Here is a 72,089-nt window from a genome sequence, read left to right as displayed (position 1 = left end):
CTCCTAAAAACCTTAAAAACTGTTTTGTTTTGTATTTGTGAAAACCTTAAAAACATTTTTTAAAACCTTAAAAATTGTTTTTGCTTTTTGTTGAAAACTAGGATTAGATTTTGTTTTTTCCAACGATTAAATCCCTGCAAGAATTCAAAAGAAATTCAATGGTTTAAGATTCTAGGGTTGTAATACCTTTGAATAGAGTATATTAAAAGTTCTATGTTTTAGTTTCTATTTCATTGGGAGCTCTTAAAAGGAGTGAGTCTCTAACTTTTATGCATTAAATTGATTATTTTTTAGAGTGAAATATAAGCATGGTGTCTTTTTTTCTTTGAAGAAACTATGAGAGCTAAAAGAACTCTTCTTTTGTAGTGCAGGTAGCATGGTAGCATGGCTATTTCCAATTGGACTCTCTCTCTCCCTCTCTCTCTCACACAAAGACACACACACACACACAGATACATACACACACATTTTTATAAAAAAAAGAATCTCTCTCTCTCTCTCTCTCTCTCTCTCACACACACACACACACACATATGATTCAATATGTTAGACAATGTAGTAGACACACGCCTTCTCTTTATGTTATGCATTGGATATTTATGCTACATTTCAAAATGTACTCATGGTATGCATCTTATCTTTCTATCAGATTCTTATATTTCTACATTTCTATATTATCTTTATGTTATGCACTTTGCTACTTATGCTACATTTCTATGTTATGCAACTATGTTATGCATTACAAATCCATGGAAGCTAAAACTAGTAAGCTAGAGAACACATATCATGAATCAATCGCTGCACTTAAAACAATATTCATGATATGCTTTGTAATGATAGAAGTTCTCAAGTTTTAATTACGTATCTCTTGTGTGAAATTTGAGAAAGCAATGTGGTATGTGTGCCTTTAGAATGTAATTGCGGCGCCATTGCTCTATCATATCCTTAGATCAGGTGGGGTAAGAAAAGCGTCATGATGGCATGTCTAAAGTGTGTTTTTAGAATGCAATTGTGGCGTGATTGTTCTATTAGATCCTCGAATCAGGTGGGGCATGAAAAGCTTCATGATTGCATGCCTAAATGAATTTTACAAAAGCTCAAAATCAAATTTCTATATGTGTGCCTTTAGAATGTAATTGCGGTGCCATTGCTCTATCAGATCCTCGGATCAGGTGGGGCAAGAAAAGCGTCATGATGACATGTCTAAAGTGTGTTTTTAGAATGCAATCGTAGCGCCATTGCTCTATCGGATCCTTGGATCAGGTGGGGCATGCAAAGCGTCATGATTGCATGTCTAAATGAATTTTACAAAAGCTCAAAATCAAATCTGTGTATGTGTGCCTTTAGAATGTAATTACAGTGCCATTTCTCTATTAGATCCTCAAATCAGGTGGGTTATGAAAAGCGTCCTAATGGCATGTCTAAAGTGTGTTTTTAGAATGCAATCGTGGTGCCATTGTTCTATCAGATCCTCGGATTAGGTGGGGCATGAAAAGCATCATGATTGCATGTCTAAAGTGTGCTGTTAGAATGCAATCATGGCGCCATTGTTCTATCGGATCCTTGATCAGGTGGGGCATGAAAAGCGTCATGATTGCATGTCTAAACAAAATCCTCGCAACTTTGCATTGTTATTACATTAGGATGGTTTTCAAGCATCACAAACTATACAGACAATCGTCTTCTTTGAAGCAGGGTCAGACTGAACTTTATCAAAATTTTGAGCAATCTCATGTGCTAGCACCATAGTTTTTGGATTCTCCCATTTAAGCTTGAGGTGGAATTCGTCACTTGCTCCTACTACAAGGTAGCTTAGCACATGTTGAGTCAGCTCGAAATCCCGCAATTAAACGGTCTAGGAGCATAGTCGCTCGATTAAACGGTCTAGGAGCACATTCGCAATTAAACGTGGCAATTAAACGGTCTAGGAGCACAGTTGCTCGATCCACATATCGATGTGCCGTCTCCCCTTCTGAATGCTTTAGGTTTGCCACCTGCAGGTACACATTCTTCGGCTCCTCTTCTTTGTCGAAATACTCATAACCTTGACCAACAACCTTGGCCAACTTTGGCGAAAATCTTCGGCCTACTTCTCATACCACACTTGATCCAAACCCTCTAGAAATGTGGGAAGAACCAACAGCCATCTTTCTTCAGTAAGAAAGTTGAGAGAAACACAACGGTGCTTGAAGGCCACAAGATACTCACTAGGATTTTCTTCAACCCGTCCACAAAACATAGGAATGTCTGCCATGCTTGGAAAATGGAAAAGAGAGAGGCGAAATGAGGCTTATCTATTGACAAACAATAGAAAGAGGAAGCTTGAACTAATCAGGGGAAGATACATCCACAAAGCATACATAGGCAGGGTAGGTTGTGACTGGTGTATTGTGAAATACTGTACGGGAAGAATCTTCAGCATAGAATAGCTCATAAACAATCTTGAAAGGGCCAATCCTCATGATATTGCATTCATATTTACAAGCGAGGGTTAGAGATGCAGCGCTGCATGAGGTTCTTCGTCAAGGCAAACAAGAATGCTATGACATATGTCAATAGTTGGAGGGCTTGCACATCACCTTCAGCTTCTTCCAGTTCTTGTAGTCGCCATGCTATTTCTTTAAGGGGTGTGTGGTCTGGCATCCTTCTTTTGTGCATGTCCTTAAGGACCTTTCTGATGATGTTCCAAAGTCGGTGAACTTGTATCAAATATCCATAACACTTAGTTTCATGATGACCACAACCTTTGCATTCCTTACAAATGATCACCCTCATTCCTGGCTTGCAGCTTTGTTGGGGTGGTGCTTCCACTCACTTCATGTGTGATTGAAGTACAAGCTTCACGTGCCAAGAAATCAGCAACTATATTTTGAGCTTGAGGTATATGCTGAATTTTTACCTCATCAAATTGTTGGTAAAGTTCCAATGCTTGTTAATGTCGTGGAACCAAGCCTTCACTCCACACCTTCCAGCTTCCACTGACTTGTTCACACACGAGTTGAGAATCTCCTTGCACCTCAAGTTGCTTGATGCGATGCTCTTGCGTCTTTTGTAGCCCAAAAAAGAGTGCCGAGTACTCAGCTTGGTTGCAAGTACTTGCTGGTGCAGACTTACTATAACAATACACCTTACCCCCTGGTGAAGTGAGCTTCACACCCACACCAACAGCCTTGGTCGAAGGTTTGTATGCGTCATCAAATTGGAGGAGCCAAGATGTCATCACACCAAGACTAAAATCCGGACATCCCAAGTTTCTCGGTAGTCCAAGATAGGTAGAGGGAGAGGGTAGGGAGAATTTAACACTTGCGCCAAACATTCAGCACCAAATAAACTTGCAATCCTTTATTGATAGTTTATCTTTAGACCAAAAAGAATTACAACTTGAAGCTCAAAATGAGGCACAAAGGGTTGATTAGGTACAAAGGGATTCATTGATCGAAACATTACCAACCATAGCCGAGCCCTAGAAACCTTTGTAGTGAGATTGAGAATAAACCATTCAAGACGAGCTTATCCACAGGAATTAATAAGCACATGCGCCAAATCTCCCCCCAAACTTCGGGAGAATCCCACCCTTCGAAGAAGGACACCCTTTTAATTACCTCCGAAGCAACAAGTAGCTCGATCATTGCACAATGAGTAGAATTGAAATCAAAGTCCTCCCAACATATCACTAGTTCTTCACCTTGAATCATCCACGGTGTATCATCCCACTCATCGTCTCCTTGAGCAATGCACTGTGCAATCAGTTGTTGAAGATCGACATGAAGATCAAGAAAGAGATCTCGCCCATTGGTAGTCGTAAGGTGTGGAGGACCAGGCACCAAATCCTTGAACTCATCGAGAAGTGACATAAATATCCACCCTCCTCGTGCGGCGTGCGTCTGTGAAGTGAACTTGAAAAATTTTAGAATATGCGATCTAGTAGGAGATATGAGTAGAGCACATGAAGTGAAGTACTTTTGCTTTTTACGTCATGTGAAAACTCCCCATAGTTAGAGAGTTACAATTTAGGGGATTTCAATATATAAGCAATATCAGTATATTTTCATCACTTCTTATCTGCTCGCCCAATAATAAGTCTCCCTTTTGTGAAGGGGGAGGTCTTGGGTTCAATTTCCACTCTTTAATAAAAAGAGAGAAGAGGAGAAGGAGAAGAGAAAAAGAAGGAGAAGAAGAAGAAGAGAGGGGGACGCGGGATTTGTTACAGTTTTGCAGAAGCCCAGAAAAATTATCCGCAACCAGAAGACGCAAGAGCGCAGAAAACCATTGCGATCTATGGGAAGTAGCAAGCTAAGGGTGTCCACTTTTTGTTCACTCCCCAATCCTTAGGAGGTGGAAAAACAAGCTTTTTAGCACACAAAAATGCAAATCTCACCTACTTCCCTATGGATCTAGTCTTTGAAGTCTTTTGACACAACATCACACTTGCTATTGTGCACACAATTGTATAGTCTGATCGAAAATTCGATGCACACACAAAAAATTTCTTTGTGTCACACGGCATGGTTCCAGGGTGGTCACACGTTAATAACGAACAAAGAGTGTCATATTAAATTCTAAATTTCTCACTCATTTTTTATTAAATGTTATTGAAACTTTGTAAGTGGTCTCTTTGCATTATGTAGAGCTTAACTTGATTTATTGGTAATTTTTTGAATGATTTATCTAATTATAAATAATTATTTATAATAAATAAAGTCATAAAATACATGCATTTTAGTAGCACACCACATTTTTTTAGTGTTTTGAATAATTAAGCAAATCCAATTTGGTGGAAGGTTAGTAGGCACATAAGGGTGTGTGGTTGAATCATCAAATCCCAAATCCAACAGTTAGATTTAGGAAGATTGAAGTTTAATTTTTACTTTTACTCCTTAGAGGATCAACAAAGAATATTAAAAATAAATCTAGTAATTCTCAAACATGACCAAACATTTCAAAAATGTCAATATTTTTAGTCCTCTGCATGATGAATAAGAGGAAAAAATTTTGGTTAAATTTGAGTAAGGGAAACGTACGATATGGCCTCCAACAGTGAAATCTCCCTTTTGTGGGGGAAAAAGGGCCACCCAAGCCTAATACCAAGACAAGGTAGGTTTGGTATTAGGCTTGGTGAGGTAGGCTAGGAGCATCACCGACCCTAGTGGCAAGCCTTTGGAGTCTGCATGCTGCCCATGTGGAAGGCTGAGTCATCAAAACCATGCCACGTTGTTAGACCACGTGGTGCCATCTCATCAAGGAGATGTGACATCACTCCTTGCCATGTCACCTTACATTGCCACACGTGCTGCCACATGTGCCACCTCATCATTCCACATCATGAGCCATGTGATCACATAATGCCACCTTGGCATACCTCCTCAACCTTGCCACGTCACCAATCCCTCCACCTCAATTTGCCATGTCAATCTACCACCTCATGAATGCCAACTCATCATGCCACATCACCTTTCAATGTCATGGAAGAGACTATATTACCACATCATGACCATGCATGGTGCCACATCAGCCAGATGTATACACATGATGATGTGCGAGGCATACAATACCTCGATCGAGGTATATGACCTACGTGAGGCATACAATACCTCGATCGAGGTATATGACCGAGGACACCTAGGGATACCTCGATCAAGGTTTATACATGCGTAATACATTGAATACCTCGATCGAGGTATATGGTCTGATCGAGGTATATGATCTGGGCTCTGGGCATAGCAGACTTCGATCGAGGTATTTGAAGGTACAAAACTTAGCCAATTAGTTTCAATCTTAGCACCAAAACTTAGCCAATTAGTTTCAATCTTAGCACCTCTCCACCAATAATAATGAAGAGCAATCTAGTGGATGAGTTGAGGCTCTCTATAAGACACCACGTTTTGGTTCATTTCACCCATTCTTAGCCATTCTTGCCTCCTCATCACTTTGTCACACCTTCCATCCTACTTTCATTGAGAATGGGTTCTCAAAGCCGTAGAGCTAGTAGACGTGAAAGATGTAGGAACCCCCCCCCAAATCTCATTGACGAGGAGCGCAAGCGGAAGGCTCGTGAGCACAAGAGAGCCTCTAGAGCTCGAGCTCGCGCTGCCACCACTGATCCACCTCCAGCTCTATCTCTACATCCCACCTCCACCCCCACCCCCACCTCCATTGTCCCCCCATCCTCATTTGCTCCCCTACCTCTAGCCTCCGCCCTTCCCCTAGCCACCTACATTTTGGCCTCCACCTCTACCTCTTCACCCTCCACTAGAGCTCGAGCTCATTGACGAGGAGCGCAAGCGGAAGGCTCGTGAGCGCAAGAGAGCCTCTAGAGCTCGAGCTTGCGCTGCCACCACTGATCCACCTCTAGCTCTACCTCTACATCCCACCTCCACCCCCACCTCCACCCCCACCCCCACCTCCATTGTCCCCCCATCCTCATCTGCTCCCCTACCTCTAGCCTCCGCCCTTCCCCTAGCCACCTACATTTTGGCCTCCACCTCTACCTCTTCCCCCTCCACCCTCCCCCCTCCCCCTCCCCCTCCCCCTCCCCCTCCCCCCGCTCCGCTTGGCGCCTCCCCTCCCCCGTCCACCCTACCATCTCCCATTGATCCCCTTGCCCCACCTTGCAGCAGCAGTGTTGCTTCACGACGTGACTTGCTGAAGTCCACTATACGTTGTCATACTAGCAAGATTGTGCAGTCTTTTTTTTGTGACCTCACGCCAGCTTTGCAGTCTTCTCTTCTCACGTCCCTGATTGATCACCCTGACTTGGTAGAGTGTAGGAGGCTTGCTGGTCTTGGTGCACGTAGAGATAGGGTTGTATCTAGCGAGGTCCTTAGCAGTGTTCGACGTTCCTATGCTTCTATTAAGCATAGGAAGTCCAGTGATGCCTTGGCAGCACGTCCTGCTATTGTGGCTGCCATTAGTAGACCTCATATGATAGGCCATGTGCGTACCGCTTCACGTCTTCTTCAGATTGCACCGTGCACATTGCGAGCAGGCATCATTAGGAGGCAGAGTCTAGAGGATAGTGAGACTGATGCTCTTTGGGCTTCGAGTGGTCGTGCAGCTCGCAGCGATCGATTGTTGGATGATTCCACTAGGTCCTTCATACAACAGTTTTGGGAGGAGCATTGCAGAGCATCCCCGGTGTTCAAGAAGGCATTACAGAAGAGGGTGTCACGCGGTGTGTACATTGAGCATGGTGCATGTTTTTTGGAGTGTACCCAGACTGAGTTGTACACTCAGTTTGTAGAGGCGCACCCAGAGTTCAAGATTGGGCAGAGGTCCTTTGAGTGATGCAGGCCATGGTTTGTGCGATGCTCTCAGGAGCATGACACATGCTGTTGTCGCTACCATGTGGATTTTGGATTGATGTATGACATATTCCGTTCCCTTGATGGTCATAGGGGAGTGGTTCCTACTAGCCCTCGCGACTTCATTCATTCCATATTGTGTACATGAGATGGTGATGCTTTATTCCACTCCCTTGATTGTGTGGAAGGCACGTGTACTTTGTGTGGTGACTTTGCTAGAGTGCCACGAGTTGCACTAGATACTTGTGATGTGCAGATGGTTCGTTGGCAGCAGTATGAGTACTGTACCTTGACATTAGATGGTGGTGCACAATCGAGGAGGTTGCAGCTTGTGGGGAAGGAGACACCACGTGTTGTATTCATTGATAGTTTTCGAGGGAAGCTGTACCGCTACATACGCCACTCGCACACTGCGAAATGGGAGGATCGTCAGTTCTGTGCATGTTTGAGGACATTTCCTACAGGGGTGGTTGTCTCAGTGGTGGACTTTGCGGAGAATTACACCTTTGCACCACAGCATGAGATCCAATCGGAGTATTATTTCTCCGAACAGGTGACGTGTGATTGAGTATTGATTTTTTCCCCGCCTCATTATATTGAATTATTTCAATAGTCATATTTTTTTTCAATGCCATATTGCAGGTTGCTATATTTGTGCACATTAGCTATCGTCATTTACAGGCTCATGTGGATGGCATTGATAGCACCATGGACTCACGCGTCATTTTGCGAGAGCATCACTTCTACATTAGTGATGATCGATCACATGATGCCCATTTTGTGCAGCATTGCTTCACTTTGCATGATAGTTTCTTGAGGGATCATGGTGTCACATGGCAGCGGCACTGGATCTGGTCAGACGATCTGGTCAGACGGTTGCGGTGGTCAGTTCAAATCCGCTAGACAGTTTTATTGGTTCTGTAGATGGCACCGTGAGACAGGCATTCCGATTACATGGAGCTACTTCGAGACAGGGCACGGTAAGGGAGAGCACAATGGTGCAGGTGCTTGCGTGAAGCGTGCTTTGCATCGATACCAGTTGCATCACAGTGCCGATCGCTTCAAGGATGCACATGATGTGGTGCGGTGGTGCAACCAGCACTTATCCACTAGTGCTACCTCCTCGTTTCAGTCGCGTGTGACAATAGGGTGGTGAGCCAGTATTTTTGGTGCGTGGACATTGGGAGTCTTGATCGGTCTAGGCCTTTTGATTGTCGTTCTATGCCTGGCACTCTTGATTTCCATTCCATCAGGAGCGTAGGTGAGTCTCACCCCGCGATCTTTTCTCGACGGTTTGCATGTTTTTGCTCTGCATGCATTGATGATGATTGGGGAGGGTGCTCCATGATACCATGGGCCGATCCATGGGTACGGCGAGTGCTTTCTCCCTTCCAACCTTGGGAGGAGGTACATGATGATCAAGATGCGGGATTCAGTTCCTCTAGAGATTATGACCAGCTTACAAATATTTTGCGTATTGGTGATATCTTCGCGGTTATTGCTTCGGAGGGCAATGAGGAGGGTGTGGATTATTACTTGTTGCGATGCTCTTGCTGAAGAGTGTGCTGAATGAGGATACAGTGGATGGGCATGGGATGCACTTCAATGCTCATAGCATGATTGTAGGTGGCCACTATTTTCAGCAGATACAGAGGCGTGGTCGCTATATTGAGTTCCAGGAGTACATGGCGGATCAGGAGGCATACATGTATTCTCATCTTGTTGTTGGGATCAAGATTACTTTGAGTTGTGTTCGCACTCGCAAGGAAACGTCCACTCCACGATGGCGCCTTGCAGTGGCGGATCACAAGAGCATACTTGCAACTATTGGCATGAGAGCTGATCCTGAGGAGTAGCACATTACATATCATATTTTTTGGGATCATCAGTTGATCAGATTGATTTTTATTGGGTATCACTAGTTGATTACACTTTTTTGTATTCGATATGTATAGGCTCACTGTGTGACTGTACCATTGTAATTTTCATGGACTCATATTTTGTATTTCACTATGATGGCTGTATACACGTTCATACACATCATTGTATTAGATTCTATTTTTTACATGATGTCCGATGTCTTCTCAATGGGATTTGTTGTGTTTGTAAAACAAAAAATTGTTTATTGGTAGTAATGTTGTAATTTGTTTTGTGCTTTAGGACATTTTAAAAACGTGACTAAGAAAATTCGCGCACGTACTTACGAAATACGCATGTGGACTTACTTGTTGGGGATGAAACTTTGCACAACTCTTAGGCCACCCTAGACATACATCCACGCGAGATTTGGTCTGAACTGATTTGGTATGCACCACGTGGAAGGTACAATGCGTACATTTTTACAATCCCTACTAGCACGACTGCGGCAAAGCTATGGCACATGTACTAACGAAATATGCGTGTGGACTTATCTGTTGGGAATGAAACTTCGCACGACTCTTAGGCCACCCTAGACATACATCCACGCAAGATTTGGTCTCCAACTTATTTGGTATGCGCCACGTGGAAGGTATAATGCGTACATTTTTACAATCCCTACTAGCACGACTACGTGTGAAAAATGGCCCATGTACTAACGAAATATGCATGTGGACTTATTTGTTTGAGATTAAACTTTGCATGGCTCTTAGGCTACCGTAGACGTACATCCACGGAAGATTTGGTGCCCAACTGATTTGGTATGCGCCACGTGGAAGGACAGCTGCGTACATTTTTACAATCCCTACTAGCACGACTACGTATGAAAAATGGCACACATACTAATGAAATATGCACGTACACTTATCTGTTGGGGATGAAACTTCACACGGCTCTTAGGCTACCCTAGACGTACATCCACGCAAGATTTGGTCTCCAACTGATTTGGTATGCGCCACGTGGAAGGACAAATGCGTACATTTTTACAATCCCTACTAGCACGACTATGTGTGAAAAATGGCGCACGTACTAACGAAATATGCATGTGGACTTATCTGTTGGAGATTAAACTTTGCACACCTCCTAGGCTGCCGTAGAGGTACATCCACGCAAGATTTGGTCTCCAACTGATTTGGTATGCGCCACGTGGAAGGACAAATGCGTACATTTCTACAATCCCTACTAGCATGACTACGTATGAAAAATGGCACACATACTAATAAAATATGCACGTGGACTTATCTGTTGGGGATGAAACTTCACACGGCTCTTAGGATACCCTAGACGTACATCCACGCAAGATTTGGTCTCCAACTGATTTGGTATGCACCACGTGGAAGGACAAATGCGTGTAGTTTAACAATCCCTACTAGCACAACTACGTATGAAAAATGGCACACATACAAATGAAATATGCACGTGGACTTATCTGTTGGGGATGAAACTTCACACGGCTCTTAGGCTACCCTAGACGTACATCCACGCAAGATTTGGTCTCCAACTGATTTGGTATGCGCCACGTGGAAGGACAAATGCGTACATTTTTACAGTCCCTACTAGCACGACTATGTGTGAAAAATGGCGCACGTACTAACGAAATATGCATCTGGACTTATCTATTGAAGATTAAACTTTGCACGGCACTTAGGTTGCCGTAGACGTACATCCACGCAAGATTTGGTCTCCAACTGATTTGGTATGCGCCACGTGGAAGGACAAATGCGTACATTTTTACAATCCTTACTAGCACGACTACGTATGAAAAATGGCGCACGTACTAATGAAATATGCACGTGGACTTATCTGTTGGGGATGAAACTTCACACAGCTCTTAGGCTACCTAGACGTACATCCACGCAAGATTTGGTCTCCAACTGATTTGGTATGCACCACGTCGAAGGTATAATGCATACATTTTTACAATCCCTACTAGCACGACTAAACCCTAAACCCTAAACCCTGAACCCTAAATCCTAAACCCTGTTGGGGACAAAACTTCACACTCCTCTTAGGCTACCCTAGACGTACATCCACGCAAGATTTGGTCTCCAATTGATTTGGTATGCGCCACGTGAAAGGTATAATGCGTACATTTTTACAATCCTTACTAGCACGACTAAACCCTAAACCCTAAACCCTGAACCCTAAATCCTAAACCCTGTTGGGGATGAAAATTCACACTCCTCTTAGGCTACCCTAGACGTACATCCACGCAAGATTTGGTCTCCAACTGATTTGGTATGCGCCACGTGGAAGGTCTAATGCGTACAATTTTACAATCCCTACTAGCACGACTAAACCCTGAATCCTAAATCCTAAACCCTGTTGGGGACGAAACTTCACATGGATCTTAGGCTACCCTAGACGTACATCCGCGCAAGATTTGGTCTCTAACTAATTTGGTATGCGCCACGTGGAAGGTATAATGCGTACATTTTTATAATCCTTACTAGCACGACTAAACCCTAAACCCTAAACCCTGAACCCTAAATCCTAAACCCTGTTGGGGATGAAACTTCACATGGCTCTTAGGCTACCCTAGACGTACATCCACGCAAGATTTGGTCTCCAACTGATCTGGTTTGCGCCACGTGGAAGGTATAATGCATACATTTTTGCAAGCACCTTTTCAATGCTTAATGTTTACAATTATGACACACGGCATTATTTTTAAAATACATTATGTATTAGATGTGTGAATTGAGATATTTGAAATTCAAAATCATATTCTTAATTTTAAATACGCACATGGGGATGAAACTTCACACGTAGAAGTTATAATGCATACATTTTTATAATCCCTACTAGCACGACTAAACCCTGAACCCTGAACCCTAAATCCTAAACCCTGTTGGGGATGAAACTTCACACGGCTCTTAGGCTACCCTAGACGTACATCCACGCAAGATTTGGTCTCCATTTGATTTGTTATGCGCCACGTGGAAGGTATGATGCGTACATTTTTACAATCCCTACTAGCATGACTAAACCCTAAACCCTAAACCCTGAACCCTAAATCCTAAACCCTGTTGGGGATGAAACTTCACACGGCTCTTAGGCTACCCTAGACGTACATCCACGCAAGATTTGGTCTCCAACTGATTTGGTATGCGCCACGTGGAAGGTATAATGCGTACATTTTTACAATCCCTACTAGCACGACTAAACCCTAAATCCTAAACCCTGAACCCTAAACCCTGTTGGGGACGAAACTTCACACTCCTCTTAGGCTATCCTAGACGTACATCCACGCAAGATCTGGTCTCCAACTGATTTGGTATGCGCCACGTAGAAGGTATAATGCGTACATTTTTACAATCCCTACTAGCATGACTAAACCCTAAACCCTAAACCCTGAACCCTAAACCCTAAACCCTGTTGGGGACGAAACTTCACATGCCTCTTAGGATACCCTAGACGTACATCCACGCAAGATTTGGGCTCCAACTGATTTGGTATGCGCCATGTGGAAGGTATAATGCGTACATTTTTATAATCCCTGCTAGCACGACTAAACCCTAAACCCTGAACCCTAAATCCTAAACCCTGTTGGGGATGAAACTTCACATGGCTCTTAGGCTCCCTAGACGTACATCCACGCAAGATTTGGTCTCCAACTGATCTGGTTTGCGCCACGTGGAAGGTATAATGCATACATTTTTGCAAGCACCTTTTCAATGCTTAATGTTTACAATTATGACACACGGCATTATTTTTAAAATACATTATGTATTAGATGTGTGAATTGAGATATTTGAAATTCAAAATCATACTCTTAATTTTAAATACGCACATGGGGATGAAACTTCGCACGTAGAAGTTATAATGCGTATATTTTTACAATCCCTACTAGCACGACTAAACCCTAAACCCTAAACCTTGAACCCTAAATCCTAAACTCTGTTGCGGATGAAACTTCACACGGCTCTTAGGCTATCCTAGACGTACATCCACGCAAGATTTGGTCTCCAACTGATTTGGTATGCGCCATGTGGAAGGTATAATGCGTACATTTTTACAATCCCTACTAGCACGACTAAACCCTAAACCCTAAACCCTGAACCCTAAATCCAAAACCCTGTTGGGGACAAAACTTCACACGGCTCTTAGGCTACCTAGACGTACATCCACGCAAGATTTGGTTTCCAACTGATTTGGTATGCGCCACGTGGAAGGTATAATGCGTACATTTTTATAATCCCTACTAGCAAGACTAAACCCTAAACCCTGAACCCTAAATCCTAAACCCTGTTGGGGACGAAACTTCACACTCCTCTTGGGCTACCCTAGACGTACATCCACACAAGATTTGGTCTCCAACTGATTTGGTATGCGCCACGTGGAAGGTATAATGCGTACATTTTTACAATCCCTACTAGCACGACTAAAACCTAAACCCTAAACCCTGAACCCTAAATCCTAAACCCTGTTGGGGACGAAACTTCACACGCCTCTTAGGCTACCCTAGACGTACATCCATGCACGATTTGGTCTCCAACTAATTTGGTATGCGCCATGTGGAAGGTATAATGTGTACATTTTTATAATCCCTACTAGCATGAATAAACCCTAAACCCTAAACCCTAAACCCTAAATCCTGAACCCTGTTGGGGATGAAACTTCACATGGCTCTTAGGCTACCCTAGACGTACATCCACGCAAGATTTGGTCTCCAATTGATCTGGTTTGCGCCACGTGGAAGGTATAATGCATACATTTTTGCAAGCACCTTTTCAATGCTTAATGTTTACAATTATGACACACGGCAATATTTTTAAAATACATTATGTATTAGATGTGTGAATTGAGATATTTGAAATTCAAAATCATACTCTTAATTTTAAATACGCACATGGGGATGAAACTTCGCACGTAGAAGTTATAATGCGTACATTTTTACAATCCCTACTAGCACGACTAAACCCTAAACCCTAAACCTTGAACCCTAAATCCTAAACTCTGTTGCGGATGAAACTTCACACCGCTCTTAGGCTACCCTAGACGTACATCCACGCAAGATTTGGTCTCCAACTGATTTGGTATGCGCCATGTGGAAGGTATAATGCATATATTTTTACAATCCCTACTAGCACGACTAAACCCTAAACCCTAAACCCTGAACCCTAAACCCTAAACCCTGTTGGGGACGAAACTTCACACGGCTCTTAGGCTACCTAGACGTACATCCATGCAAGATTTGGTCTCCAACTGATTTGGTATGCACCACGTGGAAGGTATAATGCGTACATTTTTATAATCCCTACTAGCACGACTAAACCCTAAACCCTAAACCCTGAACCCTAAATCCTAAACCCTGTTGGGGATGAAACTTCACACTCCTCTTAGGCTACCCTAGACGTACATCCACACAAGATTTGGTCTCCAACTGATTTGGTATGCGCCACGTGGAAGGTATAATGCGTACATTTTTACAATCCCTACTAGCACGACTAAAACCTAAACCCTAAACCCTCAACCCTAAATCCTAAACCTTGTTGGGGACGAAACTTCACACGCCTCTTAGGCTACCCTAGACGTACATCCACGCAAGATTTGGTCTCTAACTGATTTGGTATGCGCCACGTGGAAGGTATAATGCGTACATTTTTACAATCCCTACTAGCACGACTAAACCCTAAACCCTAAACCCTGAACCCTAAACCCTGTTGGGGATGAAACTTCACACTCCTCTTAGGCTATCCTAGACGTACATCCATGCAAGATCTGGTCTCCAACTGATTTGGTATGTGCCACGTGGAAGGTATAATGCGTACATTTTTACAAACCCTAAACCCTGAACCCTAAACCCTAAACCCTGTTGGGGATGAAACTTCACATGACTCTTAGGCTACCCTAGACGTACATCCACGCAAGATTTGGGCTCCAACTGATTTGGTATGCGCCATGTGGAAGGTATAATGCGTACATTTTTATAATCCCTGCTAGCACGACTTAACCCTAAACCCTGAACCCTAAATCCTAAACCCTGTTGGGGATGAAACTTCACATGGCTCTTAGGCTACCCTAGACGTACATCCACGCAAGATTTGGTCTCCAACTGATCTGGTTTGCGCCACGTGGAAGGTATAATGCGTACATTTTTGCAAGCACCTTTTCAATGCTTAATGTTTACAATTATGACACACGGCATTATTTTTAAAATACATTATGTATTAGATGTGTGAATTGAGATATTTGAAATTCAAAATCATACTCTTAATTTTAAATACGCACATGGGGATGAAACTTCGCACGTAGAAGTTATAATGCGTACATTTTTACAATCCCTACTAGCACGACTAAACCCTAAACCCTAAACCTTGAACCCTAAATCCTAAACTCTGTTGCGGATGAAACTTCACACGGCTCTTAGGCTACCCTAGACGTACATCCACGCAAGATTTGGTCTCCAACTGATTTGGTATGCGCCATGTGGAAGGTATAATGCGTACATTTTTACAATCCCTACTAGCACGACTAAACCCTAAACCCTAAACCCTGAACCCTAAATCCTAAACCCTGTTGGGGACAAAACTTCACACGGCTCTTAGGCTACCTAGACGTACATCCACGCAAGATTTGGTTTCCAACTGATTTGGTATGCGCCACGTGGAAGGTATAATGCGTACATTTTTATAATCCCTACTAGCAAGACTAAACCCTAAACCCTGAACCCTAAATCCTAAACCCTGTTGGGGACGAAACTTCACACTCCTCTTGGGCTACCCTAGACGTACATCCACACAAGATTTGGTCTCCAACTGATTTGGTATGCGCCACGTGGAAGGTATAATGCGTACATTTTTACAATCCCTACTAGCACGACTAAAACCTAAACCCTAAACCCTGAACCCTAAATCCTAAACCCTGTTGGGGACGAAACTTCACACGCCTCTTAGGCTACCCTAGACGTACATCCATGCAAGATTTGGTCTCCAACTGATTTGGTATGCGCCATGTGGAAGGTATAATGTGTACATTTTTATAATCCCTACTAGCATGAATAAACCCTAAACCCTAAACCCTAAACCCTAAATCCTGAACCCTGTTGGGGATGAAACTTCACATGGCTCTTAGGCTACCCTAGACGTACATCCACGCAAGATTTGGTCTCCAATTGATCTGGTTTGCGCCACGTGGAAGGTATAATGCATACATTTTTGCAAGCACCTTTTCAATGCTTAATGTTTACAATTATGACACACGGCAATATTTTTAAAATACATTATGTATTAGATGTGTGAATTGAGATATTTGAAATTCAAAATCATACTCTTAATTTTAAATACGCACATGGGGATGAAACTTCGCACGTAGAAGTTATAATGCGTACATTTTTACAATCCCTACTAGCACGACTAAACCCTAAACCCTAAACCTTGAACCCTAAATCCTAAACTCTGTTGCGGATGAAACTTCACACCGCTCTTAGGCTACCCTAGACGTACATCCACGCAAGATTTGGTCTCCAACTAATTTGGTATGCGCCATGTGGAAGGTATAATGCGTATATTTTTACAATCCCTACTAGCACGACTAAACCCTAAACCCTAAACCCTGAACCCTAAACCCTAAACCCTGTTGGGGACGAAACTTCACACGGCTCTTAGGCTACCTAGACGTACATCCACGCAAGATTTGGTCTCCAACTGATTTGGTATGCACCACGTGGAAGGTATAATGCGTACATTTTTATAATCCCTACTAGCACGACTAAACCCTAAACCCTAAACCCTGAACCCTAAATCCTAAACCCTGTTGGGGATGAAACTTCACACGGCTCTTAGGCTACCTAGACGTACATCCATGCAAGATTTGGTCTCCAACTGATTTGGTATGCACCACGTGGAAGGTATAATGCGTACATTTTTATAATCCCTACTAGCACGACTAAACCCTAAACCCTAAACCCTGAACCCTAAATCCTAAACCCTGTTGGGGACGAAACTTCACACTCCTCTTAGGCTACCCTAGACGTACATCCACACAAGATTTGGTCTCCAACTGATTTGGTATGCGCCACGTGGAAGGTATAATGCGTACATTTTTACAATCCCTACTAGCACGACTAAAACCTAAACCCTAAACCCTCAACCCTAAATCCTAAACCTTGTTGGGGACGAAACTTCACACGCCTCTTAGGCTACCCTAGACGTACATCCACGCAAGATTTGGTCTCTAACTGATTTGGTATGCGCCACGTGGAAGGTATAATGCGTACATTTTTACAATCCCTACTAGCACGACTAAACCCTAAACCCTAAACCCTGAACCCTAAACCCTGTTGGGGATGAAACTTCACACTCCTCTTAGGCTATCCTAGACGTACATCCACGCAAGATCTGGTCTCCAACTGATTTGGTATGTGCCACGTGGAAGGTATAATGCGTACATTTTTACAATCCCTACTAGCATGACTAAACCCTAAACCCTAAACCCTGAACCCTAAACCCTAAACCCTGTTGGGGATGAAACTTCACATGACTCTTAGGCTACCCTAGACGTACATCCACGCAAGATTTGGGCTCCAACTGATTTGGTATGCGCCATGTGGAAGGTATAATGCGTACATTTTTATAATCCCTGCTAGCACGACTTAACCCTAAACCCTGAACCCTAAATCCTAAACCCTGTTGGGGATGAAACTTCACATGGCTCTTAGGCTACCCTAGACGTACATCCACGCAAGATTTGGTCTCCAACTGATCTGGTTTGCGCCACGTGGAAGGTATAATGCGTACATTTTTGCAAGCACCTTTTCAATGCTTAATGTTTACAATTATGACACACGGCATTATTTTTAAAATACATTATGTATTAGATGTGTGAATTGAGATATTTGAAATTCAAAATCATACTCTTAATTTTAAATACGCACATGGGGATGAAACTTCGCACGTAGAAGTTATAATGCGTACATTTTTACAATCCCTACTAGCACGACTAAACCCTAAACCCTAAACCTTGAACCCTAAATCCTAAACTCTGTTGCGGATGAAACTTCACACGGCTCTTATGCTACCCTACACGTACATCCACGCAAGATTTGGTCTCCAACTGATTTGGTATGCGCCATGTGGAAGGTATAATGCGTACATTTTTACAATCCCTACTAGCACGACTAAACCCTAAACCCTAAACCCTGAACCCTAAATCCTAAACCCTGTTGGGGACGAAAATTCACACGGCTCTTAGGCTACCTAGATGTACATCCACGCAAGATTTGGTTTCCAACTGATTTGGTATGCGCCACGTGGAAGGTATAATGCGTACATTTTTATAATCCCTACTAGCAAGACTAAACCCTAAACCCTGAACCCTAAATCCTAAACCCTGTTGGGGATGAAACTTCACACTCCTCTTGGGCTACCCTGGACGTACATCCACACAAGATTTGGTCTCCAACTGATTTGGTATGCGCCACGTGGAAGGTATAATGCGTACATTTTTACAATCCCTACTAGCACGACTAAAACCTAAACCCTAAACCCTGAACCCTAAATCCTAAACCCTGTTGGGGACAAAACTTCACACGCCTCTTAGGCTACCCTAGACGTACATCCATGCAAGATTTGGTCTCCAACTGATTTGGTATGCGCCATGTGGAAGGTATAATGTGTACATTTTTATAATCCCTACTAGCATGACTAAACCCTAAACCCTAAACCCTAAACCCTAAATCCTAAACCCTGTTGGGGATGAAACTTCACATGGCTCTTAGGCTACCCTAGACGTACATCCACGCAAGATTTGGTCTCCAACTGATCTGGTTTGTGCCACGTGGAAGGTATAATGCATACATTTTTGCAAGCACCTTTTCAATGCTTAATGTTTACAATTATGACACACGGCAATATTTTTAAAATACATTATGTATTAGATGTGTGAATTGAGATATTTGAAATTCAAAATCATACTCTTAATTTTAAATACGCACATGGGGATGAAACTTCGCACGTAGAAGTTATAATGCGTACATTTTTACAATCCCTACTAGCACGACTAAACCCTAAACCCTAAACCTTGAACCCTAAATCCTAAACTCTGTTGCGGATGAAACTTCACACCGCTCTTAGGCTACCTAGACGTACATCCACGCAAGATTTGGTCTCCAACTGATTTGGTATGCACCACGTGGAAGGTATAATGCGTACATTTTTATAATCCCTACTAGCACGACTAAACCCTAAACCCTAAACCCTGAACCCTAAATCCTAAACCCTGTTGGGGACGAAACTTCACACTCCTCTTAGGCTACCCTAGACGTACATCCACACAAGATTTGGTCTCCAACTGATTTGGTATGCGCCACGTGGAAGGTATAATGCGTACATTTTTACAATCCCTACTAGCACGACTAAAACCTAAACCCTAAACCCTCAACCCTAAATCCTAAACCTTGTTGGGGACAAAACTTCACACGCCTCTTAGGCTACCCTAGACGTACATCCACGCAAGATTTGGTCTCGAACTGATTTGGTATGCGCCATGTGGAAGGTATAATGTGTACATTTTTATAATCCCTACTAGCATGACTAAACCCTTAACCCTAAACCCTAAACCCTAAATCCTAAACCCTGTTGGGGATGAAACTTCACATGGCTCTTAGGCTACCCTAGATGTACATCCACGCAAGATTTGGTCTCCAACTGATCTGGTTTGCGCCACGTGGAAGGTATAATGCATACATTTTTGCAAGCACCTTTTCAATGCTTAATGTTTACAATTACGACACACGGCATTATTTTTAAAATACATTATGTATTAGATGTGTGAATTGAGATATTTGAAATTCAAAATCATACTCTTAATTTTAAGTACGCACATGGGGATGAAACTTCGCACGTAGAAGTTATAATGCGTACATTTTTACAAACCCTACTAGCACGACTAAACCCTAAACCCTGAACCCTAAATCCTAAACCCTGTTGGGGATGAAACTTCACACGGCTCTTAGGCTACCCTAGACGTACATCCATGCAAGATTTGGTCCCCAACTGATTTGGTATGCGCCACGTGGAAGGTATAATGCATACATTTTTACAATCCCTACTAGCACGACTAAACCCTAAACCCTAAACCCTGAACCCTAAATCCTAAACCCTGTTGGGGACGAAACTTCACACGGCTCTTAGACTACCCTAGATGTACATCCACGCAAGATGTGGTCTCCAACTGATTTGGTATGCACCACGTGGAAGGTATAATGCATACATTTTTACAATCCCTACTACCACGCCTAAACCCTAAACCCTAAACCCTGAACCCTAAATCCTAAACCCTGTTGGGGACGAAACTTCACACTCCTCTTAGGCTACCCTAGACGTACATCCACACAAGATTTGGTCTCCAACTGATCTGGTTTGCGCCACGTGGAAGGTATAATGCATACATTTTTACAATCCCTACTAGCACAAATAAACCCTAAACCCTAAACCCTGAACCCTAAATCCTAAACCCTGTTGGGGACGAAACTTCACACGCCTCTTAGGCTACCGTAGACATACATCAACGCAAGATTTGGTCTCCAACTGATTTGATATGCGCCACGTGGAAGGTATAATGCATACATTTTTATAATCCCTACTAGCACGACTAAACCCTAAACCCTAAACCCTGAACCCTAAATCCTAAACCCTGTTGGGGATGAAACTTCACATGGCTCTTAGGCTACCCTAGACGTACATTCACGCAAGATTTGGTCTCCAACTGATCTGGTTTGCGCCACGTGGAAGGTATAATGCATACATTTTTGCAAGCACCTTTTCAATGCTTAATGTTTACAATTACGACACACGGCATTATTTTTAAAATACATTATGTATTAGATGTGTGAATTGAAATATTTGAAATTCAAAATCATACTCTTAATTTTAAATACGCACATGGGGATGAAACTTCGCACGTAGAAGTTATAATGCATACATTTTTACAATCCCTACTAGCACGACTAAACCCTAAAGCCTAAACCTTGAACCCTAAATCCTAAACTCTGTTGCGGATGAAACTTCACACGGCTCTTAGGCTACGCTACACGTACATCCACGCAAGATTTGGTCTCCAACTGATTTGGTATGCGCCATGTGGAAGGTATAATGCGTACATTTTTACAATCCCTACTAGCACGACTAAACCCTAAACCCTAAACCCTGAACCCTAAATCCTAAACCCTGTTGGGGACGAAACTTCACACGGCTCTTAGGCTACCTAGACGTACATCCACGCAAGATTTGGTTTCCAACTGATTTGGTATGCGCCACGTGGAAGGTATAATGCGTACATTTTTATAATCCGTACTAGCAAGACTAAACCCTAAACCCTGAACCCTAAATCCTAAACCCTGTTGGGGACGAAACTTCACACTCCTCTTGGGCTACCCTAGACGTACATCCACACAAGATTTGGTCTCCAACTGATTTGGTATGCGCCACGTGGAAGGTATAATGCGTACATTTTTACAATCCCTACTAGCACGACTAAAACCTAAACCCTAAACCCTGAACCCTAAATCCTAAACCCTGTTGGGGACAAAACTTCACACGCCTCTTAGGCTACCCTAGACGTACATCCATGCAAGATTTGGTCTCCAACTGATTTGGTATGCGCCATGTGGAAGGTATAATGTGTACATTTTTATAATCCCTACTAGCATGACTAAACCCTAAACCCTAAACCCTAAACCCTAAATCCTAAACCCTGTTGGGGATGAAACTTCACATGGCTCTTAGGCTACCCTAGACGTACATCCACGCAAGATTTGGTCTCCAACTGATCTGGTTTGTGCCACGTGGAAGGTATAATGCATACATTTTTGCAAGCACCTTTTCAATGCTTAATGTTTACAATTATGACACACGGCAATATTTTTAAAATACATTATGTATTAGATGTGTGAATTGAGATATTTGAAATTCAAAATCATACTCTTAATTTTAAATACGCACATGGGGATGAAACTTCGCACGTAGAAGTTATAATGCGTACATTTTTACAATCCCTACTAGCACGACTAAACCCTAAACCCTAAACCTTGAACCCTAAATCCTAAACTCTGTTGCGGATGAAACTTCACACCGCTCTTAGGCTACCCTAGACGTACATCCACGCAAGATTTGGTCTCCAACTGATTTGGTATGCGCCATGTGGAAGGTATAATGCGTATATTTTTACAATCCCTACTAGCACGACTAAACCCTAAACCCTAAACCCTGAACCCTAAACCCTAAACCCTGTTGGGGACAAAACTTCACACGGCTCTTAGGCTACCTAGACGTACATCCACGCAAGATTTGGTCTCCAACTGATTTGGTATGCACCACGTGGAAGGTATAATGCGTACATTTTTATAATCCCTACTAGCACGACTAAACCCTAAACCCTAAACCCTGAACCCTAAATCCTAAACCCTGTTGGGGACGAAACTTCACACTCCTCTTAGGCTACCCTAGACGTACATCCACACAAGATTTGGTCTCCAACTGATTTGGTATGCGCCACGTGGAAGGTATAATGCGTACATTTTTACAATCCCTACTAGCACGACTAAAACCTAAACCCTAAACCCTCAACCCTAAATCCTAAACCTTGTTGGGGACAAAACTTCACACGCCTCTTAGGCTACCCTAGACGTACATCCACGCAAGATTTGGTCTCGAACTGATTTGGTATGTGCCATGTGGAAGGTATAATGTGTACATTTTTATAATCCCTACTAGCATGACTAAACCCTTAACCCTAAACCCTAAACCCTAAATCCTAAACCCTGTTGGGGATGAAACTTCACATGGCTCTTAGGCTACCCTAGATGTACATCCACGCAAGATTTGGTCTCCAACTGATCTGGTTTGCGCCACGTGGAAGGTATAATGCATACATTTTTGCAAGCACCTTTTCAATGCTTAATGTTTACAATTACGACACACGGCATTATTTTTAAAATACATTATGTATTAGATGTGTGAATTGAGATATTTGAAATTCAAAATCATACTCTTAATTTTAAGTACGCACATGGGGATGAAACTTCGCACGTAGAAGTTATAATGCGTACATTTTTACAATCCCTACTAGCACGACTAAACCCTAAACCTTGAACCCTAAATCCTAAACCCTGTTGGGGATGAAACTTCACACGGCTCTTAGGCTACCCTAGACGTACATCCATGCAAGATTTGGTCCCCAACTGATTTGGTATGCGCCACGTGGAAGGTATAATGCATACATTTTTACAATCCCTGCTAGCACGACTAAACCCTAAACCCTAAACCCTGAACCCTAAATCCTAAACCCTGTTGGGGACGAAACTTCACACGGCTCTTAGACTACCCTAGATGTACATCCACGCAAGATGTGGTCTCCAACTGATTTGGTATGCACCACGTGGAAGGTATAATGCATACATTTTTACAATCCCTACTACCACGCCTAAACCCTAAACCCTAAACCCTGAACCCTAAATCCTAAACCCTGTTGGGGACGAAACTTCACACTCCTCTTAGGCTACCCTAGACGTACATCCACACAAGATTTGGTCTCCAACTGATCTGGTTTGCGCCACGTGGAAGGTATAATGCATACATTTTTACAATCCCTACTAGCACAAATAAACCCTAAACCCTAAACCCTGAACCCTAAATCCTAAACCCTGTTGGGGACGAAACTTCACACGCCTCTTAGGCTACCGTAGACATACATCAACGCAAGATTTGGTCTCCAACTGATTTGATATGCGCCACGTGGAAGGTATAATGCATACATTTTTATAATCCCTACTAGCACGACTAAACCCTAAACCCTAAACCCTGAACCCTAACTCCTAAACCCTGTTGGGGATGAAACTTCACATGGCTCTTAGGCTACCCTAGACGTACATTCACGCAAGATTTGGTCTCCAACTGATCTGGTTTGCGCCACGTGGAAGGTATAATGCATACATTTTTGCAAGCACCTTTTCAATGCTTAATGTTTACAATTACGACACACGGCATTATTTTTAAAATACATTATGTATTAGATGTGTGAATTGAAATATTTGAAATTCACAATCATACTATTAATTTTAAATATGCACATGGGGATGAAACTTCGCACGGCTCTTAGGTTTAGTGTAATAATTGCAAGCATTGATATATACGAAATTCAATATGATATTCAAAATGATAAAGTTGGAACTTGAACACTTTTTCAATGCTTAATGTTTACAATTACTTCACATGGCATTCTTTTTTAAATACCTTATGTATTAGATGTGTGAATTGAGATATTCGAAATTCAAAATCATACTCCTAATTTTAAATGTTTATGTTACATTTAAACAAACTATAAACTGAGATAAACAAAGTGTGAAGAACATCATGAAAGTACGGAAATGCTCATACATCATAAAAGTGGGAACAATATAATGAAAGTACCAAAATGAATCTGTACATCATCATCATCATGCTGCAGAAGTGCATCCCTATACAAGAAACGTGTGAAGCCTAAACAATCATCCTGAATCCGGATCTGATAACTCTACATATGGTCCTCTAGTGGAATGCTGACGTGGCTCCTGTATGACCCGCTGCCCAACCATCCGCTATGTGTCCTCAGGCAAAACCGGCTCAGATGGGCCAGCCTCATCCTGATGAAGAGGAGGGCATGCTGCACGCGCCACTGCTGCCATCTCTGCCTCCCTCGCCTCCTCTATGTATGCGCATCTCAGCTCCCATAGCTGTGCATCTGCGAATACTCGTGCCTCAAATCCAGTGCGAGTAATCGTCTCTACATGTAGAAGATGCTGTCTCGGCCCCGCCCTAGCTGCTGCCTCGGGGGGGTCACTATGTATAAACCCTCTATACCACGTGCGTTCAAGGCCTATTTCTAAAATCCCTTATCTGTAAATTTTTCATTAATAAAATGTACCCCTTTTCTATACAAATCTGTAAATTTTTCCCAAAACTATTTTAAATAGTCCCTTATGTATATTTATTTATGTAAATTTTAGAAATAAAAAATATCCTTCTGTTGAACTCACGTGATAGGGTTACATATGATGAGTGACCCCCCCGAGGCTGCTGCTCTACCCATTGCTGCAATGATGTCTGCAGCTCTGCCTCTTGCTCAATCCGGCGTGCCTCCTCTGCTCATGCCTCGTCACCTGGCATGAAATCACCATATGAAAAGCGTCGTGGAATGCACGCTGCAACCACCAATGTATCAGCACCCTCCTGCATCAGCAATGCTCTCTGTGTCTCCTCCCTGTAGTGCTCTGTCAAGACTACGCAAGCGAATGGATCAATGGCCTGACGATGACCAGGATATAGATCATCCATGCCTAGTCCTCTGTATGTGGCCACATCCATGTCAGCAAAGCATAGAGGGCACACTGATCGTGCCACCATGTGGCGGGTCATGCAATGCAGATGTGCGATGTGGCCGTACCCTAGTCCAAACCACCCTACGGTGTCAAACTCCTCATGGCAAAGGACACAAGTGGCAGTAGGAAGCCTGGCTATGACTGCTGCGTCTATGGGTGTCCTAGTCGGCACATCTATAGGAGGAGCGGGGTATAGGGCCACACTGGGGTCGATCCTATGGCGAGATGGATCACGACTAATATGCCTCAACTGCAAAATATAGTGCTTCGCACGATGGTATGCTATGCGTGTCCGAATCCTCTGCTCCTCCAAATCTGTCTGCAACAGTCATATGTGAGACTCCATCTCCTGACGCAATAGATGTGCCTGCAATGCAAACATGTCGCGTACATGGTGAGAATTAACCAAAAAACTTCAGTTCAAAACACGCTACAAAAAAATAAACTAACATAATCAAAATAACTAACCTCGATGATTTTTTAAAAGATGGTTTTGAAGACTAAAATTTAAACGTTTTTTTATTTAAATAAAAATAGCACCAATTTCAAAAATAGCATAAAACCTACTTTAATCTCTCTTTCTCTTGTTCTTGTTTTCTTGTTTTCTTGTTTTTAATACATGATTTTCTTATTTTAACAAAATTCTTATTTTCTTGTTCTTGATACATGATTTCTAAAAACAAAATTTAAACGTTATATTAAATTCAAAACTTCAGTAATTTGTAAACTTCACTTATAAATTTTTTTTAATAGATTATTTTAAAAAACAAATTATATACTTTTTGACATTTAAATACAAACTTCACTAACTTAAACTCTTATTTTCTTTTTTTTAAAAGATCATTTTTAAAAATAAAATTTAAACGTTTTTTATTTAAATATAAATAACACTAATAAAAAAAATATCTTTAATCCCTTTTTTTTAAAAAATGATTTCAAAAAACAAAATATATACATTTTCAGGCTTTAAATAAAAAATTACGTAATTCCAAAAATAATTAAAAAAACTTTAAAATGCATTTCAAATTTAGAAATATTTTATAATTATTCCTATAAACTAAAATTTAAACGTTTCTTTATTTAAATAAAAATAGCACTAATTTAAAAAATAACTTTAATCTCTTTTTTTTTAAAGATGATTTTAAAAACAAAATATTTAGATTTTTACATTTTAAATAAAAAATTATGTAATTCCAAAAATAATTTTAAAAAACTTTAAAATGCATTTCAATTTGAAAAATATTTTATAATTATTCCTATAAACTAAGATTTAAACGTTTTTTATTTCAATAAAAATAGCTCTAATTTAAAAAAAAAATTAATCTCTTTTTTTCTAAAGATGATTTTTAAAAACCTAATTTTTACATTTGCACATTTTAAATAAAAATTTAAAATGCATTTGAAATTTGAAATATTTTATAATTATTCCTATGAACTAAAATTTAAACGTTTTTTTAAAAAATAACTTTAATCTCTTTTTTTTCAAAGATGATTTTAAAAAATAGAATTTTTACATTTTCACATTTTGAATTAAAAACGTCGTAATTCAAAAATTTAAAAAAAACTTTAAAATGCATTTCAAATTTAAAAGTATTTTATAATTATTCCTGTGAAGTAAAATTTAAACGTTTTTTTATTTAATTAAAAATAGCTCTAATTTAAAAAATAACTTTAATCTCTTTTTTTTCAAAGATGATTTTAAAAATTTTGAATAAAAAATGTCGTAATTCAAAAATTTAAAAAAACTTTAAAATGCATTTCAAATTTAAAGATATTCTATAATTATTCGTGTGAACTAAAATTTAAACGTTTTTTAAATTTAAAATTTTCACATTTTAAATTAAAAATGTCGTAATTCAAAAAAATTTAAAAAATTTACAAATGCATTTGAAATTTAGAAATATTTTATAATTATTCCTATGAACGTTTTTTTATTTAATAAAAATAGCTCTAATTAAATTTTTTTTTTCATTTTCACATTTTAAATAAAAAATGTTGTAATTCATAAATTTCAAAAAAACATTAAAATGCATTTGAAATTTAGAATTTTTTTATAATTTTTCTTATAAACTAAAATTTAATTAAATTTTAGCAAAAAAAAAAAGCTACATAAAAAAAACCCTACCTGGACTCTCCTGCTCCGTCCATCTCCGTCGATGTCTGTGGGTCGCTCTCCGTCGCTCGCGCAATTCCGTCGACGTCCCGCAAATTCGAAATCGGTCGATGAGAAGGAGCTCGATCGAGGTATGCAGAATGAGGGGGGTCGCTCTCCTTTTATAAGAAAATTTAGGGTTTCCCTACCTCGATCAAGGTATTCCGCATGCAACATACATATCGGATCGAGGTATAGACATGCCACAATACCTCGATCGAGGTATTGTGTCATGCCCATACATCCTCCATACATCTACCTCGATCGAGGTATTGACATGCCACGATACCTCGATCGAGGTATTTTGACATGCCCATACATCTCGGTACATGTACCTCGATCGAGGTATGTCGACAGCAGCCGGATGCCACATGTCTCGATTGACATATTCGACATGCGGCCAAGTCATCGGTCCAGCATACCTCGATCGAGGTATGTCATCTGCCCTGTCGGCTGGCACATACCTCGATCGAGGTATGCTGGACATGCCACATTACCTCGATCGAGGTTGAGCTGGGTTGTGAGGATACCTCGAACGAGGTAGATGTGGCATGTATAGGTGGCTTGCCAGCAAACCTCGATCGAGGTATAGGCTTGGTCCGGTGAAAAAAGCCCAGCACCTCGATCGAGGTATTGGCTTGGCTCGGTTGTCCTCGTGTGTGATTTTCATTGGAACTAATACCTTGATCGAGGTATTGGAGACCGAAGCAAAACCTTTGTATTTTCACTTGAGCGGGTGTCACACTCACTCGAAAGTGGTCCGGAAGTGGACACCCTTAGCTTGCTACCACCCCTATCCACGATGCATGTGGATGTACACAGTAGACGCGCAAATGTGCGCACAGGAACTTAGAGGAAGCACGGATGTTACAGTTTTATAAATGTGACTGGTACGAGTAGAAGATTTGCTAGCCAGAATGCACGTAGGAACCACGAGCATAAAGCAAGCAGACTGGAAGTGCAGAAGCAGGGAGGTTTTGCAGCTATAGAGACAGGGAAGGCACATAGTTTGGAGGTGCAAAAGTAGAGAATTGCACACGGAAGAGGCTGTAGAGCCGCACCCAATCGTAGGAGTAACAGATTTAACACCACTAGTCGTGGAGATTTCGATCCCAGCAGCCACAACATTTCTATTAGCCAGAAAAGAAATCAAGATAAGAGGCTAGAGGATAGGTATGGTGACGCTCGAGGACCATAGAGGAATAGGGAACGTGAGGGAACGAGGGTTAACATGGGTGGGGAAAAGGGAGTAAGAGGGGAGGGAAAGAAGAGGGAGACTATGGCACAAGGGGAGAGGGAGAGGGGAAAGAGGAGTATGTACATGGGTGGAGGAGGAATGCAGAGATGGAGACATCAAGGGAAGAGGTTCATGCTTTATTTGAAAGGAAGGATGAGGGGGAAATATCAAAGTACTAGCTAGGTGGCTTTACAAAAATGAGCATGTCCCATCAAGGAATAGCCCCCTCCTTTTATAGCTAAGAGAGAGGGTCTCTCCTAATAAATGCATCCTCCCACATGCATGGTGTGTGTGGAAGAGTCTCCAATGTAGGCTAGGCGGTTACGCACTCTCAATTGTGTGCGATAACGCTTGGCCACATTTTTCCACATATATCAACTCCCATATCCCAAGTCTATGATACTCCCTTGGTCTCTTGCCAATTTTATATTACGTTCAAACATCTAGAAGGACAAGTGGAGGGTTGGCACACGGAATCTTGCCACCTCATCCTACTTTCCCCATTATTTAACTTGCACTCTTGGACCTTCTATACCTCCCCCACATGGGCCTATCCTACATGGAGGGAATAACCCAATATAATATCCATCTCCATCTATTTTATATTACTTCTCCCATGGACTTTGGGCCATGTCTCACTAAATGCAGGCATGGGACCGCCTAGTAGGTCGAGGGGTGGCACATGGAGGAGCCATGCCACCTTAACATTTTATAATATTATAACTACCATGGATTATGTACAACACACCTTATGGGTCCTCTTACATGGAAGGGTGGCACATGGCCCTCTATATCACGTGCGTTCAAGGCCTATATTTAAAGTCCCTTATCTGTAAAAAATTTAATTAGTAAAATGTACCCCTTTTCTATACAAATCTGTAAATTTTTTCCAAAACTATTTTAAATAGTCCCTTATGTATATTTATTTCTGTAAATTTTAGAAATAAAAAAAATCCTTCTGTTGAACTCACGTGATAGGGTTACATATGATGAGTGACCCCCCTGAGCATGGTCATGCCTTGCCACCTCAACCCTGGGCCCTATGCACTCCATATTTTATTATACTATTGCCACACATACAAGCACACACTCATATTTATGCCCTTTTACTTTGGTCAAATTTATCCATAACACTACTCAAAAATTCCGTGACAAAAGTAAGCTATACGGTAAGGCTTTTTTGAGTATGTACTTTCCCGATCAACAACAAGTCATGAATATCAACTATCGTATTGTGCAAAATTGGTTTGCGAATTCACCTATAGTGAATTCGAGACACAACAAAATGGAACAACAATAAATAAAATCAACTATTGAAAAGCATAAAGCCCTTAGTTTTTGGGGCTACAATTGCAAGATGACATGTACGATTGGCATGTGAGATCAGAAAGTATCAGAAGAAGAAGGGCAAAAACTCATCTTCTCCAAGCCCATTGTTGGCACAAGTAAGTATCTTATAACTAAAGTAATATTATATATATATATATATATGTGATTTCTTTCAATGATATTTATACTAATTGAAATTCAAAATCTTATGTAGGAAAATGATGGGACTTCCTTGGATGTCCCACTTCTTGAACAACCGTCAGAATGCCCAATTGTAGAGGTACCTTTATTGCATTAAAATATCATGTTATTACTTCTATATAGGTATGAAAGTTTGATATTTTTCCTTTATAATAATTGTAATCATTATATTGAACTTTATATATCTAATTTGTTAACATAGGAAGAGGATGTTGGCATTTATATCCCAGATCTAATCATAGAAAATTCTCCAAGCCTTCAGGTTCGTGACTAGTATAGGTTTCTTATTTTTTGAAGTAATGGTCCTTTTTCTTACCATTTTATCTTTCATTATACCTGATGCATATGTTTTAACTTATTTAATACTCAAATTTTAGCATATCTAATTTTGAATTGTATTTTATTTCAGGATCAATATGATGATTACAACCTAGGTGTAGTCAACAAGAAAACTTTTATAGAAGAGGTATGTATAACTAGTTAATACTATCTAAAGTTCTTTATTATTTATTTCAAGGCACATAGAGTTAGAAGTTAAGTTTCCAGGTTAATGATGCTAACCCCAATACAAAATTTATGGACCTCTTGCATAATACAATTTCTATGGAACCTACGAATGCAAGTAATGTTGTTTTTCTTTAATTGTTATTTGATTCACTTATATCATATGATCTTATTATAAAGAAAAGATATCAAATAGTGTATTCTTGTATTTATATTAGAGGTCCTCTCGGAATTCAAAAGAGGTTGACATAGATGCATCAAGGAAAAGTGGTCGAGCACCCAAGGTATGCTTTGCATTTGGCTAAAGCTATAAACATTCTATCTTGTGTTAAATTATATACTGGTATTTCATAATATGGATTAACTATTATTTATCATTTCAATGTCACAAATGACTATGAAGATGCAACATATTATTAAAAAAAGTAATTCATCAAATGTTGATTCTACTAGAGTGAAGTAATCAAGGGTATATAATACGGAAACACCTACCTTTCTTTGTTAAGTTACAAAGCTTAACTTGTGCTAATCAATTAAATATTAAATATTAAATTGTTTTGTTAATAGACTCTGAGCAAGATTCCAAATCTAGGCGTGAGTTGTGATGGAGTATCCTCGAGCAAAGTGCAAGTATGTTTTTTATATGCTATAACAATTTTTAGTCAAATAATTAGTTATATCAACGTAACTAACTTCTAACTTGATGTCATTTTGCATGTCAGGTACATGAATTTAACCATGAGGATCAAGAGACAATTTTGATGAAGTACTTTGGTACTCAAAGTGTGCTTGATGCCTATAAGCTTCTCAAAGCAAATCATCAATACTTTGAGAAGAGAAATAGGGAATAATGTCAGGAAAAATATGGAGTATGATTTGAAACTTATGAGAGAAGATCTAGTATCTCGTCTTTTGGAGAAACAAAAAGTAGTTGTAAAGAAGATTGGACAACAAGGATTGTCTCTAAATGACATTCATCTAGGAGTTGAATAGCATTACTCATTTTTTAAATGGTTCATTTAATTTGGATTGGAATACAAACATTTCTTTTTACTCTTGTTTGTAGTTGTTAGTATATAGTGCAATTGAAGCAATGCATGATTTTTCTACATAGTGAATCTTACTTATTTAGTCAAAATTTGTGCCTAAATATTCACATAAAAAATTTTCATTCTATGTTTTCATTATATAGTGAATGTTTAAAAAAATCCCATATGGTGAATTTCCATGGTCCAATTCTCTACATAGAAAAATTTGTCTCTAAATACTGAAATTATATCTATATAGTAAAGTTCTCACAATTAAGGACTCTCTAGATAGTGATTGTTTTGTGCATATAGTGAATTTTTTCTCCATATAGTGAATTTTTTTCCATATAGTGAATTTCTCTCCATAAGGATTCTCCATATAGTGGATTTTTCTCATAAGGACTCTCTATACAGTGATTGTTTTCCCCAAATAGTGAATTTTTCTCCATAGAGGAACATTGTCTTAAGAAATTCCTATATAGAGAAATTTTTTTCCCTATATAGAGGAATATTCTCTAGGTAAACTATATAGAGACACTCTCACTTTCTCTAGTCTGGACTTTTACAAGATAAGTGTATTTCTATCTAGTAAATAATATAGCAAATCCTTTTTTTTTACTATATAGAGATTGGTCAAAAGTTCCTTGTGTTCGCCTCTTTCTCCATAGCCTCGATTTGCAATTTGTAGCCCTCCATAAACATTTTGGTCTTGGCGTCTTTCATTTCTCCCTTGATGTCACCCTCTGAGACCTTGAAAAATTCCATGATGAGAATTACTAACGATGAGACCACTCAAGAGTTGAGAGTACGATGAGAACGTCAAGTATGAAGGAGATGCATGCCCAGAACACAAAGCTGGGAAGATTTATAGCTGAAGTGGTGACTCACATCTAGGTAATCTAATAATCTCCTTGAATCTTGAATCAAATCTATGAATCTTTCTTAAGTGGCGACTCGCATCCAATCTAATCGTCCTTGAAGCATCCTTGAATCTTCAATCTAATCTTCCTCGAAACCGTGATGAGTTGAACTATAGGTACATGATAGATATGAGTTCATGCACCTCTCTGAGTTCATGCACCTCTCAGATCTCTTATTAGGTACGTGACAAAGTGGCTAAGCTTGTCATGACTTGGTTTTAGGTGGCCAAATTATTAAGCTTGTCATGACTTGATAAAAGGAGCAGAGTGGCAGTCCACAACCTCCTAAATAAGGGTCAGTTCACACCACCCTAGTAGATATGGATGGAAAATGGTGGGCAGGTTCCTAGTCTGACGTTGTCCAATCGATAAGTTGGGCCCAGACATGGACAAAGAAAAAAGATGGGCGGCCCTGAGGTCATCCTTAGATTTTCATCAGTGTTTTTTTCGCATTCTCCTTCTGAAATAGCTGAGCTCTGAGGCGTTACATGCAACTTCTTTGGTAGTGCATGTTATCAACTTCAAGCTCCTTTATCTCTCTATCGGTTAGCATGCTATGCAAGATGCAACATGCCATGATAGTCTTTGAAAGAATTGCTGGATTAGGGTTGAGGACCTTTTTGTTAAGGCACTACCACTATTGCTTCAACTTCCCAATCATCCTCTCCACCACACTCCATGTGGAGGATAACTTGTAGTTGAATAACTCTTCAGATGTGTCTTATATCCCTTGAAGGAAATCATCACCTAAGGACCGAAGCATGACACCGCCATCATTAAAAATGTAGTCACAAATGCAAAAGTGACCCACCATGAATTCGGGGACATTGATTCTTGCTCTACACACCAAAAGAAAAACTATAGAATTTTTTTAGTATCCATATGTCGTTGGAGGAGGTAGGCACCTAGAGAATGTGTCGAATATGAGCATGTGAGTGTCAATAATTGGTAGTTCTTCTCCTTGTCAAACCAATCCATGGCAAGCTCATTTGTGAGTCATTCCATGTCTACAAGAGCTATTTAATAAGCAATAAGAAACTTGGGAGCCATGTTGGACATAATTAGCAATGGTCTCCACGTAATTTAATGGTGAATAGAGAAAGCATGACTGGTTGCAAAGTATTGTAACCACATATTGATATATGATCTTTGTAACCGTGAACTTTGCAAGACCAAAGTGCTCCCTCAACTTTGTCATCTTTGTGCCACTCACTAGATGCTAGACACTAATTACAAACTCCTTTGTAAAGATGAGGCATGCATAATAAGGATGTGCCCTTACTACATCTAGCTAGTGTGTAGCAAAGCAAAAGATTCGGCATAAAGGGAAATGGGTAGTTGGAAGACCTCTATAAAGTGAGCATGCCCATCAATGTAGAGGCCATGTACTCAGGGATTTGGGAGGGAATTAAAATGAGTGTTTTTAATCGGCAAATTAAAATGTTTTAAACATTTTTTGACCCCCCGTGGAGTGATTTAAATCGGGTTTTTCTTCGAGACCAGCTGCTACCACACTGTAAAATCACTTACCGTGCTATACAAAGATAGGTATACTGCTCGGTATTTATCTATACCATGCAATGATGTATATACCGCACGGTCTATTTCATGTACCATGCGGGTTTGTTGTGCATAACCAGTGATACTCTGAACATACCGCACGGTGTAATTTCTTATATATACTTTGCACCCACCTTGTACTATTTGCATTCCCGAGAATCTAGCTCTGCTTAGAGTCTCGAAAAAACAAAGAAGGACAAGAAAAAAGGAATAAAGAAAGCTTCCAAACTAATTTGTGAGTTTTTATATCCTTTAAAAAGTGTCCAGTAACAATGGTGGGCTCGCTTAGGCCAGCTGATATCTACCCTCACTAGGATGCAAAATGGATAAATGCAAAGCTCTCAGCTTATGGTTTATCGTTTGTGATTTGAAAGGATTATTTTTTAAAGAATGTTTTTTTAAAATAATATATTTGAAGTTATTTTCACAAAAATTTAAGAAAGAAAGTTGTTTTTCATAGACATTAGCTTTTAAAATTTAGTGAAATCTTACAGTTTTTGGTATTTACAAACCTATAAAGAAATTACTTGTTTAATAGTTATTAGCTATATAGGTTATAAAAAACTAGTTAAAAATATATATGATATTGAATGTAAGTATCTATGTGCTAGTGGAGAGTCTGCATATGCCAAGTTGTCACTACGCACATATGAATACTGAATATCTTTGAACCATGTGCCAGTGGTTGGGCCGCATATTCCGACCGGTAACTACTCGCATATGGATGTGAAATTGTAAATGATATATTATAGTTTATATGTACTTGTTAGGAAGATTAAAATATTTGGCTTTCGTTGGTTGTTGCTTGTATTCGCCAGCTGATAACAACCCGTTGAAAGTCTAGCCAGTTGTGTAGCTCAAAATTGCTAGCTTGGATCAACCCAGAAATTACACGCTAGAGAATGTTATAGACTATACTAGTTTACTTGTAAGATGAAACTTGTGGCTTTCTATACTATGCATTTATGTGCATAGATTAATACTATCTTATTAGAACAATTAGTTGATCTTATATAGGTGAGATATGTATGTATAAATTTACGTTAGATATGTCTAACCTCAGTAGCATCCTTCCCTTCGTAGATTCAAACAAAGAGTCTTGATAAGCGCACATGTAGGCATTGCTGGCTACTGCACTAGTGTGTGTGAAATATCGACATTCGCTTACAAAGCATGACGTTGCAAATGATCATAGTGCAAATAGATGCTTACTCGAGAAAGAATGGGACATGGGAAAAGGAAACTTGCCATCCTAGGCCTATTTCTACAGGCAAATTACCATGTCTGTAACCATCCAGTTATGTTGGGAGGGGGAAAGCATGGATGGTTGCTCTCTCTTGAGGTCTAGCAAGCTTACATTGTTTTTCGATGACATGTTAATGACATTGTCTTGACTTGCTCAAAACATATTAATGAACTGAGATGGTTTTTCTCTTTTACATGTACAACAATCATGGCAGATAGAGAAGATAGGGTATGCCAACATCAACCACAAAATGAGACTCATGGAAGATGGCAAAGTGTTGCAAAACTGCAAGATTTTGTTACTACTTTAGGGCGTCAAAAGTGGAAGTGCAACTTTTGCAACCAAGTCTTCACAAGATCGGCATTTGATTGGCGATGAAGAAAAACTAACAAAGAGATGTGAGGGACCAAGTGTCGAGCCCGTTGCTGGCATCCTACAAGGCATTAACCATGCAAAGAGTAGAGTTACCCATGTACAAGCTGAAGATGTAAATTAGTGAACATTTACTATGTGGAACTGTTCTAATGGAATTTGACATTGATTTGGACCATGGTGTTGTTAATCAATCCTTGCGTATTTATTTAAGTCCATATATTTAAGACTGCTTGTAGCATGAACAAATGCATTTAAATCTTTTGAATAATTATGTCATATGGTTGGGATTTGAAAGTAGAGGGTGTGAGAGAAAGAGCTGCCACATGCATGTAAGCAGTGCTAACTACTGCACTAGCACACGTGTGAAATACCTACTTTCACATACAAAGCATGATGTCGTGAAGGATCATAGTGCAGATAGAACTTAGGGGGTTCATCGCCAAAAAATTTAGTGTACCATGTGCATTCAAAAGGAGGGGTATTTTAATCCCATTTTTGGAAAATTTTTAACAGGATTACAATAATAGGAGGGGGTTTTTTATTCAATTTCAGAAAAGATTCTCTTAGTTCATAATTGAAGAGAGGTGGTTTTATTGAGGAAAGGAATTTAGTTGAGGGGGATTTTAAATACCCCTTGAACGAACGTGATACCTAGGATTTCCTAGTAGTGCACCCCTTGAGAGATAGAGAAAGAGTGAGATGTGGGAAAATGCAATTTGCCATCCCATGCCTAGGTCCTTGGGCAGATTACCACGTCTACAACCATCCAATCATGTCAGGAGGGGGCAAGACGATTGGATGGTTTCTCCATTTTGAGCTCTAGTGCACTTACTGAGCATTGGCGGAATAAGTGTGAGTGAAATGATTGTTCCATGCAAGACATATTTGCGAAATAAAATTGTTCAAGACTAGACAAATGTTTTTGATACGTGGCAATTGATAATTTTGCCTTTGAAACTTTTGCACATTATTGATCTATTAGTATGTGCATATAGACTTGAACATGGCTCCAGAGAAACAAGGCCGAAACCTTGCAAAAGCCTGTGATTATGTTACGCTCTCATAGCTGCCACAAAGTGGAGATGTAACATCTGCCACAAAGATTACATGGGCTCAGGAACTCGTATGCGCAAACATTTTCTAGGCGACCCTCAAAGATAGATTGGAAAGTGCAAGGGTCCATGGGGAGTGGAAAGGGTGGTAGCCATTTTGGGTGGTTATATATCCACAAGTGCAGACATGATTGTGGATGAAATAGTCACATGCCACCAGTTTGAACTTGTAATTGAAGAAAGAACCATGGGTCTTGAAACCCCGTGCGAGCAATCGGCGATTGTGGAAAGTTGTTCGCAAAGTGCAACCGCACACAGTAGTGGCACGCGATCCCTCAAACGTGCATATGGAAAGAGGACAATGTAGTAATGTGCCTCGTTTGAATGCCCATGTACATGTGCAGCAACAATCCTTGGAAGCTTCCTTCAAAGAACAACATATCTAGAAGTCACAACAAGATGTGTTTGAAGCTATTTGTCGCACAGGATATCTATTGAGCATGGTGCAAAGCCCACATTGGAAAAAAGCCATGGCCTCTGTCGCTAGAGCTGGCCTGGGTTTCACAATGCCTAGTTATGATGCCATCCATAATAGCATGCTGGATGCATACTACAATAGGATGAAAGAGGCTCAATGTAGCAAGTGGTTTATGACGGCGTTGAGAAAAATGCTTGCACCATCGTATCAGATGGATGGAGGAATGTTAGCAAGTGGCCCTTGATTAATGCCATGGTTGTGATGTTCAAAGGGGAGGCATTCCGACAATCGATTGATACAAGTGGTGAGGCTAAGATGGGAGAATTCATTGCGGACCACTTAAGTAGACGTATTGAAGACATCGGTCTTGAAAATATTATTCAACTGATTACTGATAATGCTAAGAATTGTTGAAAGGTTGAAAAAATTATACATTGCAAATATCAATGTATTTGGGCATCACCATGCTGGTGTCACTGTCTCGAACTAGTCTTGGAGGATTGGTACAAAACACATGAGACAAACTTCTTCAAAGTTGCTCTGGATGAGGCTCAGAAGGTTGTGTTGTACTTTCTTAACCATGAGCGATTACTGGGTATATTCAACAATCATTAGCCATTGAGTCTCCTACTAGAGCTTCTGAAGCCAGGTGAAACGTGTTTTGGCACAAACTATATAATGATGGAGCGGTTGTTAAAGCAGTAGGCCCTTGTAAACTGAGATGCTATTCACTGCGGAAGCCGTAGAGTGGATAGCCGAGGCATGCTCAAACAAATCTCAAAATGAATTTGGAGACCTAAAGGCATTGGTTAATAATCTGGCATTTTGGAAGAGGGTATTTGATGCAGTGGAAGATATGAAGCCAATTTGGTCTACAATTCTTAGGTTGTATGTGAAAGGGCCAAGCATGGGAAGTGCTTATATGGCTTGGTGGACTAGTGAAAGGGATGTTTTGAAGGAAGATGCAAGGCTAGGCAAAGGTGGATACAGCATGACTAAACGAACCACGTTGCAAAAGATGGTGCGAAAACGATGGAATCAAGCTCACAACTCTTTGCACTATGTTGCCCATATATTAGATCTGCAATAATGCGATTATCATATAGAGATGGATGTACAAATTATGCAGTCATTGCATGATCTTCTTGGACGTTTCTTTGAGGATAGGACATAGTATGCCTGCAATTTTCAACTTTTAAAATGCATAATTTGTACAGTCATACAAATGCATAATTTTCAGCTTTTTAAATTACAAATTTTCAAGTTTCTTTGTTAAGGAACTTTCAACTTTTTGAAATAGAGAAGGACTGTTTGCCTATCCAAGAATCAAATAATTAGCGAAAGATATGCCAGCATGGAGATGGTGAGAAGAGTGTGGAGCATCCGTGCCTCATTTGCAAGCCTTGTCCATGAAGGTGTTGACCTTGTAGCAACTCCTCTAGTGAATGAATATGGAGTAACTATAAGTTTGTGCCTTTCGTCACAAGGAACCACTTGACATCGGAAAGATCAAAGAAGCTGGTTTACCTCTATGCAAATGGTAGAGTGTTGGATGATGTGGAAGGGGTATGTAGTGACGGTGATATGCCAAAGTGGGTACACATAGATCTTCCAGGTCCCTTGTCATTAACAAAATAAAAATGTAACATGCTAACAAGTATACCTCATTGCATCAACTCCAAAATCCATTAACAAAATTGGTATATGTCATTACAATATGGCGTTATAATATATGGGGTCTATAATCTCTGCAACCGAGGATCCACTGAAAACGTTGCTCTGATGCCAAGAACATGATATAATTGCTTGTCTTGAGGAGCATTAAAAGCTGGGCAAGCACTCCTCACCTTCAATGCATTTACCAGGCATACCAGGTGATACCAATGATGATTTTTGATGGGCCACCGTCCATGTGCGACATCACCGCAATCCCAGAGCAATCCCACACCATTGCTATGTCATCGTTGGAGACCACTACATTGATGTGGTCATATTTCCAACCGTTCGTATCATGAAAGATGCTCACGTTGGCAATTGTGCGTGCCTCATCTCTTCTTATAGATAGGAGGGTAGCATCGGCCATATCCATTATGTGCTTCATTGCTTGCTTCCCCCTCACATATGGATCCTGGGAGGTGTATGTAGCTTGCGTTGATAGTTGCGATGCAGATGCCATGGCGAGTGAGAGATCGAGAGATCTAACAACCATGTGAAAATCGAGTGAGCGACGTGGTATTGAAACATTTAATTGTAACATGCTCATGCAAATTACACCATCTAAGAATTTATTCAACTAATAGGATTGTGGATTGACCACGATTGATTAAATTGTACAAATAGAAAGGGAAAACTCTGGCAAATTGTTACATTTGTTTTAAAGATACATGTGGTCCTAATTTTTAAATCCCTGTGTACAATTTAAGGACATTACAACTTTGGCAATTAAAGTGCGATCATATGGCTCAAGCTCAGAAAAGATGTAGCTTATATTCACCACCATGTCTTCATTTCCTCAATGGGTCACATTGCCACATCCTCGTTAACATTAAAACTATGTAATTTTGTTAAAATTACTCCCATGGAAGGTTGATCCTTTGGATCAATCCTACATAGTGCATTCCCACAATCAACCAAGAGCTCGATTGCAATGCCTCCCTCATGGAGTTGTCACTAAGATCATCTGTAGCATCTATGAGAAAGTTGGCAATTTCCCTAAATAGATAATCAACAAAATCAACATCACCAATGGTAGGCTCGTCCTCATAGGTAATGGCCTCAATATCTGTATCTCCTATCTCATGATCATCCTCCTCTCTCATATCACGGTCATTATCACCTCCATGGTCATGATCATCTTCCATATGCTCCATATTAGTAAATGTACTATACATCACTTTGGAATGTGCCATAATAGGTATGACATGCCATCACCTATTATTATCCACCATTGGTTGATAGAAAACCTAGAATTCAAACACAAATACAATCACGTTATTTTCCTTGCATCGAGGTATCAAATATTTAAAAGAGTATTTTTATATGTGTGTACAATACATGTTCACATTGTTGCAATAGTACTAGTGTGTCCTTCTTACTTTGCCAAAACTTTGTGGAGTCAATAGTTACAAAGCCACTTGCATGGCGTTTGATTGTTGCATTAGGGCCTCTTTCCACCACGTCCTTAAACCACTTGACACAAAGAAGCATCAAAAGTCAAGCTTACTAATATCTTGGATTATGCCACAATAATCATCCATGGCTCCATTGGCTCCCTCAAACCGAGCAATGACGCCGCAATCTTGTGTGTTTCTCTTATCATCAATCTATTTTGTTTGAAAATGCTTGCCCTCACACCATATAGCATTCAACATAGTACACTACACCAGGACAAAATCAATTAAATAAGCAATTTAAATTATTGAAAGCTCCTAACTTATGCATAACATTCTATATACCGACCTTGCTCATGCATCCCCTAGCATAGTCCCATTCTTCCATTGTGATATGCATCCCCTCATCTCTCTTTTGTCTCTCCATTTCGTCAAGTAGCTAATCCACACAAATAAGTGCTCTTAGATGCTGAGGGTATGGCACACGAGATCCGTGGTGTGTACGAAAGAGGGCCCTTTCTCCTTGTCTTCTTGCCTTTGCATCCTCGTATCTTGTCACCCATCTTTTCATCACATCACTATTAAGCATGCAATAAAGGTTGATATTATTAAGCAACTCCATGTCTATTACTTTGCTCCATCCTTTCCCTTGAGGCACAATAGAGGTCATCCTTAGGTCTTCATCATCTCTCCATAGTCATGGGAGAGAGCTATCCACATCAACAAGAAAATCAAAAATATATACAAGTGACTCTTATACCAACCAACCCTTGGCCATGCTACCTTCGGGCCTTGCATTTTGTTTCATGAAACCCTTCAAGGTCTTCATGAAGCACTTGAGGAAGAACAACCATCATGCATGTACAGTGTTGCATATAGCAATCTCATCCACCAAATGCACTATGAGACGTAGCTGGCTTGTGAGAATAGAACGTGGAAAGATCTCCTCCATCAAACAAACCACCTCCATTGACATAACTCAAGCATTCTCAAGCATGGTGGGATCTATTTCCTTTGAGCTCACATACCTAGAAAGGAAAAAGTACACCATATTAGCAATATGAAAACCTTGCATGGAGCATTGATACGCTTCACATTTGTATCTTGTAATGTACCTCACAAGCTCGCCCAACCTATAAATACAATCCTTTGATGCACTACGAGAAATGCTAGTAGGTAGTACTCAGGTAGTATGAACTAAACACACGAGGAGTGGTTGATTAGTTGCTTCTAATTCACTCACAAATTTGGAAGGAAAAATATATTATGCACATAAAATACTTACTTGGATCATCTTGTGTCAATCATGAGATTTCAAGCCATATAATTGCTCTACACCTCTTTTCTTTCTCTTTGTGAATGCCCCCTTCAAAAACCTCATGCATCCAGTGGGAGTACGAATTGTAGTGATAGCTTGCTTCACAGCTGCCAATGCTAGCTTTGATAACCTCCACAAAGCACGAGGTAAAAAGACACGCCCATTTGGCCTCTCTTGTGGCCAAGCTTCATGCATCCTCCTTGTGGTTCGTAGATCCCCCCTTATGCATGCGGAATCTCGTGTCCCATTCAAATGTTCCCAAATGGTAGACACCACATTCTTGAAGACATTCATGGGATCAAGCACGTGATTGTTCTTGAGGTGGGACCAATATGGTAGTCGATAAAAGATGGAGTATCTAAACAAAAGATGGTGTTAGTGTGCAATCTTTATTTCCATTCAATATAGCACACAACAGTTATAAACCCTTACCAGATCATGCCAAGTGGTGGAGGAGTCGTGGAATTGTCCCAAATTCTCATCCAATCTCCTACAATAAGTGAATGTGGGGGGACTTCATTCCAAGCAGTGACATATCTAGGATGATCAGGTGGGAGAAATCGATGGCGATTCTCATAGATGACCTTATTCAATGCGTCTGCCTGTGAGGCAACTAGCGAAGGACCACAAACAGGATAGCCATGGCAACCCGATGTAGTGAGACTTGAACAATAGACGCAATTAAGAGTTCAAGGTGGGTTCAAGGTGCCACATCGATTGCCTACTCAGAATTAAAAGTTCAATGCTTACCTGAACACTCGCCATAGCCTAGGAAGTCATGCATTGTCCACATCAAGACTGCTTTGCAGTTGAAGTCTTGTGACGAGGGAGGCCTGCTCACATCATACACCTTGATACCTCTCCACAGTATCTCTAGCTCATCAATCAAAGGCTCCAAATAAACATCAGGATTTTTGACTTTATGTTTCCATGGAATTAGAAGGGATAACATAACATGTCCTTTCTTAATCGCCATAGAGGGTGGAAGATTATAATTCACCAATATCACTAGACATATACTGTAAGAGGTGCTTTTGAGACCAAATGGGTTCACACTGTCCATACCCAATCCAAGTCTCAAGTTCCTAGGTTCTTCCTTGAAGCTTGCCCATGTGTCTTCAATATGCTTCCAGAGAGGAGTGTTTGTGGGAGTTCTCCACTTACCATCGGTGGATCGATAGGAGGAATGCCATGACATGAGCTCTGCAATGGATTTGCACTTGAACATATGTTGGATGCAAGGGATTATGGGAAAATGTCACATAACCTTATGAGGCACATCCAAAGTTTTGAGATCTACTCTATATCTTGCCTCTCCACAAGTAGGACACTCTCTTGCATCCTTATGTGGCCCACGAAATAGAATGCAAACATTGACGCATGCATGGATGTGCTTGTAATCTAATCCTCCAAGAGCGGTCACATGTTGCCTTGTGAGGTCGGTAATTTATTCTCCCTTGGAAGCATTTTACACAATAGTCTGCACGTGAAGACCATAAATGAGAAAAAGCATTTGAGTAATTGACCCACTAGCATAATTCACCATGTTTGCAAAATAGAGTTTAAAGTTTACTTGAGTAATGCATTCAAACTTGCATTGCTCCATCCATAGATGGTCTGCAAGTTAACTCAAGGGAGGCACGTAGAACAGAGAATGTGCACATCTCAAATAGTGGAGTCGATGCTATAGTAAAAATATCGTCTTGCTCCATGCTATCATCCCTACCTGAGGACTGATGGACATATAAATCCCACACCATATCATCAAACACCTCCTCCTCCATGGCCTCATGAGGTAATGGCGGAGGGCTGCTATCACCATCACTCCATGCATTCGTAACGGTCCCTCCTAAAGATCCCACTTCATATCGCCGACACTTCGCCTCCTTTCAAGGAGCATAGGGCAACATATGCGGGTGTGGCACTGCATCCTGTATCAAATTAAAAAAGGATCATATATCAAATACATGAACACCCATAGGTATAACCCTAATGTGAGGACACAACGGAAGTTGAGAGGGGGAGAAGGAGCTTGAGAGACACAAGTTTTGGTGGGTGCAGAACACCCTAATCTTCTTTTTCATCCATATATATATGTGTTTGAGTATTGTACATAACCGGGGTTAAGGTACAGTGGCCTTTAACCCCACAACCTCCCACTTAAAGGCCAATGTGCCTTTAAGGGAGAACAACCAATGAGCATACTATCCAATTCCCATCAATACAGGACAATGCTCAAACCACTGACTAGGCCTATATCTTGATGGATGCACAAGGGAAGGATATCATGGCCTTCATGCCCTCTGTAATTGCTAACAACTACAGAGATTGCATTATTCACTACAAAGAGCAACCAAAAAAGTTGGCTGATGAGACCATCGATGCTGTTCGCTCTAGGTATCCCAATCCCCCTAATGTTCAGTTCACAGATAAATGGGCAAAGTCAAAGATTGTTATGATACTTGCCAATAAAAGATCTTTGCTTAAGAGGCAGGCACTAGCCGAGATTGCCAGGAGAGAGGGAGGTCAACCACCAAGGGGCTAGCCCCACACTGCTCACAAGTGTGAGTGGAAGAAAGCAATGAAGGTAGCAAAGGCCAGCATGTGAAGGCACGAAGGATCCAAATGGAGCAATATGGAAACACTCATTTTGGAGCAGGGGCTGTTGAATCATGGGAGGCCCAATTTGTAAGTATCGGTCTCCAATTATATTGTGTTTATGTGGTTTATTAGGAGGTTGTTTCTTTGTACTAACCCCTCTGCAAATTGTGTCATCTTGCAGCTTGATATCATGGGTAGGTACCCTACTCCTGTCAAGACAACCTACCACCGCCACCATTGCAAAGAAGATACATGGAGGCACTTCTTTGATGATGAGTTGATTACTGAGGAGCAATATATCCGGCTACTGGAGCGCCCCCCCAGGTATTTAAAAGTAATTAAATAATATCAATATTGTAAATAAAGATTTGATTTTTCATACATTGATACATGTTGTCCCTTGTTTACAGGGGCCTAGGGCTGATTAGGAGGAAGAAGATGAGGAAGAAGGCGATGAAAAAGGGAGCGAAGAAGGGAGCAAAGAAGGGAGTGAGGATGCGGAGAACTTAGATTAGTCGTAGAAGTAGTGCTAGCTACTCTTTTTTGTACTTGAAGCCATTGGCTTGGCTTCGTGCCTCTCTTGTATATACACTCCTCTTATTTTTGTACTTGAAGCCACAAGACGTGGCTTGGCTTCGTGCTATATGTACATACAAGCACTTTTTGGGCTATGAATTAATATACACTCCTTTTATTTTTTTGGCTTTCAATTTCCTTGTGCAATGTTCTATCAATGAATGCCTTGTGAGCTAAACGTTTTGGAGTTATAATGTTTTATTCGGAATTGTAATCATCGGCTATAGACATGCTTGGAATCGTGCTAATTAAAATGTAGTTGGTTGTAGGAATTTAATTGCATAATGTGGAAATGGGATTCTTGTAACCACATAGCATACACAACATACATAGTAGTCTGTTCAATCACACAAAATTTTGCTTTTATTAAAAAAAAAGATTTTCCAGAGCGTCTATAAGCACGTCTATGTACGCGTCTTTTTGTTTTTTTTTTAAATTTCTACAGAGCGTCTAAAAGCGCGTCTATAGGTGTGTCTATAGCGTGTCTATCTGTTATATAGACACACCTATAGACGTGGGTTTGTAGATGCACAAATAGACACGCAAATAGCCGCACCCGTAAGTTCTTCTTTAGTTAAGGATACACATTTATGTGCGCATCTATGGGTGCTTTGTGTTGTGACTACCTCTATCACCAAATATCTTCAATGTACAGACCCTTGTGTAGAAAGAGAACCAAACCCCCTTGCCTAGTTTGCCTTGTCAACTTACTCATCCCCTATCCTTCTCACCAACTTATGTGCCTATAGGGTCTCTCTTAGAGCCCCAAAAGGAAGAAGGAGAACCAGAGGTGACATCTAGATAGCCAATTATAAAATCTGTAGTAATCATGGGATAGCCACATCACGAAGGTAGTGTAGTGGCAGTGTTAGAGAAACATTGTAGCAATACAATCGGTTAACATGGCAGATAGACCCCCATTAGCATCTTCCCTGTCTCTAAGAACAATCTTGTTATTAGTCTCCTTATCCATATCTTCAATAAGCTTGACTATCCCATTGTACTAATCCCTCAAGTCCCTTGTGTATCTAGTGTGCTCTTGGAACTCGTAAACTAAACCATGTGTAGGAATCCACATATTGCCAAGATAATGTGTTGTTTGATCTACTTCTAGAGCCAACTCAAGCCGATGGGTCTGACTAAGCAAGGTCACTTAAATTTAAGAATTCTAGAATCAACAAATTACAAAGAGGGGCAAGGTACCCCTTATAAATTCTACTTCTCTCTAGCAATCATCATAAGGTTCCATGGGATTTTGAACCAACTACCGTATCCTAAAAGGGCTACAATTGCACGAGCATTGCTAGATTAACCAATGGCGCCATCGCATTGAATGGTGGATGCCCTCTTGAATGTGCCTTAAAGGCATGTCAGAGGCAAGTATGTGTTGTGTGACTTTGATGGCTGATGGTTGGATCTGTTGGTGTTACCGGAACCTTGGGGGGTGCACCACCAATAAGTCCTAGGTATCACGTGCATTCAAGGGGTATTTAAAAAACCCCTCGAATAAATTTTTTTCCTCAATAAAACTACCTCTCTTTACTTATCAAATAACATAATTTTTTCTAAAATTGGATTGGAAAACCCTTCCTGTTATTGTAATGTTTTTAAATGTTTTCCAAAAGTGGGATTAAAATACCACTCCTTTTAAATGCACGTGGTATACTAAATTTTTTTGAGGTGAACCCCCCAAGACCGAAACTCCTACCCGGTCAGGGTGATCCGACAATTTAACACTTTGGCACCCCCAAGAGAATGGTTTGAAAAACCAAAGACTCCTTAAGGCCTGAGGATAAGTCAAATACCTTGAAGGGGAACTAAATCGATATAATTAAGAGCAAGACGGATAGAAAATAAATAACATCAATTTATGGAATAGCCAAGGTTGAGAACCCAAATAATGACTGTGAAGATGCTAGCTAAAGGATATGTTATGAATCGGAAGAAGGCTTGTGAAGTTTTGATAATGAATCGGAAGATGCATCCTTTGGGCTGCATATCAGTGTAAGCATGTTGCAGGAGGGTGCTTCTAGAATGCACATCATGGTTTGCTCTATCACACTATTCTAGAGCTTGTTGAGTTGCTAATGAGGGACTTAAGTAGTAGTCAAGCCGGCATCCAAAGACAAAAGAAGAACTAGTTGGATCTTTGGAGGAAGACTGGTACTAGCTACCTGCAACTAGAGAAAATCCATGTCCCACCATTGTATAAAATATTGGGTGTCATACGGTGATCTCTAACTCTACAATGTCAGTTGGGGGTGGGCCACTGATGCAATGGGCTATCGACTAGGTGGTGGAGGCACCTATTGACAAGGTTTAATAATTGGTAGATTTGGCATTGCTACTAGATGCAGTGGCGGTAGTAGCAAGAGAAGAGTGGCCCAATTGCGCATGTGTATCTACAAAAATATGGGGAGCCTTGGATACCATGGGGTTCTCAAATCTATGAGTGTGCTGCCATCTGAGTATGGCATTGGATGCCAATGTCGGCATCATCAACAATCTGTCGATTGAAGATCAATTGTTGTCGGGCAATGATGAGGTTCTACTAGAGCTACTAATTCTCGAGCATGATTTCATTGTTGTGAGGAAGCTACTACGCTGGCTTCTATGGTGGAGGGGGAGGAGCAGCCTTCTATGCTTGCCGACTCTTTTGCTACCCATGTCATTTTGATTCCCTTGGCTCTACTTATGTGCTCTCCTCGTCGATATGATGCTAATGCTTTGCTTTAGTGTCTTGATCTGCTATCTTAGCTTGTACTCCTACTTCGCCTATCACTTGGATTCGAGACTGAAATACAGTTTGGTTTCCCTGAGTCGGCGGTCCATAGCATTGTCTTAGTTGTGTTGAAGGATCATAATGTGTTCTTGCGAGAGTTGGAGTTGAGGGGATTTTGATTTCTCAGCCAATCTAGTGAGTAACATGAAGGCACATGTCTATGGAGGCTCTATCATCATGGGGGATTTTCCCTTTGCAAAGGATAAGGCTGCCTGCTTCTGGCTGTGCTGGCATTTGGTGCAGTCATTGTATCTTGGATTTGAGTGAAAGATTGGCCATCAAGACGAGTTATCACAAATGTGTCCCTATGGTTGAAGAGCAAAAGTGTCAGTCATATTTACATCTATATCTAGTCGGCTTGCCTGAAAATGGCCATGTATTTGAACCCAGATGCCTAGGTGAGCTATAGGTGCTTAATGTTCTGTCTCCACTAATGGGCCTACTCTGTCATGATGGGTGCTCCATCAGCATGTCACCATCCATGGGGATTGCACTTTCAATATGCTTCTAGGCAGTGTGGGCTATGTATTCTAGAAGAGGGCTTGAGATTTCATGTTTACATGTTGCTTAAAGAGGCTCTCTAGCATGATTTTCTGACCTATTGCTATGTGTGCTGAGGCTTTCCACCTCCTGTGAGACAACTAGGAGACTTTGGTGATGAACTCTTGGTGACGAACTATTGATGAAATCCTGCTCCTATTTCTAATGGCCTATTGTTGGCCTGTGCTACTAGTAAAGACGCTTTGCCTCTCAGGGGAATCACTATGTATAAACCCTATATATCGCATGCGTTCAAGGCCTATTTATAAAATCCCTTATCTGTGAATTTATCATCAATAAAATGCACCCTTATACTATTCAATCTGTAAATTTTTTCCCAAAATCCTTTTTACAACACCCTTCTATCTATGAAAATGTGAGAAAAAATGAAATTTAAATATGCTCTTATGTTGAACTGACGTGATAGTCACATATATTTTTGAGTGGCCTTTTCCTGGTTGATTTTGAGGTACTCTGTGAGGTACAAGGCATAGTGGAGGGACATCTCAACATTTTCAGGCAAGGGTAGATGTGGGAACTCCATTGGAATGACAAAATGGGTGGGAGCAGGGTGATGGAGAGCTTTGAGCTCTTGCTAGCAATTGTGGTGGATACCTTTATGATGGGGCCTTGATAGGCCTCCCTTTTAGACCATGCCTTGATGGGCTCGTTGAGATTGGGGATGGCCTTTATGGTGGTTGTCACATTTGTGGTCATCTGAGGAGTGGAATAAACTTCAAAGTGGGTGGCATGATCAGAGATGTTGAATGGAGAGACAAAGGAAGGGTTGGTTGAGGTGGTGAAGACAATGCAATTGAAACAGGGGGAAGGGGTGCCAAGATAGTTGGGCTCATCAAGGGATCTGGTGGAGGTGCCTCAGAGAAGGTCACCATTTTGAGACCAATGGGCAAAGGAATTGCAAGTAAATGATCTGGTTTTAATCTCGGGGGGGTCACTCATCATATGTAACCCTATCACGTGAGTTCAACAGAAGGATTTTTTTTTATTTCTAAAATTTACAGAAATAAATATACATAAGGGACTATTTAAAATAGTTTTGGAAAAAATTTACAGATTTGTATAGAAAAGGGGTACATTTTATTAATGAAATTTTTTACAGATAAGGGACTTTAAATATAGGCCTTGAACGCACGTGATATAGAGGGTTTATACATAGTGACCCCCCCGAGGTTTTAATGCAAGGTAGGCTAAATGAAAATTCATCTTCTAAAAAGATAAAGGTCACAGTGACACAAGATCAAATGATGGATATGTTGCTTGCAAAGGAGAGTGTTTCCATGGAAGCACTGGATGATGAACAACTTCCGGAGGTTTTGGATACAATCACAAGTGCCACGGATTTCTATGGTGAACACAACAGAGGTCCACATTTGGATGCTTCACTTAGTGACTTCTGGATGGCACGAAACTCCCTTTTCCTCCTTTCGAGGTCTTGTTGGGTTTTTTTCCTCTTCTGCCTCCAATTCATCACTCTTGGCATCAAATGAACTTGCTTTCCAGAACTGTCTTCATCTAACTCCACATCACTATCCCAATGCTTCTTCGAACACTAGTTTTTCGATTTACCCTTGCCCTTGATTGACCGATGATGTTTAGCTATTCCAACCTGTGGTGCTTCTCCTGCACATATCGCATGACTAATCAAATCATCCACAGGTAAAGTTTCTTTGTCAACTATTGCCACCACCATCTACACATCCTTACTCAAACTGTTTATGAAATACTCATTCAGCACCTCAACCACCAATCGTTGAATGACTGGAACCCATTGCCATAGTTGCAGGTACTAAGCTACATAATCCTGCACATCCTGCTCATCCTACTTCAAGATCCTCAATCCTTCTGTTTATGAAATCGTCTTTTCCTTATGAAACCGCCTCAAGAAGGCGACCATAAGCCCGAAAGTGGTATGGGGAAAACTCCGCCAACCGTCGTGATGCTTTGGCCTCCAGAGTGGACTCAAACACTGCTTCCTTTTGGCACGTCAAATCCAACACACTAGGCATGTTGAGTGCATAGATTTTATCAAATCGTCAGACATGTGCATCTGGATCGTCGCAAACTAACCCTTGAAACTTGTTGTACTTCACATTTGCCATTGCCATCGAAACTAGATTGACCGGAGCAACCAAAACAATTACCCACATAACTAGCCCTCCTCCTGCCGGTGAAGATGGTGAAGTGAAGAACAAACTTCGTATTGTGTCCTATCGTTGGTGATGATGGATTGCTTAGCACGCGTCGACCCAGTGGAAAGATGAGCAGTAGCACTCAGATGTCGACTGTCACTAAATAGAGTGCCCTCGCTTGCCCAAACTGGGTGCTCCGGTTTGAGCTGGGCCTCACCATGTCCCAGAATGCCTGCACCAGCATCTTATGGATTCTGCCAAACATCTCGCCTCAAACACAATTCACCGTTGATGGAGATGGATAGCCTAGGCCGACAGGGCAGCCTCTTTGTCAAAACTAATGGATCCAGAGGTCCCTGCACCTCATTCACATTCATGCTGATGGTAAATTCCACAATTCGGTGGGTTATACGGTCTCCTTCCACATGAAGAAGTCAAATCTGATGAATTAATTCACTAGCAAAATGACGATCACCAAATCGGGCGTGCTATGGCCGTGTATGCACCGCAAATAGCTCCTTGAGCACATCACTGATCTATTGTCGCTTTTGGATCAAGTGAGCTTGGAGGTCATCCAATGAAACTCTAGGATATGGTCCCGCCCAACAATGCGGACATGGCTGGTTCACCACAAAGCTCGATGCACACCCCACATGTATGAAACTAAATTAGTTGTGGTCACCAATGTGTAACTCCCTAAGCCACAGATGCTACAGAAAGATATACTGTGTGCATACTCATGCACACACAAATCACACTCAAAGATATAGAAGATAGAAAAAACACACTATGGAATCCAATTACATTAATTTTCATAGAATGATCAAGAGACACTTGGTCTCATGGATATACAACATGTGATTGCAACTGCTGACCGAAGGGTTATCATTGTCTCTATTCTTAGGGAATCCTTTAGTGCATGGAAAAGATTCGGCTATAGTATTTTCTATATCATTTCGACGCAACTGTGTGGTAGTCAAAGAGTTTGGTTGGTAGTGACGTTCCTTAATGCCGGAACCTATTTTGCCCTATCAAAAAGATTATTTTCTAAATATTCAAGTGCATTAATTAGTACTATGATCTCATTTTTCCTTTTGTTATGTATGATTCAATGTGGTCAGCTGACTGCACATTCATAGTTCCTTTCGTCACTCCATTTATGTTCTTTGTTTCCTGTTAGATTGTTAAGTAAAGGTACATGATCATTTGAACTCTAAATATGTGAAGGTTAGCAAACATTTAGACTCCAAAAATACTATGATGTACAATTTGCAAAGGATGTTGAATTTAAGAACACCAATAAATGTCAATCATCATCTTAAACTGTAAATTTTACATTAATAAAATTTCATAGGTATTATAGGCAAAGAACGAGATCAAGCAACTGATACATATAAATCCTATTCAATGACTACATTCCTATTGTCTATAGGATATCTATAATCCTATTCCATGAAAGTAGCTTCTCCATATGCTTGGACATCCTAATAGAACAATGTAGTTGAGAAGAAGAATTAGGTTCTAGTTAAGATGGGACAAAGCATGTTGAGGATAGAACCTTCTATGAGCATTCTAGGTAGAGGCAATCAATATGGTTGTATATGCCTTGAATCGGATGCAATGAAGCCATTTCAAGGAAAGACACTTCCAAATGCATATTGTAGAAAGAAGCCCATCATCTATCACGACGGTCTTCTTGCTAGATTGTAGGACTCTACTTCTATATTCAAAGCCCACATTGAATTCCAACATTTCATTAATGATGTGGTGACATCATTGGCAAATCATGGTCTTGCAACACTTGATTCCCCAAATCGGGACTTCATGACATTCTCAATGTAGAATCCAGCCCAAAAAAATCTATTAAACTCCCATTTCATGATGTTGATAGGCTCATTGTTTTGCGCAACTATCCTCTATAACCTTGTTTAAAAAATTTTGCAACCTATCTATGCTCTCTATTGTGGCCTCGATCATCTCTTCTCATCTCTCTCTTAAACATGTTGTTTATTGGATCACTACATGTAAGTTTGCTATATATCATGCACGTGGCCTACTTTGTTCATTCCTCATCTTTTTATATTGTATGCTTAAAGACATGCTTTTCCTATACAAATCTATAACTTTTTTAAAACAGTTTTTATGATACCCGTCTATAACCGGGGAAAAAAAAGGACCAACACAAAGGCGACTTGTGGCACCATTTGGTTCACAATTGTGGCAAAATTATCGTACTTCTAATTTATTATCTATAATTGTTCTTCAATTCATTAAAGAAGACATCAACCATGGCTTACAATACCGTACTTATCACACCAATGTAATGAAGGAAGAGATATATCATAGCTCTATTTAAAGGGGACCCACTACTATCGATCCATAAATTTTTATCCCAGGGATATTCACAGATTAATTATAACATTACTACAAAACCATGCCTTCCAAGATGACGGCTTCATGAATTGTATAGTTGGATGGATTGTAGAGAAAAAAGAATTCACGGAAGCATCACAGACAAAAGACAACATAGCCTGGAGCAGCCTTTTAGCAGCAGCAGCTATCTAGGTATAAGGAGATGAGCGCAGCGCGCCTTCTACGCTCTAGGCTTTAGCGAAACAACGTACGTCCGAGGAGGCCTTCAGATATTTTTTAATCATGCATTTTCTGCTTGTATTGGCTCACCTTTTGCTTCCTCCTCGAATCTGTGAAGCCTTTCGCAAAGAATTTGAGAAAGAGGTAGGGAGGGATTTTGGGGCGGGAGGGTGCCATTGATTGTTGCATATCATTGATGATGATGAAGAAACACCTCCAAAGTAAGGTCCTAAAAAATGAGCTAAGGTGGAGGTAAAGTTACTTTCCACAAAGTCAAAACACAAGAAGATTTGTTTAAAACATAATGGAAAGTATTTCCATTGGCAGCGAGAATACACTCTTATATTTCGAAGTACCATAGCTAATTTGAAGGGCTAAACCTGCAGCTACCAAAGCAAAAACACACGCTAAAAATTAAACAGCAGTGCTACCAAGACATGATTCGAAGCGAGTAACCCCGATCAGCCGAGCATAGCGGCAAAAGTCCAATTTGATCTCACCACAAAGACGGCTCGGCCGTCTAGGTCGGTGCTGAACGCTGTACAGGTGGTCTCGGAGACCTCTTCCAGCTCCATGGTGCTCAAATCGCCTATATAAGTGGTACTCAATCCGAGTGGGTGGCTCAACGCAGCTCCAGTCGCAAGCAAGGAGAGGAGAACGGCCATGGGCACTGGCACAACCAATCCTTCGGCCTGTTGCCGATGCCCGCTTACACTGCCATTGATCCCCAAGAGCCGGAAAAGTTGTAGCCGATCCGATCTGCCCTCCCGGCGCCGAGATCGGAACATTCACCCACTCAGTAATTTTACTGTTGGGTTTTGTCGTCGCAAGCTTCGGAGGAGCCCCAGTTTGCAGCCGAACCCATGCTAATTTCATTGTCTTTCCCACCCCGCTTATCTTCTTCGTAATCATGCTGCTAGTTGGTACCGCCTCTACCCGCAGCTTTGATCCAAAGTAGATCACTGCATACCACTGCTTCAAGAAGCTCTGCCTTTTAACGTATGCTACTTCTTGCCCGTCAAAAATGTCCGGCAAGTGCCTTGGTTGTTGCCGCAAGTGTTCCTCGAAGTTGAATTGCTTCTTCGCCTTCGCCTCTTGCTGCATAAGCTGGATTGTCTCATGGTAGCTCTCCAGAAGCACTTCGGACATCACAGCGCCAGCTATTTCGGCCATGTCGAGAATCACTAGCAGTTCTTGTGCAAAGACCAGTCCAAGAAGTCAGAGTGCGATGAGGAAGTCAAGTATGAAGGGGCCGCACACAGACGCATCTAATGAATTTGAGTACACTAGGTCAAGCTTTTGTTTTCCTTCTTCCGTGATGACTTTAGGCACTTGACCAAGAGACTAGAGAAGGTGCCGTTCACAAGGTGGCTCACGATAGATTGACGCGGGGTCATTTTGTCCTTTTGTGACTACGAGTAGCATGACCCGTCTACGATGGGTTAAAGACCCGCTCCGCTGGGTCTCAAAGTGAGATCTTAAAATGTTTGTAATTTCTAGCAATAGAATTTCAAGTTTCAAAATCCTCCACCATAGGCACCACCTGGCTTGGCTCAGTTTTACTGAACTATGCTCAGTTTTACTGAACTATTCAGTTAGAAGAGCGACCATGTGATGATGGAGAGGCAAAGCATTCGCACAACCCCCACCCCCCTTCTTGCACACACACAAATGCTCTCTCTCTCTCTCTCTCTCTCTCTCTCTCTCTCTCTCATCTCTCCCTTTGATTGTGTCCCTCATGATGCACACGCACATGCACTAAACTCTCTCTCTCTCTCTCTCTCTCTATATATATATATATCTATATATATATATCTCCATTGCAAGTTTGCTAGAATTCTCGGTCAAAGCAAGCAACATCTCAGTTTGTCAAAGGAAAATAAGAGTTCTATGTTGGCAATAATCCATGCACTGTCTTAGAACATAATAACGATTAACGCAAAAGGAATGACAACCAAAAAGAGAAATAGCAATTCTATGTTTCTCAACTCATGAATGGAGCCCATAGCAATATAATAAGACAATTGTTAGGCTGCTAGGCTACCTAATAAAAGCATCGCATGAATGCTCTACTTGAGTAGGTTTAGTGGCTCAAATAGAGAAAGGTGAAGTGGATGATTTAAGAATGTATGGAAGGTCCCCTCATGAAACATGAAAAGACTATAACATCCGAAGATCTTAAGAGCTAAGTATGAACTATATATAGCCTATGTTATCCCTCAAAAGTGCTCATAAGTGACCTAATGTTTTAGGGATGTGCAATACCTCGAGCTACATGTAGCTTCACTCTAAAGAGTACCCACACTACATCACGCCTAGAGTACTCACATTCTTACAACATTCTCTTTGTTGCATTGTGTCTCTCCATATTCGCTTGTTACAACTCAAAATGCTTAAGGATTCTCCGAGTAGTGAACTTGCACATTGATGTGGGTCGTTAGAGAGGGAAAGCTAGCATCCTTCCCTCTAGCACCCTTCATTAGAAGAAGCTCCTCTTGCATTGATGTGCTCCTTGGAAGCAAACATGTGCAACAGATAATCAAAATGCCCAAGTCACCATAAGCAATGCTCGCGCAAGAGGATGAAGTGGAAAGCTTCAATTATGAGAGATCTAGGCACGAATTCTAGGATTTCGGTTGAGATTCAAGGGCGAAAGCCCATAGGAGAAGACTATGGTGAGAGAGCATGGCAATGGTAGTGGCAAATGCCCACAAATCTGTCAAATGCTTTTATGAATCCTACCTACATAGCATCATGCCCATGCTACTATTGTCCATCAAGCATAGGAGAAATCACCTCATTCATATGCAGTTAGAGAAAGTGAAATTTCTGAGACTTCCCTTGGGATCCATCCTTCACCACAGACCTCCCTCCATCACCACATCTTTGTTTTAGAGCTTCCTCCATAAAAAAGTATAGGTTTAAGCCTAGCAAGTGCACACAGAGGTGTTCTAAGTGCCGTTTCCCTAGTAGCAAGCCAATAGCTTGCTTCATTTCTTCTTCACTTATTTGAGCTTGAGTGTACCACTCTATAGCTAGCTTCTATTGCTCCCTTGCTTGAAGAAAGCAACACCAAACATGCTACATGCAAATCAAAGAGAGAGGTTGCTAAATCATTGCAAACATAGAGCTACAAACATGCAATACCTAATGATCATTTTGTGGCAACAACATCCCCTTGGAAGAGATCCTCTACTAAAGAAGCAAAACTCTTGGTAAGAAGGGAGTAGGAGGGATGATCGTTGAAAGTAGAGGTAGTGGAGGGTTTGGATTTGGTCAGGAGGTGAGAGAGACAGAGGAGAGAGAGGAGGCAACGGCAAAGCAGAGCAAGATCGACTTCATGCCAAGGCCAATTAGACCACTCAAACTAGGAATTTTGAAAGCTGAAGTGTGGGCAGCAAGGCATCATGTTGAAAGGGTGAGGTTAGAAAGGGCTTGTCAAGGAGACATTAAGAAAGCATGACGTGTCACATCTCCCAACTCTCCCTCCACTTGAGCTCCTCATGACACGTGGCACAACTCCTCCTTAAGAAATAGAATAGAAATAGATATATAGTGACACAAATCTAGATTGATTTAGAACTAAATATAGAAGCCCCGCTCCAAAGGCATTAGCATCGTCATGAATATGAAGTCAACAATGAAGTAACCCCAGGTGCAAAGTCCAAAGGTTCGACTTAAGGAAAAGCTCAAGAAAAGATGGGTTCTATATTGACCATCACTTAAATGTTTTGTGTGAATGCTTTCACACAACATGTAAAGGTGAAGTACACATGAAAATTTTAGGAGCTATTTATATTTTACTTCAAAAAATAAGATCAGAATGGTTCCAATGATTTTTAATAAAGTGTGCACTAAGGCTAACACTTCATATATATTGAGTAAAACTTCAAAGAAGTAGGACTGAACATGATGGACTAAGTTTAGGAGAGTGCTATTGATCCACAAAAGTATTGATAAACCTCAAAACATAAAGCATGCATCCCAAAAACTTTGCTAAGCCATTCCCAAAACTGGCAAAAAACATTTTGGAAAGAACCCTTCCAAAATCTTAGAGGCCGAGCCATTATATTTGCACGTTCCTCTTAACCTTTACAGATGAATGTCAAAATCTGAGTGATATCTTTAAACCCACAAAGATAAAGTAGTAAAGTAATTGAGTCTTTGAATATGAGAGCCATCATCAATTTGTCAAGCAACATTATAACCTATACTAATGCTTAGATGTGAAGAATGAGTGCAGTAAATCAAACTATAGGGCATGCTAGCTTTCGTTCCTCCCATGCTTGAACAAAACAACACCAAACATGCTGCATGCAAATAGAAGAGAGAGGATGTTAAATCATTACAAACATAGAGCTATAGCCATAAAATACCCTAATGATCATTCTATGGCAGCAACATCCCCTAATATTCTTAAGCAAATCCTCTATTGAAGAAGCGCAACTCCTGGGAAGCAGGGAGGGGAAGAGACAATCATTGAAAGCAGAGGCACAGTTCCTACCCGTCGATGTGCAACTCGGGTTGGTTGGCTACCTCTACCTGGCCTATAAGCAAGCCTTCATGGCATTGCCTAGCCACATGGCTAGCTTCCATTGGCCTTCACCTGCCTTAGCCAGATATACATGTATATGAGACCCTTTCATGGCCAAATCTGGTGTGTCATATGTTGCAATGTATTCGCCTTCTTCTAGGTCATATTCCAGCTCTAAATTGATCCACTTTTTGCCCGATGGATGTGCCAATCTGCCCTTGTTCTGACTATTTCTGGGTACTTTCTAGCATCCAATAGCTCCATACACCTTGTGTAGATAGCTTGATAAATACCTGCCTGTCTTGCTCACTGTTTGGACTACTCTCAGTCTCAGATCTAGTTGGTTATCTGCTGCTGCAAGTAGTCACATTTGTCTTGCAAGCATTTTGCCTCTAATCTATGATAATCCAGTTCTCCAAAGAGCATGTAACATGCCAGATATGTCCATTGTGTTGCCCACATGGCAGCCTTTTTGCTGCCAATGTGGAAGCCCTTCTCTATGACTTTCTCTCAGAGCTTGTTGCCCACATGGTAGCCTAGGTGTTGCCCATGTGGCAGCCCCCTCTTCATGCTTTTCCTTCTGGATTTGCTGCCCACATGACAACCATAGTGTTGCCCATGTGACAACCCTAAGCTGAACTTCACCTCCCCACACACTCCTCATATGGGGGCTTACAGAGGGTATCCCACAGCGAAGGCTAATAGTGTGTCCCAAGAATTACACACGAAAGTGTTTAACTACAGAATCAAAAACTTATTTACTTATGTGTACTTCGTAGTTGTGAATCGGTCTCCTAACTCCCAGTCTGCTTGCTGCCCTTGAGGATAGTAAAGGGTCTTGATCCTCATGAGCTCTTTGTCTGTTGCTGATGGCCATATGCATGTCTTGGTCCTTTAGGCAAGCTACCTGAACCTCCAATCTACTCCTTAGGTGAGTGAGTAGTGAGGCCCCAAAGGCCCCTTTATATAGGGCAAATCCCTATCCAAAAGTAGCCAACACAACAGCCCTAGTGGGCTGACATATGCTGTCCAAAACTGGACCCGGGTCAAACCCTAAAAACCAACCAGTAAAGCCCCTACCATCTAACATGCAAGTTGGCCTGGTTGGCTGCCTCCGCCTAGCCTATAAGTAAGCATTCATGGCCATGCTTGGCGATGCCTATATATGAGGCCTTTGAGAAGAGCTTTTTTTCAACCTAAATGGAGCAGAATTCAGCCTCTCTGATTCTAGAATGTACTTCGAGTCATCATTAAATATGCATATATGACAAATGACCCGTTGAAACTTTTCCATCCACTCAATCTATGGCAAGTTTCCTTTTCTTCCCTCATCAAGGGCGATCCTGCAAGCCTCACAAAAGTGTTGCCCATCAATGGGCTCAAACCTGCATCTTTCTAAGAATCTATTCTTTGCCAGCATGTATCTCTTCTCGATGTCACTCCCATATCGGCTTTGGTACAAAGCCTCTCCACGAACAAAGTCACTCCTTCTAAACTTCTCAAAAGCATCAAGAAAGTCCACGCGCTTTTGAAATGTGACATCAGGCAATGTAGGATCATCTTCTTGAAGTCTCTTAAACGCCATAGGACGAAGAGTGATATTAGTGGCAACGAGAGTTCTTGTTTTCCTTGTATCTTCATACAATTTGCGTTCAAATATCTTATTGAGCTTTCTTTGATTTGTGAACAATGAAGCTCGATCAATAAGCATTGTGGCCACGCTGAATTGTGAAAATCCCCAAATGTATCCCTCATCCTCTGGAGGATGTAAGTCCGCCACACTTATAGAAAAGTCTTCGAGACTTGTATCTTCTTCTTGCTGATCTTTCTCTTCATCGCTATCCAATTTTTCGCCTGGTTTTAAATAGCCTGCACTTGAGCGATCTCCACGTGGAGTAGGAGTTATTTTTGCTCTCTTTTTGGGAATAGCTATAGCACTTGAGTCTGCTCCACGATCACTCCTTCTTGTTCCTGTAGTTGCAGCAGTCGATGGCATAGGTACAGTTGGAGATACTGTAGTTGCACTTGCTGGAGTTACCGGAGTTACCACCACAGATATTGACGGTACTTGAGGGTTATATGTTATAGATGGCATACTTAGTGCTGCTGAAGGTTCAACACCACCACTTGGAAATGCATCCCACATTTTCTTCAATGCTTCCAAGGCATTAAGTAATTCTTGGGATCCCTCAATTGAATCTGGTAACGGCTTCAAGAAGTGCTTCGGAGTAACTCGTAACTTGTAAACCACCTCGTCATTCTTTCCTTGGCACACAATTTCTATCAAATTGTTTTCTTTAATATTGATGTTTGATACCATGCCACCATTTCTTACTGCCTCTGCAGAATATTTCGGGCTTGATATGTTCTCTGAAGTGATCACCAAAAAATACTTTGATTTGCGCTTCATAAAATACCAAGCATGTTCAAGGTATTTGAAAGACACCTTGGAACCAAAACTGGAAGCCATGGAAGCTATAGTTTTCTGAAAAACAATCAAAAATAAAAAATGAGAAATACAATGATTTTCAAACTCAAAATATTAAATAAATTTTTAATTAAATATTCTTTTAAATTTTATTTATTTTTAATTTTTAAAATAAAATATTTTTTTCTTTTTTAATTATTTTATTTTAATTAATTAGTTTATTTTTATATTTAAATTTTAATTTAATTTTTTGATTTTTTTAAAGTTTTATTTATTTTAACTTTTTTAATTTTGACGGGACAGGACGCAGGGAAAGCGCGAGGAAGGGGGAGCGAGAGGGGACGGGAGGGGACGGGAGGGGGCGACGGCAGGGACTAGGAGGGGGCGTGGGGCAAGGGGGAGACGGAGGGGGAGGCGGAGGGACATTGCTGCCCCGCAACAGGTGAGCCCCTCCCCCTCCCCGCCCGCGCTCCCTCCCCCTTGCCCCATGCCCCCTTACCCTCCCCACGCCCACCCCTTACCCGCCACCTTGCGATGTCCCCCTCCCCGCCCCTCGCCCGCCCCCTTCCCCTCCCCACGCCCACCCCCTTACCCTCCCCACGCCCCCCCTTCCCTTCCCCTTGCCCCTCCCCTTGCCCTTGTCCCGCACCTGTCGCGCACGCAACAGGTGGGGGATCCCCCACCTGTTGCGCACACAACAGGTGTCCCCCCCCTCGTCCGCCCCCTTGCCCTCCCCACCCCTCGCCCGCCCCACGCCCCCCCTTCCATCCGCCCACCCCTTGCTCTCCCCACGCCCCCCCTTCCCTTCCCCTTGCAACTCCCCTTGCCCCCTGTTGCGCACGCAACACATGGGGGATCCCCCCACCTGTTGCGTACGGAACAGGTTGCCCCCCTCCTCGCCCCCCTCGCCCGCTTGCCCCTCCCCTCGCCCTTCCCCCTCCCCTCGCCCGCCGCCCCTCCCCTCGCCCTCGCCCGACCCCTCGGCCCCCCTCCCCCTTGCCCCTCCTCCCCTCGCCCGCCCCCCCTCCCTCCGCCCGCCCCCTCGCCCGCTTGCCTGCCCCCTCCCCCCCCCTCCCCTTCCCCCTCCCCTCGCCCGCTCCCCTCCCCTCGCCCTCGCCCGCCCCCTCGCCCCCCCTCCCCCTTGCCCCTCCTCGCCCCCTCCCCGCCTCCCCTCCCCCTTCCCCTCTGCCCCTCGCCCTCGCCCCTCCCCCCCCGCCCCTCGCCCTCGCCCCCCCCTCCCCCCCCACGCCCTCCGCCCGCCCCCACCCCCCCGACCCCCCCTTCCCTTGCCCCTCCCCTTCCCTCACGTGGTCGTGAGGGAAGGGGAGGGGCAAGGGAAGGGGGGGCCGAGGGGGGGGGCGGGTGGAGGGCGTGGGGAGGGGAGGGGAGGGAAGGGGGGGGGGGCGTGGGGAGGGCGGAGGGAGGGGGGGGGGCATGGGGAGGGCGGAGGGGAGGGAAGGGGGGGGGGGCGTGGGGAGGGCGGAGGGAGGGGGGCGGAGGGAAGGGGAGAGCGGGAGGGGGAAAAGGGCAGCGGCAGGGGGAAGGGAAGGAAGGGGGCGGGAGGAGGGAAGGAGGAGGGAGCAGGCAAGGGGGAGGGGAAGGCAAGGGGGAGGGGAAGGCAAGGAGGAGGGAGCAGGCAAGGGGGAGGGGAAGGGGCCTTGGGGAGGGAGGAGAGGGGAAGGGGGAAGGGAAGGGAAGGGAAGGGAGGGGAGAAGCGGGAGGAGAGGGGAAGGGAGGGGAAGGGGAGGGGAGAGACGAAGTTGGAGAAGAGGGAGGGAGGGAGTACCTGAGTGGAGAGGTGGTGGAGCTCCAGGAGAGTTGTGAGAGAGAATAAGAGAGTTGTGAGACAGAATGAGGAGAAGTAGAGTTTTATAGGAAATGGATAGCTTTTAGGTCAAGTCAGCTTTTTTTAGTTTTTAAGGTTTTTTTAGTTCTTTTAGGTTCACTATAAGTAGAACATTCTTCATTCTCTCTTTCATTCAAAGATCATTCGTTTATACTCCACGCTTCTCTCCTCTCATCAACCTGTTGTAGGATTCGCAAAAATTTTCAAAATGTTGCAAGAGGTGAGTTCATTTCTAACCTATTGCGTACACAAGAACTTCTAAGAATCAAGTTTTTATAAATTTGAATTTTTTTTCAAATCCGATCTGTTTCTCAAAAACTTGTGTGTACGCAACAACTTAAAAAACCATTTTAGCATTAAATCTTTTTTTCCACAAATTTTCCTCTTTAACTCAAACTCTCACAACCCCTCCCTACCTATTGCGTACGCAACAACTTCAAAACAAAATTTAACACTCAAACCCTACCTATTGCGTACGCAACAACTTCAAAACAAAATTTAATCATAAATCTCTCAAAAAAACTCATCAACCGAAAAAAACAATCTATTACAAATTTCTCTCTCAACCTCAAAGCAACTCAAACCTCCCTACCTATTGCGTACGCAAAAACTTCAAAATAAAATTTAATCATAAATCTCTCCAAAAAACTCCTTTAAAAAAAAAACAATCTATTACACATTTCTCTCTCAACCTCAAAAGCACTCAAACCTCCCTACCTATTGCGTACGCAACAACTTCAAAACAAAATTTTATCACAAATCCTCCCAAAAACTCTTCTCACTACACTTTATTACAAATATCTCTATCAACCTCAAAACCACTCAAATGTCCTACCTATTGCGTATGCAACAACTTCAAAACAAAATTTAATCATAAATCTTTTCAAAAAACTCTTCTCACTACACTTTATTAATATAAGAAATCCATTTATAATATTTTTACCCCATAATATAATAAATTTTTATTAACTAATGTTAAAATATAATTTTGCTAAAAATATATATTATTAATCTATAAATTAACATAAATATAATATAATTATTATACAAATACATTAATTTAAGAAAAAAGTTGAAAGGAGGTCTTCTAGCATATGTGCTTTATATAATACTTAGTCTTAAAACAATGAAGAATTAGTGAATATACATTATTAACTTAAAAACTAATATAAATATAAATTAATTATTATATAAATTTAAATAAATATATAAATAATTAATATTATACATTAATAACATTTAAAATTATGTAGATTATATACTAATAATCTTTCAATTTTAAAAAGTAGTCAATAAAAGAATTAAATTAATTTTAAAATTAAGAAAATATTAAAATTTACACACTTACTTTTAGCATGTATGCTTTTATTCCATGTGTATAATACTTGTTAGTTAGTCGAAAAATGAGAAATTAGATAATGTATTTGTAAGGTAGGTATTTAAAACCATAGAATCTAGAAGACTACACTATCATTGCATCCATATCATTTTTTTACTTTAGTAACCATCAGATATCCATGATTCCATGTATTTAATACTTGTTAGTTAGTCGAAGAATGCAAAATTAGATAATGTATTTGTAAGGTAGGTATTTAAAACCATAGAATCTAGAAGACTACAGTATCATTACATCCATATCATTTTTTTTACTTTAGCAAGCACCAGATATCCATGGTATCCATGATATGGAATACATATTTCTTAGAATGTCCATGATATGGAATATATATTTCTTCGAATATTTCTTATCACATACTTTTTCATTTCTTCTCATACACCATGCAGCATGAATGTAAGAAAATATGAATCGGTGTGCTTTTAGCCTATGTACTTATTCCTAATCAGTAGGATACTTTGAGTAGGTAGGCTTGTAACTACTTAAAGTAAAGCCTTTGCAAAGGATCGTACCTTTTGATACACCATGCAGCATGAATGTAAAAAAATATGAATCGGTATGCTTTTAGCCTATGTGCTTGTCCGTAATCAGTAGGATACTTTGAGTAGGTAGACTTATACTTACTTAAAGTAAAGCCTTTGCAATGTATCATACCTATAAACAAAACACTTTGGAAAGCATATAACATATAGTCTATATATATCTAAACTAAATACTTTAGAATGCATATTTTATATAGTCTATATATCTTAAATCTTACACCCTAAATCTTAAATCCTAAAGTTTCCTAAATCTTAGGTTATATAATCTAAGCTCTTAAACTTATATAATAGTTATAATCCCTAAACCTTAAATCCTAATCCCTATAACTTAAATTCTAAAACCTAATTTTCAATTCTAAACCCTAGATTCTACACTCTAAGCTCATGATCTTATATACTAAACCTTAAAACCTAAATCCAAAACCCTAAAACCATAATCATAAACCCTAAAAGCTAAACCCTAAACCCTATATTTTGAACCCTAAACCCTAAACCCTAAATCCTAAACCCTAAACCCTAAAAATATAATCATAAACACTAAACCCTAAACACTAAATCTTAAATCCTAAGCCCTAAATCCTTAACCCTAAATACTAAACCCTAAATACTAAACCCTAAACCCTAACCCTAAAATACAATCAAAATTTTATGATTTTTCTCGATTTGTGCAACATGTTGGATATACTCCCAACCTGTTGCTTGAGCAACAGGTTGGGGGGTATATCCTACCTGTTGCACAAATCGAGAAAATTCTCGATTTGTGCAACAGGTCGGATATACCCCCCAACCTGTTGCTCAAGCAACAGGTTGGGGGGTATATTCAACCTGTTGCTCAAATCAAGAAAATTCTCGATTTGTGCAACATGTTGGATATACTCCTCAACCTGTTGCTTGACCAACAGGTTGGGGGTATTTCCCCCAACCTGTTGGTCAAGCAACAGGTTGAGGAGTATATTATACCCCCAACCTGTTGCTCAAGCAATAGGTTGAGGAGTATATCCAACATGTTGCACAAATCGAGAATTTTCTTGATTTGTGCAATCAAGAACAGGTTGGGGGTATATCCAATCTGTTGCACAAATCAAGAAAATTCTCGATTTGTGCAACATGTTGGATATACTCCTCAACCTGTTGCTTGAGCAACAGGTTGGGGGTATATCCAACCTGTTGCACAAATCAAGAAAATTCTCGATTTGTGCAACACGTTGGATATCCCCCAAGCAACAGGTTGGAGGCCTGTTGTTGGATATATCTCCCAACCTGTTGCTTGAGCAACAGGTTGGGGGTATATCCAACCTGTTGCACAAATCAAGAAAATTCTAGATTTGTGCAACATGTTGGATATACCCCCAACCTGTTGCTCAAGCAACAGGTTGGGAGATATATCGAACAATAGGCCTCCAACCTGTCGCTTGGGGGATATATCCAACAATAGGCCTCCAGGTTGGGGGGTATATGCAACCTGTTGAACAAATCGAGAATTTTCTTGATTTGTGTAACAAATTGGATATACCACCCAACCTGTTGCTTGAGCAACAGGTTGGGGGTTGCTTGAGCAACAGGTTGGGGGATATATCCAACAACAGGCCTCCAACCTGTTGCTTGGGGGATATATCCAACTGTTGAACCTGTTGCTTGAGCAACAGGTTAGGATTTACGGTGGTTAAGATGTTTTGGTATTAATTATTTAAAGTTTAGGATGTAGGGTTTAGGTTAATGCCTTCTCTGCTAGTTTTGATATAGAAGTTATTAAGTAATAATAAGCTCAATGATTATTTATTAAATGTTCATTTTGAGTTGCTAATTTATTTTATACATAAAATAGGTATTCACCCTAACAGAGGGTATGGATGTGGTGTTATATAAGAAGAATGAAGTGGTGGCTTTTGGACGAATTCATAGTCTTGATCCTATGAATGTGTGTCATTTTCAACGTTGTGGTGAGAGAAGATGTGTAGTGATAATCACCAACGTTGTAAATCCTGAAGTACATTTAAAATATCCACATGGAGACTTTGAAACATTGGGAGATATCTACAATGTGACATATTTGATATGCAAGCACATAGAACACTCTGGGACCAAGACGAAATTGTTCCAAAGACATACTTTCAAGATATCAAGAAAACTTATATCCAGGGGGAAAAAGTACAGATGTTATCTTGCTCGGGAGAAGTTTTAGCAATTGGCAACTTTAAGGGATATGCTCAGAGTTTTCTCTGTATAGTGGAGATAATTAAGTTGACTAGTGCAGGTGTCATTCAAAATGCAATAGATAGTACTTCACAATTAGACGTCCATAACACTATGTCTCAACTACAAGTTCATAGTACTTGTAAATGGGGGTTAGCTTTCTTGAAATCAAGTTTGCCCAAGATAGTTTCCTTCAATGTCATGGAAGACACAACAGAATATTATCAGAAGAAAAAGACTATAACACAAATGGGATCCAAATTGATAAGAAGCTATAGTAGTAATCAAGAGTATCATAGTGGCATGCTCACAGGTATCGAGGACATTATAGTAACAGATGTTGATGTAGAAAAGGTTTCTTGTGTTGCAAGTGACTCAAATATACTCACTGGTATAGAAGACTTGTCTTGTGTTGCAAGTGACTCGAACAGGCTCACTGGTATAGAAGACTTGTCATGTGTTGCAAGTGACTCGAACAGGCTCACTGGTATAGAGTGTTGCAAGTGACTCGAACAGGCTCACTGGTATAGAAGATTTATCCTGTGTTGCAAGTGACTCGAACAGGCTCACTGGTATAGAAGACTTGTCTTGTGCTGCAAGTGACTCAAACATGCTTATTGATATAAAAGACAGAAGATGTGTTGAGAATAATAAGATGGGACCACAAAGAAAAATACACGCAAAGATCAACGGGATAAGTGATGCAATAACAAGAATTGATGATATTAGTGACAATGATCATGATGTTACCACTCGAATACAAGGCAAAAGGGGCAGAGAATCTGAGAATATTGTTGCTAGCATGCCAGAGAATATAGATGGGAGAATCTTGAGTTACGAAGGAGAAACAGTTCAACCACAAAATTCAAGAGGCATTGGCAACAAATTGACATCAATGAACATGTCGACCAGATTGCCATTTCCAAGATATTATAAGGTATCAAATAATTCTCAAGCCTACATAGCATTTGATTATAAAGATGAAGATTCAAGGGAAATGGATTCGAGGTTTGATGGTCTTACAACTAGAAAACGCAAGACACTATTTACAAAAAGAAAGTATGTGAGTGTGAAGAGGCGAAGAATCATGGCATCAATTCCAGAACCAAAGAGACATGTGATGCTATCCGAGGAGAATATGGAAAGGATGCTTATGCGAGTTTGTTGCAAGAGACTTTGCATTAGAAAAGTTGGGAAAGATGATTGTGCAGCCATACGCCTTGGTATTTGGAGTAAGACAGCACCTAATAGACATAACTATCTTCTTCAAGAGTTTTCATGCTTTCTTCATCAAGGCACTAATCAAGATTTGAGCACAGGACACTGTAAACCTAGATTGAAACCCATGGTTAATGGGAGACCCATTTGCAATCGAGGATATCAATGGTTAACTGGACTATCACATGGCACATACTGTGGACCATCTGGGCAGAGGTGAAAGAAAAAGTTATTCATACAATTCATGGAAATACCTACAAGCTTAAATGCCATGGAAGCACTATAAATGCAACCGCAACATTAAAGCAAGTTCTCGAAGACCATGCATTACCGTAGCCTCATCTTCAACAAACAATGCTAGATGGACGTGTCAAATGCCAACAACATCTTCCTTTGGGAATGACAAAGAAGGTCGTCCTAGAAACTGTCAATAAAACTTTACAAGACAGAGACGAGAGCATGATTTCACGATCAACCTTGTACAAAATTTGGCATAGAGATTTTTGCCATGTCAAGACACCATCAAAGCAAAGGATGTCAAAATGTAAGACATGTGATGAATTAAAAAATGCCATTGAACATAGTAAATGTGAGTAGCAGCGAGGAAGATATATTAAATGGCGATCAATCCATTTACGTCATGTGCAGGATGCTCGAAAGTTGTATGCTTCTTGGAGAGAGGAAGCTATTTCACATGTCGATAAGTCCATGTGCATCACCATTGATGGCATGGACCAGAATACAACCACTTTGCCACGATATAGACGTATCCCACCGGCATTGGAGGGCAAACGTGGACTGAAAACACACTTGTGTGGAGTATTAGTACATGGATACCGAATCTTTTGTGATGTATGGATTGATAGTTTGCATGACCATGATAGTAACCAGGTTGTTACATCAATCATGAAAGCAATAAGAAAGGTCAGAGATGCTCGCGGATGTTTGCCTAACACATTACGAATACAAGAAGTTGATAATTGTTGGAGAGAGAACAAGAATAAATATATATTTGCTTTATGCTCTATGTTGGTTGGTTTGAAAATATTTGAAGAAGTGGAAGTTGGCTTTCTTCTTGTCGGCCATACACATGAAGACATAGATCAAATCTTCAGTGTTATCTCTGGTGAGTTGAAGGCAATGGATGTTTTGACAATGGAGGATATGCTATTTCGAATTGGGAAAAAAATTGGAGGTTCTCGCAAGGAAGAATCAGAAGTGGCTATCTTAGAGAGGATGGTAGATTGGAGAGCATTCATAGAGCCACATTTACAAACAGGAGATGATGCCCTAATAGGACACACAAATCCACACTACTTTCGGTTTCACATGCATAACAATATTCCAGTGATGCAATGGAAGCACTACTCAGTAGATGGAGATCATTTATGGAGTGAGTCATATGCTTTATTACAACGAATAATTCCATTGGAGGAAACTAGATTTGTTCTTGCAAAAAACAAATCACTTGACATAGATGAAATGAAAGGCTTGAAAGCCTTCATTAAACATCTTCAAAGTATGATGCAGAAATATCCTGAGCAATCAACTAAGAATTTGGAGACAATTAAATCAACTAAAGCACTTATCCAATCTTTAGAAAGACAAGAAAACTTAATGAGCATTGAATACTCTGAATCCTTTTGGCCGGAACAAGCTAGGTCACCAAGTTTTCCTTTGGATATAAATATGTTAGTAGATATGGAGGAAGCAGAGGAATGCCTTTTACCTCGAAAATATTGTGGCAGGAAGGGAGACAAACCCTTACCAGAGTTTATACCATGTAATGAGATTGAAGAGGGTTTATTTGTTGCAATTTGGGCATCTGATCCGGGTTCAGAGTTGGATGACCAAGGTGGCCCAATTTGGGTTGCAAAGGTTACTAAGATAGAAAGGGATGACAAGGGAACTCCTATAACATTTACAGCTTTATGGTATGAACCAAAGCCATTAAAAAATCTCCCGAGAAGATATACAATAAAACAACTCTATGAGGGATGCTTGCAAAAGAAACGTGAATGGGTTCCAAATAATGAGGGATTAACAGAGGTGGAAGTCAGTAGCATTATTCATTGCTGGAAATCGAGGACACGAAGTTTTAAAAAGAAGCATGGATACAATGTTGAAAAATGTATCACAATCCCTGATCCAAGTCGTGTCCATATCAAACATCATTTGGCAAGACTTGACCCATCAAGCTCAAATACAGTACATGAATCTGATGACTCTGAACGAGATTCAAATGCATAAGATAATGTTTTGTATGCTTTTTTTCATACAAATGGTGTATCTATACACCACCAATAAGATAATTTATTGTATGGTTTGTTTTTAAAAAAAGGGTGTATCTATACACCACTTATGTATTGAATTCAACAAACTCTTTTTTTTCAAAAAAATGGTGTATCTATATACCACTTATATGTTGAATTCAACAAACTCTTTTCATATGGTGTCATATTTTCACTTCATAGTGTTAAAATTGAACTTGAGTTAGGAGACTACTATTATTATTATTATAGTTATTGGATGGGGGCACCATGCATGAGTTTGGGAATTATAGCTTCAGTGAGCCATTTTTTTTAAAATTAGAGGTTACCACTTGACTTTTTACTAGCTTAATAAGGCCATATTTGTATATAAGTGACCCATTAAGTGCTCAAAAAACCCAATTTTTTAGCTCACTAAGTGAAGTTGAGTGGAGAGGATATGCTCCAAAAAAAAGTCCAAACCAAGAGAGTCCAAAAATTTTGAATAGTGTGTTATCTGCTTGCTGTCTACAATCATGACTTGCCGCCTCTGAGTCCTCATCGTGTTAGTAGATGGCTTCTCTCTTCTGCCTTGCTCCTACACAGTGATGCCCAAGTGCCTCTGCTATGGCGTGTCAAGATGAAAAGGGCACCATAACAACACGTGGCAATCTCCTAGCTCTCCCTCCACTCTACCTCTTATTGCCAAAGATATTTCTGTCCAACCACAGAAGGACACAATACAAAAGATTGGCAAGTTAGAGTCCCACCAATACATGGTCCTCTGACCTTACCAAAATGTTGTACTACTATCTTGGTGTCACCTCCAGATCCCTAATACTGCATGCTCCACTGAGCTTATGTACACTCTCTGTCAGTGATCCCTTCCACCTTGCTATCCGGGTAGCCAGCCTAGGTGGGCAGCACCTTGAGCTAAGACTACAGCACTTGTACGTCTCCTTTGGCTCCTATGTATAGGCCCAAGGATGGACCTATTGTTGTTGCTCCTTGCTATTGCATTGCCGCTCCTTCCTACTCCTAGATTGTTGCTCCAAGTGATGCTTTATGAGCCCTAGAAGGGGCCCTTTTATAAGGCCCAAAACCAACCGACCCAGTAGGGGGAAATGGGCCGACCCAACAGCCCCCCCTATTGGTCGACTTGCCTACTGGGCTGAGCCAGTAGGGCTCTATTTAAGGCCCCATGGCCAGCCCTTTTATTGGTGCTCCCGGCCACCTGGGTGCCTAGCATAACTGCCCTATCCCAGGGCCTATTGCAGGCCTGCCACCTGCCCTATCCTAGGGCCTATTGCAGGCCTTCCTACTCTTGGATTGCTGCTCCAAGTGATGCCTTATGATCCCCAGAAGGGGCCCTTTTATAAGGCCCAAAACCAATCGATTTAGTAGGGGGAAATGGGCCAACCCAGCAGCCCCCCCTATTGGCTGACTTGCCTACTGGGCCGACCCAGTAGAGCTCTATCTAAGGCCCCATTGTGAAGATAGTGGGAGAGAGGGAAGGAGTCTCACTTGCGGCTATCTCACATGCACAATGGGGGAATACACACAAAGGTGGAGGCTGAAAACAGTTTTCGTCTTCTTAGTTGTGAAAGCCAAAAGAACTCTAGTACAAAGAAAATAGAAGAACCCTATATGTGGGTCTCAAACCAAACTCGACTAACTAAGGTGGCATACTAACTGAGCCACAAACTAGAGTAGATAAGGATAGCTGTCATCCAGCTATTATTCGTGGGTGGTGTACCAACCGCATCTCCAGCTAACAAGTCGGTGACATAAATACACAACGGTCACCCTGGCATATCGCGAGTGGAGCTCGATATCTCAACACTCCCCCTCGAGCTCAATCCCAATTCCTGCACACCAAGCAGGTCTCTGAACTTGCGCAGCTTCTTTGCACCCAATGCTTTCGTGAATATGTCAGCTACCTGATCCTCTGTGCTGACATAAACTAGATCAATAAGACCTAGTAAAACCTTCTCCCGCACATAGTGATTATGCACCTCAATGTGCTTTATTCTAGCATGAAAGACTGGGTTCTTTGCCAAGTGTATACTGCTCATGTTGTCACAATAAATGACAACTGGCCCATCTATAGACTCATGCATATCATAAAGTAGCTTATGCAACCAAGCTACCTCACATACAGCCATTGCTGCACCCCTGTACTCAGCCTCTGTGCTCGACAAGGCAACTGTAGGCTGTTTCTTGCTGCTCCAAGTGACTGCAGCACTCCCAAAAGAGAACACATATCCACTAGTAGATCGTCTATCAGAAATGCTACCAGCCCAATCAGCATCAATGTATCCATGCAACTGTATCTGAACCCCAGCCTCATAAAATAG

Source organism: Dipteris shenzhenensis, chromosome 11 (assembly GCF_047967505.1).
Source record: "Dipteris shenzhenensis isolate YYH24624 ecotype China chromosome 11, Dip_SZ_1.0, whole genome shotgun sequence".
NCBI lineage: Eukaryota > Viridiplantae > Streptophyta > Polypodiopsida > Gleicheniales > Dipteridaceae > Dipteris > Dipteris shenzhenensis.
Note: the sequence above shows the minus strand (reverse complement) of the source record.